Source organism: Coenobita brevimanus, chromosome 56 (assembly GCF_032717465.1).
Source record: "Coenobita brevimanus isolate Jiangsu-jjx chromosome 56, ASM3271746v2, whole genome shotgun sequence".
Lineage (NCBI taxonomy): Eukaryota > Metazoa > Arthropoda > Malacostraca > Decapoda > Coenobitidae > Coenobita > Coenobita brevimanus.
The window spans coordinates 2,418,223-2,490,311 of NC_137009.1; the positions used below are offsets into that span (position 1 = coordinate 2,418,223).

Here is a 72,089-nt window from a genome sequence, read left to right on the forward strand (position 1 = left end):
GCAGTGCAGTTTGTATATTGTCGGTGCTTGTTGGCAAAGAGTTAAGTACTGTTGTCAGGCATTAAGTGTAACTGCAGCTACTAAAGTTTCTATTACTCCAGTGCTTGTGAGAACAGTGAAGTGAAGTTGGAAAGCATTAAGTGTAATTAATTGGAAAATAAAGACAGTGAATTTAAGAAGCCAGTGTTTATTCACCACGCCTGAGCTGATCTTGTGTACTGTACACCTAAAGGCTGACCATAGGAAGAACAACTCACTGGGCAACGTCCTTCCTATACAGTACTGGCCTACTGTTGTTGGAGCCTGTGGCAGTGTGGGGTGGGAACGTAACACTAGTGTCAGGGGTGTGGATTTTAACAAAGTGCTGAAGTGAGTTTAACCTTTGACATGGAGGCAGAAGGTGTCCGGAGAAGAGGCCATGCTAGGCAGGAAGAGGCATCACTGGGTGCAATTATGAAAATACTCCAAGCACAGTTGCAAGCATAGAATGCAGGACAGAAAGAACTCCAAGCACAATTACAGGCCCAAAGTGAAGAACTGAAAGAGTTCAGAAACGAACCAAAAGGACAGCTACAGGCACAAAATAAAGAACTTTAAGAAGAGTTACAAACACAAAGTGTACAACTGCAGGCACAGAATGAAGGACAGAAAGAACTCATAGAACAATTATAGGCACAGAATGGAGAACAGAAAGAACATATGAACAGCTTCAGGAGGCATTACAGGAGCAACAGAGGGATTTACAATTGAGGATGCAAGGACAGCTGGATGCTTTCATGGGGGAAATGATGGAAGAGCAGCAGCAGTTGAAGGAGGATGTATACGCTGAGCTACAGCAGCAGAAGTGTGAAGTACGCAATAATGTGATGGAGTTCAGACAGCACCTAGATGACCAAGTGAAGCATGTAGACAACCACCTGAAGATTAGTGAGGGAATAGTGACAGAGTGCAGATAGCATGTAGATAACCAGCTAAAGATTAGTGAGAGAAATGTGATAGAGTGCAAACAGCATGTAGATAGCCAGTTGAAGCATGTAGTCAACCATGTGAAGATAATCAGTGAGAAAACTGAGGCTGTAAAGAAATATTGCACTGCTGAGCCTCAGGTTAGCATACAGGGAGCATATGAAAGGAATGGATAATGTATGGTGAATCTTGATGGATCCCAGGCATCTAAAGGTAGCATTACAGGGTTGAATAATCAGAATGTAGCAGATTCAAGTCCTGGCTTTAATTATGATGCCCCAGTTTCTAGGCCCCAAACCAGTAAAGTGCATGGCTATAATGGGGGTCAAATTAAAAAAAAAAAAAAAATCAGGAATTTGATGGCAGAGTATCTTGGGAATCTTACCGTGCACAGTTTGAGTTACTTGTGGATCAGAATGGTTGGAATGATAGGCAAAGGACAGTGCAGCTTGCTACTAGCCTTAAGGGTGCCACAATGGAAGTTCTGGGCCAGATGTCAGTGACTGAGAGGAACAGTTATCAATCCCTAGTAGAAGTGCTGGAGTGCAGATATGGAACCATGTACCAGACTAAGGTTAACAGAGCAATATCCTGGAGCTGTGTATGGGCTCGAGGAGAATCCCTACAGCAACTAGCTCATGACCTGAAGAGTATGGCATATAAGGCGTACCCTGGAGCAGCACCTAACCTGTTGGCTATTCTTCTGAGGAACCAGTTCATCGATGCTCTTGATAGTGCGGAGTTGAAAATGCAAGTGAAGCATGCACAACCAAGAAGCATGTAAGAAGTACTAGCCAGGGCTCTAGAATTTGAGTCTTACATCAGGTCCAGTACATCCACCTTTCAGACAGGTCATAGTACAGGATTCAAGGCATGAAAAGGATAAATTTGAGGGATGTTGCTGGTACTGTGAAAAGCCAGGACACAGAAAAGAGAGCTGCTACAAGTGGAAGAGGGAACAGGAGAAGACTGGAGGAGGCTGCAAGTTCTGCAGGAAGTCGGGGCACAAGAAGGAGGATTGTCACAAATGGAAGAAGGAGCAAGAACAGAGCATTGCAAGGAAATCTTCAATTGTAACAATAGTGTGTTGGACATGTGGTGAGGTGGGACACTTCAGTTCTGAGTGTCTGAAGAAGAGGATAAGAAGAAGATAGCAGAAGACCAGAAAGAAGCGGGAAGCTAGTGGAGGCTGGTGTGAATGGGCAACCACCAGCCAATTTTTCCCAAGGAGCCCACCACCGAGAAAATGCAAGAGGACGGCAATCGACATTGAATAGATGGAAGGATAGATGGAAAGAAGTGTCCCCTGGTGATTCATTCGACCTCAGAGCAGACTCTTGTGATGCCTGATGTTTTACATTATCGGTATCCGTGTGAGTCATCAGAACAACTGTATGGCATAACTGGGCACTGCACAGAACTGAGAGGACCCCTGGTTGTCCGGATTGAAGTGGTGGGGCAAGAGGCTACTTTTCCAGTCTACGTGGCTGACATGGAGGATCCTTGTCTTCATGGTCTGGACTATCTGATGTCCATGAGATGTGAGCTGGACTCTTGCTCCATGAAGCTGAAGGTTTGAGGATGGTTGGTCCCCGTCATGGCAGTGAAACGTACCAGTTCTGGTGGTAAGGTGAGGCTGCTCCACACTAAAGTGATACCCCCACAATCAAGATGAAGGTCAGAGTAATGGTGGGAATGCTGGTGGAAACAGGTGCAGATGAAGTGCTGGTTGTGGTGGCCAATTTCTCCTGTGAACCATAGAAGATCAATGAGGGAGAAAATTGTGGGACTGTGCCAGGTGGTGGACCCTGAGTGGCACCAGAGGACGGCCTGTAAAACGAGTATAGTCAAAGGAGATGGGTGTCTGCCAGAGCACTTACAAGACCTTTTCTCAAGGAGCTGTCAATGCCTGGATGGCAGACAAGTGCTCAAGTTGAGGCAGCTGCTGTCGAAGTTTGTTGATGTCTTCACCTGAGACCTACCCCAGCATCTGGTGGAGCATCGTATATACACCGGGGATCACCACCCAATTAAACAGCCAGTGCAGAGGATGGCGCCAGCCCAGTGGCAAGAAATAGAGGAGGTGATGGAGAATCTCCAAAATCAAGGAGTAATAGAATAATCCAGCAGTCCTTGGGCATCAGCAGTGATTCTGGTAAGGAAAAAGGATGGCTCAGTAAGGTACTGTATAGATTATTGAGCCTTGAATGAAGTGACAATGAGGGATGCATACTCTTTGCCAAGAGTTGATGACACCCTGGATGCTCTGTCAGGTGCTAAGTGGTTCTCCATCCTAGACATGAAGGCGGGATACCACCAGGTCAAGGTTGCAGAGAGGGGACAAAGCGAAGACAGCCTTTTCATATGGGCGGGGTTTATGGAAGTTTAAAGTGATGCCACTTGGCCCATGCAATGCCCTAGCTACTTTTGAGCACCTCATGAACCGCTAACTTGAAGGCATGCACTGGCAGATGGCTCTCATCTATCTGGATGATGTAATTGTGTTTGGACGAACTTTTGACCAGGAACTGGAGAGGCTGTCGGAGGTGTTGAACAGGATTCGTGCAGCGCACCTCAATCGGAACCGCAAGGAATAGTACCTGTTTCAGATGGAAGTAAAGTACCTGGGACACATTGTAGGTGAGAGCGGCATCCGTACTGACCCAGAGAAGATGGCAGCTGTAGAAAACTGGCCAGTTCCAACTTGTGCGAAAGAGCTACAGAGTTTCCTGGGCTTGTGGACCTACTATCATCGTTTTGTCAAGAACTTTTGTAGCGATAGCTGCACCTCTTCACAAACTGTTAGGGAAAAGGCAGAAGTTTTCATGGACAGTAGAGACTCAGAAAGCCTTCGATGAACTCAAGCATGCGTTGGCAAGCTCTCCAGTATTGCCGTACCCAGACCAGAATCAGCCATTTATCTTGGACTGTGATGCTAGTGACCATGGTATTGATGGTCCTGTCACAGAAGAAGGGTGACAGCAAGAAGCTCACCCACTGGAGTGGAAGTACTGTGTGACCCATAAGGAGCTCTTGGCAGTGATGAAGAGCCTTGATTTCTTCCATCCCTACTTGTACGGGTCCTACTTCATCATCAGGACGGACCATGCAGCACTCGAGTGGCTGAAAATGCTAAAGAATCTGGAAGGACAACTGACACATTGACTCGGGAAGCCAGACCAGCACAATTATGAGGTGCAGCACCATCCTGGTCAGGTACATGGCAATGTTGACAGCCTGAGTCGTCAGCCTTGTGATCCAGAGTGCCAGCAGTGTAGTAAAAAGGAAGATCATAGTAAGAAATGCAGCCGTACTGCTGTTACAGGGCCAGTGTCAGATGAAGACCTGAAGAGGATGCAGATGGAGGATGCAGATTTACAACCAGTGCTAGAGTGGCTGCAGTGGAGTACAGTGCGACCATCATGGGAAGAAGTTTCCAGGTTAAGCCCTGTGACCAAGAGTTACTGGAGTCAGTGGGACCTTCTTCGTTTGAACAGCGGACTACTGGAGCATCAGTGGGAAACAGCCGATGGCCTCAGGAAGTATTGGCAATTGGTGGTTCTGAAGAAGATGAGATCCGAGATCTTGGATAAGTCCCATAACCAGAGCACTAGTGGGCTCCTGGGAGTGAAGAAAACTCTAAGCCGGCTGTGACAGAGGTTCTACTGGACTGGCATGAGTCAAGATGCTGAAGAGTGGTGTTGGGCCTGTGATGTGTGTTGTGCCAAGAAGGGACCCAAGAAACGTGGTTCCGCCCTTCTCCAGCTGTACCAAGTGGGTGCACTGATGGAAAGAGTCACAGTGTACATTGCTGGACCTTTGCCACTCAATGAAAGAGGAAACAAGTATGTCAGTCACCATGGACTACTTCACAAAGTGACCAGAAGATTATGCCATCCCTGTTCAAGAGGCTGCGACTGTTGCTCAGGTGTTGTTTGATCAGTTTTTCTGTTCTTTTGGGATGCCACAAGAGGTACAATCATGCTAGGGTAGGAACTTTGAGTCTTCTGTGTTCCGTGAGTGCTGCAAGTTATTAGTGATCAAGAGGACCAGGACGACCCCACTAAGGCCACAGTCAGATGCGATGGTGGAGAAATTTCACTGGACCCTAGGACACGAACTGGCCAAGTACTGCATACATGGACAAACAGAATGGGACCAGAAATTTCCTGCATTGCTGGTGGCTTATCGGTCTGTATCCCATGAGTCTACCGGCTATACCCTGCAAAACTGATGTTGGGCCATGAGTTAAGCTTACCCGTTGACGTGTTAATGGGAAGACCACCTGGTGAAGAGCTGCCTACACACACCACCGGCTATGTGAAGCACCTTCAGGAAAGGATGGCTGAGGTGCAACATCAAGTGTAGGAGCCCTTAAAGTTTCAGAAGAAGTGATGAAGTGCAAGTATGATGCCAAGGCAAGTGAGGTGAGCTTCAAGGACGGTGACCAAGTTTGGTTACACAATCCTCAGCGAAAGAAGGGACAGTCACTGAAGCTGCAGAGCCCATATATATATATATATATATATATATATATATATATATATATATATATATATATATATATATATATATATATATATATATATATATATATTGGTGACCTTCAGCATTTCCATTATATTTGGTTCACATAAAATCAAAGTTATGTCCAGTAAAACATTAATATAAACGCCTTGGTCCCATAAATTACGGCCACAAAAAAACTGCTTCCACGCCACCCTGTTCTACGCCATTTGGTTGCACTCCCTCCGGGTGGAACCCCATTTTCTCATCTCTGCACTCTATTTCTCCATCTCAGCCTTGATTTCCCCCATCCTCCTCTCCCCTTCCACATGACTCACTGTTCTACTCAATCTCTCACTGTTCATCCTTTCCACATGTGCAAATAGTCTCAGTGTAAAGTCATAAGAAAGAGTATCGTTACCCCAGGAATGTTCGATGCAAAACGAGCTTTAGCTGGGCTATGTGGGTGGGTCCTTGCTGTTCGCCCCTCCCTTATCTAGTGTTGCCATATTACAATCCCATTACAAGAGTTAGAATAATGAGCAAGAATGAACCATATGGCAGGGAAATATACAGGACGTGTTTGCTTTACCCTGAGCACCCCGCCGGGGATTAATTATGAAACACGGCAGGTTTGTTATTTTCCTACTATTCAACACTTATTATCTGTGGCATACAACATATAAATTATTTTGGAGGGTATTAAATCTATAGGCATCGACTGTATTTTTTTTTTAATCATAATCTAAAAGGGGTGCACGAGTTCATTTGTTTGCTTTAGATGTGTGGTTAAATGCTTCAGATGGATGCTTCAGACCTCTAAAGGCTGTTTTGGAAGCAGGGGCTGGGTATACAAAATATTAAAGCAATGAGACTGAACATGTATTGTTATTTTCCTTCTATTCAACATTTATTATATGTAGAAAGCAATACATATATTTACCCTGAAATTTACTAACTTGGCTTGTATTGGCTGAAGTGCTATCATACGTCTGGCATGGGTGCACATACTCATTGCCCGTCTGCACGTGTGTTGCCGACTTCAGACCATTCGGTTTTATTTTTATTTAATGAATTCGGTGTCGGATAATAAAGTGTTTTGTCTCTATGCACAGAGGCCAAACGATCTAATTAGTTTTTATTACCTCTAGCACAAATTCTAATAACTGTGTCTCACATAACCGACATTGACGGGTTTGAGGTACAAACGTTCCTGTCCCGTCATTCCACAACACTTCGTCGTTGTGTCATTGTGCATATCTCTGAAGGGTAACAATAGTTTTTCTTATGACTGTACATCTCTGAACACTATTAAGCATATCCACAGCAAGACCGCAACCCTTCTATGCTTCCTAATTTGTTTGTCCATCTATCCCTCCCATTGCTCTCTCCCCATGACCAAAACTCCTCAGAGTATATCTCTTGACATTTACAGTCACGTCCAAATCATCGACGATCGATTACTTCCTCATTTGTCTGTCAGTTTCTCCATGGAACTTAACATGCTCCTATAAAGAAACACCTTTAATACCATAATGCACACACACCATTCCTCCTCACTATCCACCCTCAAAGCTGCTTCAGTTATGTTATTCACAGATATATGTGGATGGAAATTAGCCATTGCCGTGTGACCTTGTGACTGATTTTTCCCCAAATTGACCCTGCCATATGATCCAAGCCTTTGCCCTATTGCTTAATAAAATTAATAAATGCTTTGGCTAATCCTCAACGTTTCCACCAGACTTTATTAAAATCGGATCAAAACCAATCAATTAATATGGGTATAAAACACACACACGCATATACAAACACTCGTATGTGCACTCATGATCACAGACTCAAGCCGCGCAAAAAATTACACCTGCCGGGCTTCCAGCACGTGCATGTGTAATAATACGTCATTATAATGAAGAGATTAACCTTTCTCTATGATGGCGAATATCTAAAATACTTACATCTTGGTCTCTACACAGTACTTAATTCAGCTTAGGGAAGGTTTCTCCAACTGGACTAGTAAGACAGAGCCTTGAATCACTCCTTTACGACTATTGATGAAGGTGTTGGGAGGGGACGCCTTCACGTGTTGCTACCCTTATGATGGGGAGGTGGGGCTGCATCCCTATCCAAATGTCTACCAATCCCCTCCCAGTCCTCTCGGAACAAGATGGTGCCCTGCTGAAGAAGGTAACTTTGGCCTACGGTCCACCTTGTTCACAGTAAGAGGAACTTGGGGTTGCTGCTGTCGCTGCCGCTGCCGCTGCTGCTGCTCCTGCTGCTGCAATGTGGGAGTTCTTAAACCAAGTCAAACTACCTGGTGGTAACAAGCATTCAATGTAAGTGACGTCCTCGGGATGAAGGGGGTGATATGTGTCAATGTGTTTGCCGTTAACCCCTTCAGTTTGGTAGGTCTTCTCATGGCTGGGTAAAATCCTCTGGAGTTAACAATAATGAACTATTAATACATGTTTGATAGTGACAGTGATGTGAGTGTGCCAGTGATATAATGAAAGTGATGATGACCATGAAAATGATGACGATGAATATTATGATGATGTTAGTACTAGTGACAGTGGTGTACTGATGATAATGATGATATAATTACGTAATGACTATAGTGATGAGAAGATACTGATGATGGTAATACTAATTATGATTCTTTTTACTTTTCCTTCAGGTGACAGGGGCTGCAGAAAGAGACACCTATATCTCCAAGAAAGGTAAGGGACACAGAGGTGTTAAATTTTATGTTTATTCCATTTTATTCTTACTGCTAACAGGCATTTTTTTTTTAAATTTATTTAATTTTATTTATTTTCTTACTCAAGAGAGATTTCTGAAACTGTGCTGACACCCGGCCTAGGTAAACTCTCTCCCTCTTGGCTGTTGACTTGTACCTTCCTTTCTTGCTGGAAATTTTCTCTCATTCAGCCTGTATTAAAGGAGGGTGACCATTCACAGTCATTAACTTTCAGCCATTGTCTAAAGCATCTTGTACTTCTAAAATTCTCTACACTACCCTACCTTTTCATGTCATGCTTTGCTTTTCCCTGCCTTACCTTGCATCTCTTTACTCAATGCTGCGTCTCCATAATCAACCCTGGTTTTCCTTACCCTGCCATTCCCCGCCTCAACATGTCTTTCCCTATGCTACCCTGCCTTTTCCTGCATAACTTTGTCTCTCCGCACCCAGTCCTGCCTCTCCTCACACAGAGGACACTTCATGAAAGTGAAAGTGGCAATCATTACAAAGTTATTGTGGATTGTTGTTGTGACGCCTTGAGAGTGCTTTCACGCATACCACACCACTTATTGCTTTGGGAAATGATGTATGTTTAAAGACTGTTGGAGACAATGACGAGTGACAGTGCAGTTCATTACAGACTAGCAAAAATTAAAATGACATTCACTACCAAGTGATTGTGGTTTGTTATAGTTATTTGACTACAGATCTGTGCATACCGGGACAGAAAATTACCTTATAAGTGCATAACTAGTAGTAAGTGGAATAAGTAGATAGGTAACTATTTGAGGGGAAATCAAGTGTTACATTTTTGCCTTTATGTGGCAACTCATCCTAAATGTCACCTTGTAAGTGACTTGGTAGTAATAAATGCAAGTAGTATGTGAAATATTTGATGAGAAAATGCAAAAGTTTGTGTATAAGGATAACATGAGGAAGAGAGTTATGGCTACGTATTAGAGCCGAGTGCTTCCGTGTCTACCATACCTCTGAATGCTTTTTCCTGTCAGAAAAGATTGTAAATATGTGTAAATGTCCTGGATAACTATGTAAAAAATCATAACATTAACGTAAAAAGTGAATTTGGAGAGAACTGTGAGTGACAGTGCAGTGGGCTACACACCAGCAGATATGAAAATGATGCCTGATATGAAGTTTTTCTGGCTGTAAACGATTTTATATTATTATGTGATAAAAATTAATGATATATTTACTGAAAAAATCCCAACATAATGAGGACAGCGTTGTGTTGTCATCTCAGTTACTTTTAAGCTGGCATGCCTTGTATAATGCTAAATGTAGCACTTGTAGTTTTGCTCTTATATATATGTCCATAACACAATAGTTCAGCAAGAACCCTTATAATTGAAAATTAATGAGTAACTTGTTTTAAAGTGATATAACGCACGGGTCAGCTCCCAAACGTCTTGCTGCACCTGGCGTGGCGGCCACTTACAATGTCGCCTCGCGCCTGCCTGGGCAACTGTTGACTTCTTAGAACACTTTCTCCTCCGTTCGCTCTCTCTCCCTCCGGCTCTGGACCTCCAGTTAATTTCGAAGGCTACTGGAATTAATGTGGTTTGCATGACTAAAATTTTAATATATTTGTTTGTGTATACGTGGGTTAAAACAGCTCGTCAACACCCACAATTTTCCTGTATGTACCGCAACAGCAGCGCCGGTGAAAAAAAAAAAAAAAAGTCGCAGCTGAAGGATTAACTCTCTCTCTCTCTCTCTCTCTCTGTAACTCTGGCGCATTTTTATCTCATTTCTATCCCTACTTCTTCGGTCACTACTCTTCTGAACTGTTTTCTTGCATCCCACCTCCAGTACAGAGGGTGCCGAACACCCATCTGGTAGCACACTCCCTTTTTTATTGTCCAGCTCTCTAATACAAGAGTTAAGCAGTACTCCCAGTGTAATGGTATGAATTTTTATCCCACCGGTTGGTGGTAGTGTAACACAAGAGATTTATAATCTTACCGGTTGTTGGTACTGGTCAACTTACCCATTGATAATACAGGTGGTACTCGACTTAGTCTCCCCTCCTTGGTTAATAGAAAAAAAAAAAAAAATATTCACTTCAAATAAACAAAAGGGGGGAGGGGGTGGTATTTTGACTTAGTATGGTAGATGATGATTGTTTAAGAAAATTTTGGTAGCGTTTGTAGTTTTTGGCTGAGCCTAGATTTAGTCAGTACCACAGGTGGTCGTCGTTCCCTCAGCGAAGGAATCTTGAATTGGAAGGGGAGTGAATTAGGCATAAGAACTTAATTCCCTTCATTAGGTACATCAAGAAAGAAAAATGATAGATACTTTAATCTACTTTAATAACTTTATGCTGGTTTCCACAAAATATTTTTAATTACATGACCTTTTGTCATATGAAAGAAGATTGTACATTAAGACCATGGTTTGGATGATCATTCCTCCAACATTGTCACCAGGCGAAAACAATTTGATACATACAAACGATTTATGAGGTCATTGTACCTTACTTTCTTTTTGTAAGTTATTCTTGGGCTCGACAATAGCCTCAAGACAGGGACCTTTTTACGAGCCTGGGTTGTCTTTTCGGGCTGGCATAGCCTCGAACCAATAAGAATTATTACTCGTGTTCTATTTCGTCCATATAATATACTCTTATCATGTAATTCTCTGTAATCCACAAACACTATCAATTCAGGATTATTAATAGTTCATAATTGTCATTACTACATAATCACCAAAAATGCATAATCACTCGGGCTTGTGTAGCCTCGAGGAATAATTTAAAAAATTACATAATCACCAAGAATACATAATCACTCGGGCTTGTTTAGCCTCGAGGTACAATTCAAAATTACATTATTGCTCACAACCACTAGTTCCCTTCCCTGCTCCTAATTTCGTAACATTAATTTAAGAGAAAGAAAACGGTTATTGGATTTAAATTTTGCCTTTCCGTTACCAGATCACATCACTTTTAAATTTCTATTTCTTATTTACAAAAAAAAGTTCACTTGATAGATCAATGATACTATTTCAATTACATGTGGTTTATAAAATAATTCATGGATAGTGTAAGTGTGTATGCAGACTAGTCTATGGACAATACCATGGGAAGGCCTCGTGCTCACACTGACGTCGCCGGTGTCTGGGGACTGAACCAACATCCATTATACTTGATGTCTGGGCAACAAGTCTATGTTAAGCTTTCAACACTATTACTTCATATGGTCCATGCCAAGTAAGGATTAAACAAAGAAAAAAGGGGGGGGAAGGAGAAATGTGGACAGCTCACCTGAACCAACGTCCATTATACACGACGTCTGGGCAACAAGTGCAGCTTCCTGGGTACGCTTGGGACGCCACTGCTAGGTCAAATGAGGTGGTGTTTTTTAAATATGGTGGGTTTCAATTCTCTTCACAATTTATTTAGCAGTGTACCCATGATGCCAGGACTTTTGATTGAATTGGGGAAAATTTGGGATTGAATCCTTACTTAATTTAGATACTGATTTTACCACTATCCCGCCTTGAATTATGGGGCAGCTTATGCCATCTAGTGATGGCTAAGGTAAGCGGGACTATTAAATCCTTACAAATGACATTATTTAGGCCTTTTTGACTGTTAATCTCACATATTTGGGTTCTAGCAGCTTCATTAGTAAACATTTCACAACTAGGATACGGAAAGAATTGTATACTCATCATTATTCTGTTTAAGGTTTAAACTCGGGGCCCAATAACGACACACAAAGGAGGGGAAAAGCTGCGCACATCAGTTACTCATTACTTGACCAGACGGAGGAATTCCCGTAGCTCAACATCCACAATTACATCACCCAATGCATAGATACAGAGATACATACATATAAAAATAAAGTTAACCCTACATTAATCATTAACATATGAATTACTACTTAGGATAGGAATTTACAGACTAGTATTCAGGTTACACCCAATCTAACTTAAAAATTGCAGTATCTCTAAACACATACATGAATATTAAATTTGTGGCACTACACCAGCCCTTCATTTATGCAACAGATCAACTCAGCAACTGACTTCCTCAGTTTGTATTTCCCTCTGCTTATGACATACAGTCTTTTCATCACAATGAACCTAGGCATCTCGAAAACATCCGACCCTGGCTTTGCTTCTCTCTTATTTCTATCTTGGAGGGTACGATTAGTGCGGACTTCTAACCTTTGATTCCATCTTCCTTGAATTAAAAAAAAAAAAAATCTGTGGCCTCACTACCATTTTTAATACTAAACATTCCCTAAGTAAATAAAACTGGCTACTACTCACACGAATGATCTAAATCAAGCACATAACTATGAGATAGATGTGGGAACATAAGGGGTGTAGTAATATGGGGTTTCACTAAAGTCTACGAAAGTGAAGGCATAGAGCCTTTCCGGAGATGTTCCCACATCGAGAAGTACCAGTGTTATAGTATTAAAGTGATTAATGTGACCATCATCAAGTTATTTTATATATAATAGGAAGGCTGAACAGTAGTCAAAGGAATGAACTACGGCAGTTCATTGGCCATTATATAAATATATTTCAATGACCAGACAAATCATTTTTGTTACTTCATTCAGTCAGTCCCAAACACCTTAACCCGCCCCATCCCGACCACTTTTCCACCACTGACCCCCCAATCCTGACCATTTTTGGATTTTTTTTTTTTTTTTTTTGGCTCAAACCTCTGCTTTTGGTGAGAAACATCGAAAATTCATAGACAAATCGCTCACCTGAGGTTTAAAATACTCGATACAGGTAGGAGTACCTCCTTACCTTACTGGGTTTTCTAACAGGCTGGCACCAAAGAAAACGAGTTCTATGGGAGGATAGCTATTTCACACCACTCATAAATGGTATTTATTTATTTACTTGGTACGAATTTATATGTAGTACGAGAGTATATTGGTTTTCAAGCAGTAATATAGGCATTATAAGCATTGTTTCACTCACTAACTCATCACCATATCTGACCTTTTTTTGCCACATTACCTGATCATCATTTCTGACTGTTTCTTCCTCTAATGATATGTAAAGTTTGTCCTCCACATTGTCATTGTTTGGGGAATCACTCTGGCCCTGAATTTCATACCGTGGCATGACATGGCTTTACTGGCCAGGTCACTGATAACAGGTGAATTGCTGAGACAGTGGTGTGTAGGGGGGGGAGGAGGTCATGCTGGTAAGGCATTGTCCCTGCCTGGCATCTTGTAGAGGAAGGTGTCACGTGTATATGTACCAAAAATCACTCGCGAAAATTGAAAATTGTGCAAATTAGGGACCTTGCAATTGATTCGCGTTTATGTACATCGATGGGATTGGCAGTGACAAAACGTGTGGACGTTAAAGAACTTCAATGGAATGCCGCGGGTTAAAACTGGCAGAAAATAAAAAAATATTTGGCTGTCAGCCACAAGTTGATATAAGGCATTCATTTCTGCACACTTAAGTCATGGAAGTTTTCTCACCTGACTGTTCACAGCTTCACATCATCCATTATGCATCTTATACCAAGTTTTTTCTGTTGCATGAAGGTCCCAATTATGCAATGGTATCATGACATACCCAGTGTTGTCATCCATCACGAAATAAAATTAAAGGTTTACGAAATAATTAGAATGATTCGTCATTACCGTCTCATTCTCCCAGCCAGGCACATCTCATATCCATTACATTATGCCATAACCTGCCAGCTCTGATCTGGCAACTTTATCTAATGGTTTTCACTCTCCCCATGGGTATACTGTGTACAATGGTTCAACAATTAAAGGATTTTCTAGGAAAACTGGCTATGAGACCAGTTTATCATCCCTGAATGGCAAGAACCTGGGAAAGGGAGCATTTTTATTTTCCTCAACAGTTTCGGCTCAGATGGCATTTTTTTTTTCTTCTTTGTACAGGGCACAGCTCTCTAAATTTTACCAAATTCGTTTGAAAGTTACTATGGACTGTTTCTAACTCTTCACCAGAAGAGGCTATCCTAAACTATGTACTTTTGTTATAGCAGTTAGATAATATATATATATATATATATATATATATATATATATATATATATATATATATATATATATATATATATATATATATATATATATACAGAGAGAGAGAGAGAGAGAGAGAGAGAGAGGCATACCCGGGTTTAACAATCAAACTGGTTAGGTAAAACCCCATTGTTAGGCGGGGTATCGTAAATTGGGGTACTTATAACATGTATTTCAATGTGGACCATTTACCAGCCTTGGGTTTCCCCCCAAACCAAGTTCAAAACCCACCCAGATGAGCCCCAAAACAGGTTTGAGGCAATCTAAATGGCCTAACAGCAGTGAATGAAGCTAACCCAAGCCTAACACCTGTAAATAACTCACTGAAAGCAACAAATAAAGCCTGAAAATCATAAGGAATAGGTTAGAAAATATCAAACACCACTCATCCATGTCCAGTCCTGGTCATCATCCTTGTTATCCCCACCGAGGCTAGGGGACATGTGGTGCTCCTCAATACTCAATCCTCCTCCTCAAAGCCCTCAAACCCTATCTCCAGGGGGCAGATGAAAGGGGGGCGGCGATGGAGTGCGATGTGATGACTCAGGCGAGACAATGGAGTGCGATGCGATGACTCAGGCAGAGGCGATGGGGTGTGATGCTTTGGGTCAGGCGGTGGCGATGAGGTGCGATGCTATGGCTCTGGGGGTGGCAATGGAGTGCGATGCAACGATAGAGGAAGTGGTGTAGGAGACAGCTGCAATGTCCGGTGAGGTGGCGAGGGAGACTGCTGCAATGAACGATGAGGTAGTGATGGAGTCAGTTGTGGTGGCTCTCGTCGTGGCGAGGGAGACAGAGACAGTGGCCGAAATGATGTGGGAGATGGAGGGTAGGACGAGGAAGGCAGTGATGGAGTGGCAGAGTGCCTTAGTGGAGACACAGATGACACGGGAGATGGAGATTTGTTGGAGGTTAGGTCCAGCACAAGAGGCTGAGCATGTCCTTGGTGGGAGGTGTCCCTCGGTGTTTCTTCGCTGGTTGAAGGTTGGAGAGATGCTCTGCTGGTTGAAGGCTGAGGAGGTGCCCTGCTCGTCGAGGGCTAGGGAGATCCTGTGTGACTTGCTGGTGGGGGCATGCTTAAAGAAGGCTGTGATCGTTGTCTGCCTGACCGCCCTCTCCTTCTCCTCCAGCATCGTCCTGTAGACTTTCATACCCTCCTTGAGCCAATTAGCTGTGTCCCTGCTTCGTCCTGGGAGGGGTTCGTGTGTTTTCATTAGGTCTATAAGCTCATCCATCTTCTTCAGGATCTTGATGCTGAGAGCTCCAACCTCAGGCACAACCTCCTCTTCCTCTGCCTCCTGGTGCACCTACTGGATCTCCATATTGAGGAGCTCCTCATTGCTGAACTCCTTCCTATGGCTCTTGAGAACCTCCTCCATGTTATCCTCGTTGACCTCCCTGAAGCCTGCCTCATGCAATAACTTGACAGTATCCTGTCACACACAATCAACAGGCGGAGGTTGCATGCCCTCGGGGAAGCCAGTAAAGGGGTGAACACACTCTAGCCACAGCGTCTACCACACACCGTTCATTGTCACCTGGTTCACCTCGTCCCATGCCTCAGTTATATTCTCCAGGGCGTGGCATATGTTGTACTCCCTCCAGAACTGCTGTACTGTTGTCCTGTCATCACTGTCTCATGCCCTTACCAAATGCTTCATCGTGCAGTGGAGGTAGTAGGCCTTAAAGGCAGCAATCACCCCTTGGTCCATCAGTTGCAACAAAGACGTGGTGTTGGGGGTAGGAACACCACCTCAATATTGCTGGCCCATTCCTTCATCGCGGGTGGGTGGCTAGGCGCGTTATCCACCAGCAGGAGAAATCTGTTCGCCAGATTTTCATGAGACGCATACCTCTTCAGCACACAAGAGAGGTACAAGTGGATATACGATGAACAGATATCTGAAGTCAACCAAGCCATTGTGTTCGACTTCCAGATAACACCAAGGTTCTCCTTAACATACCTCACCAGAGCCCTGGGATTCTCCGAGTGGTAGACTAGGAGTGGCTTCAACTTGAGGTCACCCTCAGCGTTGCCACCTAGCAGCAGTGTCAGCCGATCCTTTGAGGGCTTGAATCCTGGCATAGACCTTTCCTCCATTGCAAGATATGTCTTGGAGGACATTCCCTTCCAAAAGAGCCCAGTCTCGTCAGAATTCAATACCTACTTTGCACTATAGCCACCCTCCACGATGATGTGTTTCAGCTCGTCAGGAAACGCTGCCACCGCCAACACATCAGCACTCACTGCCTCACCGTACAGCTTCACGTGGTTGAAATTTGACCACCTCTTAAACCAGTCAAACCACCCATGGCTAGCCTTAAAGGTCTTGCTTTCATCAAGTTCACACCTGACCTTTAGCTCATCCCAGAGCAAGAAAGCCTTAGTCCAAATAATAGCCTGGCTCATGGGTGCCTTGTGCTGGTTCTGGTCTTCTGCTGCATCCGGTCCAGCTCCTTCATCGCAGGATCTCACTGGTGGATGATACAGGAGGCGGATAAGGTTGCAACCTCCCCAGCAGTAGCCTTAATGGCCTCCTTCTTCTTTATGATCATGGAGACAGTTGACTGGACTAGATGGAGAGCTGAGGCAATAGAATACGCACCTTCGCCTTTGTCGTGCTGCTTAAGGATATCCGGTTTCACCTCCAGTGACACAGTCTTACATACATGCTTTGCAGGAAAATCACCAGCACCACCACTAACATGCTGCTTACCACCATGACTAAGGCCTCCACTAGCACCACCACTAGCCCCACCGTGTGCAGCACCTTTATTGGATATTATCTCACTTATTTGGGCCCAAAATCACATAATATTGCACTCCACACGTGACTAGTTTCACTGCTCTACTCACGGCATTGCTCGAACACCGATACGATGCACTACAATAGCAACTTGCATAACGTTGGTGGTGCAACATGATACATGACAGGCGAGCATAAAGGAGATCCTCACTCTGGGATGGCCGGTGCGAGAAGAGCTATATGGGTGAGGGCGGGATGAGCGATGGCTATGGGGCCTGCGCGAGCATTGCTGCGCATCCTGGGAGGTGGGCGGGCTCAGCTGGCTGTGGGAACGTGCATGATTCAAAATTTTGGCCTGTCGTCTGCGGGCCTGACATCAGAGAGCCCGTCCTTAAACCGGGGCTTGCCCATCGGTATCAGCACCTGGTGCAAAATGTACCCTCATCGCTAAGCCGAAGTATTGCATCAAGGGGTATCGTATATTGCAGCACTGCTGTATATATATATATATATATATATATATATATATATATATATATATATATATATATATGTATATATATATATATATATATATATATATATATATGTATGTGTATATATATATATATATATATATATATATATATATACAGTATATATATATATATATATATATATATATATACACACATATGCATATGCACTCCATGGCCTCCGACGTCGAACAATGTTTAGCCGATAAATGGCCGCAGGCATCGTTTGAGCGTGGCCTATAAAAAATGGCGAAAATTTGGGGGACGTGAACAAACGTTCTGAATGTCTTGAAACTGACCTACCTTACACTCCCACTCACCCCACACGTCAGTACACTGCGCACTTCTGTGATGAGTGGACATTCGAGTTCCGCCTCTCTCCCTGTCCCGGACCCCACCCAGCACCACCATATCATGCCCCATAGGCCACTCGCCAGCCCCGAGATCAGGACGGAGCTGTTGTCTTGCGGGGGGAAGAGCGACGAGGACCGAATTGGGTCTGACCTGGAGGTGGAGAGTATGATGGGGAGTAGTGGTGAGGGTGATGAATGATATCACTCTCCTACTTCTGAGGAAGATAACAGCAACATCTCCTCGGAGAGCAAGGAGAAGCCACCATCACCACCTCGCTGTACAGCTCCATCACCACTGAAGAGGAGACGGATGGTGGTGAAGCAGCTCTTCACTGAGGAAGAGGAGGGAGAGGAAGGGAAGGCTGGAATGCAGGTTCACTCTCCCCTCACCGGCTTGCTAACACATCCCGGCACCGCATGCACCGCCTCACCATCCCGCACCACCTCTAACGCCACCTCACCATTTCCTACCACTTCACGGGCAATTTCACCACTCCCCACCACCGCCCGTATTAGTGTAATGTTACGAAGTAAGATATAGAAATGTAACATAGTGGTAGTGTGTAAAGTAGATTATGTTTTGTAAGTGACTTTTGTACAAAGACTGTTTCCCAGACAATGACTTATCTCTCCTGACTTTTGACCTGCTAGGGGAGGGCAGAGATGGGTAAAAGTTCGCCTGCATCATGCACTTGAGGTGAGTAATTATTCTGCTCGGTATTTATTTCTCAGATGGCAGCCCCTATGTATTTCCTTATATGCTTATTACAATCATTTTGCTCTAGACAGAGTGGTAATCATTGCAGTTTCTGTTAGTCATGTAAGAAAACAGGAATAGGTTATGGAAAATGTTGTCTTATAAGACAACCGTGTGATATGCCGATTTTAGTTTCTTTTTGACCGTGTGAAGGTTGCCCCAACAAACAGCTCGACCCTTCCTTCCTACTCTGCTATCCTTGCCAGCATCAATGTGTGTTCCTTTATTCTTATCCACGTATTTTTTTCATGTTTATGAATCTGAATTACTCGCAGTTATTGCAGAATCACACTGAAAGCAATATAATTGTGCGTAGGACGTAACTATGATATTGCTACAGTTACCATGCGATACTCTGAATTTATCGTATTCTGACTGTGTGAAGTGTAGGCAGACATACAGCTTTACCCTTTTTCCTTACCCAGGCAGAAAATATCATACTTTCCCACACTCGCGACACGCAGCAGAAACCTGTATTGCGAAAATAACAAAGTGATAGAGAAACGTAAACGTGTTGATACGGGAGAAAACTGTTTTTCCCATGTATATACGTATTTATTTCTGTTTTCTCTCTCTTTTCGTAATAATTTGACTTCTTCATAGTTTTGAACCTGCATTATGATTCTATATTAGCCATGCAGGTGGAATGGGAGCGGCTAAAAGCACTTCCACTCCCTTACCTCTAATTGGAGCTGACCAGGTGCTAATCTACTCAACCCTTCACTTTCATTCCCCGTGTGAGAGTCTACCCTCGGGGGACCGGCAATTTTCTCATTTAGGACTGAATATTCAACCCTTTCACTCCCTTTTCCAACCATACTCACACTGCTAACATGCAACAATACTCAAAACTTCCATAAAGATATTTTATATAAAAAATGTGAAAAAATATTCATAATATTTGTTTTTCGAGCCAATCCTAACATATTATGTACTGAAATCATTCAATATCATCATATCTAATATACGCACAACAATTCAGCACCATTCACATTGTTTTGGGAGGTAAAAAAAAAAAAGCTTAACAACATGTGCGATGTTGTGCTGCGGCAATACACCACTGCAGTGGATATCCGTTGGTGATATTTCTGCAACCTCCACGCTCCATTGCAAGCCACAGAATGGGTCTAGGAAGCTGGTATTTCACTGTTAGGTGCATCTGAACTTTCTCTTCAACATGGCAAGAAAAGAAAATCAATTTTCGAAACGTCAGAAAATGGCGGGGCACACAAAATTCCGGACCTACGGCCATGGAAGAGTTAAAGGCTGCCTTTGGCAGCCTTCCTGCTAGATGTCAAAGGGCCAGAAATGTGTCATATCTCGGGAACCAGCGGCCAAGCTGGACTGGAAACTGTTTTATTCTTCAAGTTAGAGCATTTTAATGGCACCTTGCTCTGACAAAAATTGCATTACATTGCTCAGTTTTGGGTATGACTTCAATGAGGCAGGGGCTCAATCGGTAGAGAGGTGGCCTGCAGTCCTACCGAACCCAGGTTTAAATCCCCGCTGGGGCAGGGAACAGTTTCAGGATTTGAATTTCATTAAATCAGGCTTTACCCATCTACCAGAAGACCCGCCGCCATGTCGTAAAAATACCCCCGCTAATACAAATACACCAGTCCTGTATAAGACAGCCCTAGCATGGATTCAATATGGACGGTGGGTGTTAGCGCCGAATTAGTGACATGTAGAGAGGTGTATGTATGTAGCAGGACTACCGGGCCTTGATAGCAGGCTGTGAAGCCTATGCCCAGAGTCGGACACATTAAAAAGAAATAAAATCCCCACAAAGAAAGTGATCTGCCTAAAGGCTGCTGAAGCTGCACAATGTTGAAAGGCCAGAAATGAGTCATAACTCAAGAACTGGTGGCCTGATTGGACTGGGAATTGTTTTATTTTTCATGTTAGAGCATTTTCGTGGTACCTGGCTCTGACAAAAATTGTGCTACAATGCGCCGTTTTTGCCATGTTCCTGTTACAAATGGACAAACCAACAAACCAGTAAAACATACAGAAATTGAATCATTATAATATATACAGTAAGTTCACCCAGAAGACGTTCTCGCCGAACGAGCTCGCAGTTATTGGCGGTTAGTGCTGGGATATAAGACAACGTAAGATTAAAGAACCAATACAAAAACTATAAATTTATGCAAGAGAGGCCATTGAAAGGCCAAATCCTCGAACCTCAGCGCAGCGCACACAGTTTGTTTTGACCACATGATCATGTGATTCATTGTACTGCTTTTCCACAGTACTGTATTTGTTAGTTTCAGTATTCACATTACTATTCTGGTAAATTTATGTAAAAATTAAAGTACTGTTAAATAACATTGAGGCAAGAAATAAAGTCTTATAACCAGTTTACCTGATAGGCGTCGGAATATTGCCTTTTTTATTAAAGATTTGGTGCACTTACTTTCCACAGTACTGTATTTGTAAGTTAAATATTTACTGTTCTGGTATGTAAGTTAAAGCACTTAACCCGCCCCATCCCGACCACTTTTCCACCACTGACTCCCCCCAGTCCCGACCATTTTTTGATTTTTTTTTTTTTTGGCTCACACCTCCGCTTTGGGTGAGAAACATAAAAAATTAATAGAGAAATCGTTCACCTGAGGTTTAAAATACTCGATACAGCCTTACCTTACTGTGTTTTCTATCAGGCTGCTCCCAAAAAAAACGAGTTCTATGGGAGGGTAACCATTCCACACCACTCACAAACGGTATTTATTTATTTATTTGGTACGAATTTATATGTAGTACGAGAGTATATTGGTTTTCACACAGTAATATAGGCAATATAAGCATTGTTTCACTCACCAAACCTGACCTTCTTTGGCGACATTACCTGATCATCATTTCTGACTTTCTTTCTCTAATGCTACGTAAACATTGTCCTCTATATTGTCATCGATTGGGGAATCACTTTGGCCCTGAATTTCGTACCGTGGCACGACATGTCTTTACTGGCCAGGACTCTGGTAACAGGTGAATTACCGAGACAATGGCATGCGAGGGGTTGGAGGTCATGTGGGGTAAGGCATTGTCCCTGCCTGGCATCTTGTAGAGGAAGGTGTCCCGTGTATATGTACCAAAAATCACTTGCAAAAATTGAAAATTGTGCAAATTAGGGACCTTGCAATTGATTCGTGTTTATGTAGATCAACGGGATTGGCAGTGACAAAACATGTGGACATTAATTCACGTAAACAGGACGCGGCGGGTTAAATAAAGTTAAAGCATTAAATAAAGCCTTGTAACCAGTTAACCTGATTTATATGATTACCCATGATCAGCGGGTTCCGAGACAATTCTCCGTCAAGTCAATTTGCTGTTAGACAATTCCCCGTCAAAACAAAGATGATTCCCCATCAGGACAATTCATACCCTGAACGATTCCCCGTCATTCTATAAATATACTTATTTCACCTCTGAATTATATTCTAGCATCACCCACAGCTGCCTTCATTAATGACGGCGAATTGTCTTGTTATTTTTGTGATGGCAAATTGACTCGACAATGAATTGTCCCGAAAGCAATCGGCATCGGAATGTTGCCTTGTTGTATGTTGAAGTTTTGCTGTGCAGTACCGTATTTGTAAGTTATAACTTTAACCCATGCCGTCCTGGTGACGTGAATTAATGCTGCAACATTGCAAGGTCCCTAATTTGCATAATTTTCATTTTTCGCGAGTGATCTCGCGAGTGATTTTTGGCACGTATACACGGGACACCTTCCTCTATTCCTCTACAAGATGCCAAGCAGGGACAATGCCTTACACCGCATAACCTCTCCCCCCCCCCTGCATGCCATTGTCTCAGCAATTCACCTGTTACCAGTGACCTGGCCAATAAAGACATTCAGAGACAGGGTGATTCCCCAATCGATGACAATGTGGAGGACAAAGTTTACATAGCATTAGAGGAAGAAACAGTCAGAAATGATGATCAGGTAATGTGGGAAAAAAAAGGTCATGAATGGTGATGAGTTAGTGAGTGAAACAATGCTTATAATGCCTATATTACTGTTTAAAAACCAATATACTCTTGTACTACATTTAAATTCGTACCAAGTACATAAACAAATACTGTTTATGAGTGGATAAAATAGTTACCCTCCCATAGAACTCGTTTTCTTTGGTGCCAGCCTGTTAGAAAACCCAGTCAGGTAAGGAAGTACTCGTACCTAAATCCAGTATTTTAAACCTCAGGTGAGCGATTTCTCTATGAATTTTCGATGTTTCTCACCAAAAGAGGATGTTTGAGCCAAAAAAAAAAAAGGTCCAAAAACGTCAGGATGGGGCGGGTTAAATAAACTTCTAACCACTTAAAGTGCTTCACACTGATTACCAATGGAAGATAACAGAAAAACGCCACATTTAGGGGGTCTAGGGAGCAAAATAAGGAGTAGTTAAAACTTACGAGGTTTCGCGCCGAACGTGTCACGGTTGGAACGAAACCCTCACGTTACGGGCGAGCTTGGTGTATATATATAATATATATATATATATATATATATATATATATATATATATATATATATATATATATATATATATATATATATATATATATATATATATATATATATATATATATATATATATATATATATATATATATATATATATATATATATATATATATACTGTAGAGAGAGAGAGAGAGAGAGAGAGAGAGAGAGAGAATTAGATAAATAGATAGATATAGATATGGATATTATACAAGTAGGTAATAGATAGATAGATAATGTGTAAAGTGGTGTTATCTCCTTCTTTCTATTGTGTTTATGTCATTTTAACTTAGGACTTGCTACCTGAGAACTAAGAACAGAGCTTCCGATATCAGGAAACTTTCTGAAGTTGAGTTTACCTGTACATAGCAAAGTTATAATACAAGAAGAAGCATTCAGAGACTGCAATACCAGTGCTGCATAATCGGTTCAAATGCCCTACGTGATTTCAGAATAAGATGATATCATGTTGGAAACTAATCATACAGGCACTGAATTCTGAAACACCTTCCATGTTTTTGATCAACTCTTCATTTTTGTTATTTGTCACCATGCTTCGAAACTGACGAGAAGCGTGATCAGAAATGACAGGTGCACCTGATCCATTTAAGAGGAGACCTAGGTCCAAGTATCTGATCATTCTTAATATACCTTGCCCTTTGACTAATTGTTCTTAGTATCAAATTATTTCATCCTGAACCCTTTCACAATCTTTAGTTAAAACCGCAGCAAGAGTGTTTAACCCTCTCACGCATCGTAAGTTTTCTGTAGGTGTGTGTAACATGATCAGAGAAAATGCCACGAGAGCAGGCTGGACTTGTGCACAAAGGAAAACATTCCCATGGATTTTATTTGCCTCAGAAATTGGCTATAATGGTATAAATTGTATAGCATCATCTTCCCTGATGTTTATTTTATACGATAAGCTAATAAAAACACACAAAATCGATGAGTAAAATAATGTGAAAGTACCGAAATGAAGTGAGAATACTGTTGTTAAACAATGAAAATAACTAGCCTACACTGTAAGACAAAACTTTGCCTGCATGATGCAAAAGCTAAGCATATATCTAGATGCAGAATTTCATGAGCTTTCACTTGGTATTGGTGGGATTCTGGTACGACCAATACTTTTAGAGTAAATCGCCAAAAATCGCATGAACATCCCCTCCTCCCTGAACTAAAAACTGAGAGAATGCTGACTATTTGAGAGTGTTGACCTGGAAACAGACACCCTCCCCTATGATGCAACAAATATTGATGCATTTCATGCTAAAACGTAAGTTTTCGTGAATATTTTTGTCCAGAATTGCCTGATCGACATCCCTTCAGACTGCCACTGCAAGTGAGTCATAGTATGCCATCGGTTCCTCTTCAGACTAAAACCATTTTGACTCACATTGAGTCATGGTGTGCAAAAGGGTTAAGCTGACCTTGTCCTGTGACCTCAAACCTTGCCCTATTGCTTTGACGATAGAGTATTTTTGTCAATGGCTACTAATGAGCCATTTCACTAAGTTCCATTCAAATTATGTCAAAACCATCTGAGTTATAGGGGCAAACATATCACCTTGGTCTGTGACCTTTACCTTCAACCGATTGCTCTGAAAATTGAATCACTTCACCTGTTCCTGTCTCTTGACCTCCCGAGGAATGTTGGCCAAAACGTAAGCTAAACAATTTGATTTCATTCAGATTTCATTTTCCCCTCCATATTAATCATCTATTCCTTTGAGGGGCATCTATTATTATGACATATTTGGTGCAGTTCCACCCAATAATGTCTCCATAATGTTCTTAACAGACATACATCAAGGAAGGCACTCAGACACAGTCAAATAAATAGACAGACAAACCAGATGGGATAGATAACCTCCCCTCACTTTGGCACAAGGTTGTAATAAATAACGTCTGTGGAAGCTCAGAATATAGCAGTCAGTCCTCATCTCTGCAGGAAAAGATCTGACTGGGTGCCTGTCATGTGTAGGCTGGCATTTTCACCTCTTGGCTGCTGTATAATTTATAAATTACCCAACATGTTTGCATGCGCCAGCCTTGGTCACTTAATGGTGGCTCTGCACACTGTCAGATCTCTAACAGCCTCCCTCTTCAGTCCATTATCCCTGAAGTCACACTCTATCACCTCATCCCAAGTCTTTTTTGGTCTGCTTCTCCCAACCCTACACCAGACGTTTGCACTTCTAACCTCCCACTCCTTATCGTCATTCTCCATCCTCTCATCATGCCCAAACCGTCTGTCTACCCCTCCTTATCACATCACTGTTACATACCAGCCCCATCCTTTCTCTCAACTCTGCAGGCATAATCTTAACCCTCCCAAGTCTCGCATTCAAGGACGTATTAAAAATCATTGCCATTTCTGTACGTTTGAGCCTACGGAAATTCTCTTCCTTTACTGCCCAGTTCTCACTACATACACCATTACACTCCTAACATATGCTGCATACAAAGATCCCTTAGCACGGAGGGAGAATACCCTCTCAGTATCAGGAGAGGCAACAGCTCCCTTAACTCCCTTCAACCACACCTTAACCTAGCCACACAGTAAGCTCCAGCCCCACGCACATCACATAACATGCCCCCAAATAAGAAATCTCCTCCACACACTCAACTGATTCTCCAGCCTAACAGTCTCTAAATGCACTCCCCTACACACCACACACAAAAGATCATCTTTATTTTGCACTCTTCTTCTAATACCACCACATTCCTTATGCATCCACTTATCACAAACACTGCACATAGTAATTTCCTACACCCCTGTTGTAAACTGCATATGACCACACTCCTTCTGCCCTGACAGTACTGCCACCAGCTCCGAAAATCATTACTTTTGCATTATCTGCATTTACTCTCAATCCTGCCCCATTCCATCTCTCCATTACCTAAGTCTTTCCTTCGCCTCCCTTTCATTCTCAGCAATCAGCACCAAGTCATCAGTATACAACATTTCGAGTTTGAGTCCACTTCTGAAATCACATGAGAGCATTTCAAGCACAAACAATAGAGGGCTCAAGACTGACTCTTGATGCATGCCAACATTCACGGAAAACTCATCACACTCTTATCTGGGTTAAAAAAAAAAAAAAAAAAAAAAAAAAAAAAAAAAGCCTTAACCCCTCTAACCATCCACCCCTTGTTCCCATGCTTTCTCACTCTCCAGTTCCCCATGTCCCTAGGGACCCTGCCAAAGACCTTCTCCAAATCAACAAAAACAAATACAGCTCCCTTTTTTTTCCTATATATTTTTCCTGAAGCTGCCAAATAATGAATATAACATCAGTGGTCCCATTGCCTGGCATAAACCCAAACTGCACCTCATCAGTATTCACTGTTTCCCTTATCATATCTTCCAAACTCTCTCCATCACCTTCATTACTTGGTCCAAAGATTTTATACCTTAATAATTTCCTCTTTCCAGGGCATCACTCTTCCCCTCATGCGCGTTTACAATCACACCCTTCAGCTAATCGTTTGGGACAACACACTCATATACAATCAAATTAATCAGATCAGCAACTAAACCCACTCATATATCTCCTGAAGCCTTCAACTATTCAGCAGTCAGCCCAGAAATACCCGCTGCTTCCCCAAGTACATCTTACCTATTGCTCTGCTCACAGTAGCAGCATCAATCAAAGGCCAAGGGCCAAACTCTGGATCCACTGTCTCCAGACCTTCCCTCTTCCAGTCAGTCTCCTCTTTCACCAGCCGGTTATGCTCTCTCCAGGCATCTTTAATATCCTTAATGTCAACCACTACCTTCCTTCATAATTGTTCACATACCTCTCATCTATGATATACCTGTTTTTCCTCTACATCTGACTTGCCAGCTTAATATCATATTCTTCCTTTCAGTGCTAATTACTGTAGGTTATCCAGTAAACGTCTCTGACAGTCTGATTTTGCCATGTATCCATCCTCTGTATCCCTGTGCTTGGCAGCCAAGTATTCCTCTCAGTTACACCCTTTTTCCATTTCTGGAATCTTCCTGTTCTTAACTGCTGCCTCTACTCCTTCATTCCATCACCACAATACCTTATGTCCTGGAAAACCCCTTGTCCATCTACACAGTGAATCAGTAACTCTAAAGACTGATCCGGAGAGCTCTGTACTGTTCATTGACACTTCTGTCAACAACTCTCTGTTCAGCCACTTTTCTACAAAAGTCACTATAGAAGGCAACCCTTACTGCTTGTGTTTGTAGTTCCATATTTTCTGCCTGGGTGAACAGGTCCTTTTCTTTACCACTCGCTCCTTAACCCCTTACCCACGGGTTGTCACTACTGTGTCGCTCGTTACTTAAGTACCATACTGTGAGGTGTCGCTTCTGTGATCCAGAGATTTTTAAAATCGCCCGGGCTTTCAAGTGCGGTCTTGTATCATCTAACAGTACTGCCAGTGTGTAGCTATAGGCAGCGCTGCTAATACCACTAGTACTCGCATCCAGTGTTATCAATTAGCCATTTTTTTGTTTGCCTCTCCTTCCCACCTCCCCTCCTTTACCCCCTCCCCTGCCTAGCTACAGCCTGGCTGTGCTCCCGGCCAGTTTTTTCCATTCGCTTTTTCCATTGAAATGTGCCCTATGCCCTATTCTCTTACTAAAAAAATATATAAAAAAAAGGGAAAAGGCTAAATGATACTGCCACTGGCCATGAAGTAGCTAATTTATCACCTGGCAACACCCCACGTGCACATGGTTGCTAATTTTCCCTGTTCATTACCCATTGAAATGTCCCTTATGACCTATTCTCATACTAAAAAACATCTATACAAAAAGGGGAAAGGCTAAGTGATACCTCCATTGACCTGGAAGTAGCTAATTTATCAGGTATTGTCTAGATATACTGCAATCCCCGCGGGAAGGGCACAGCGCAGTCCAGCCATCCCCACTGGTAAGGGGTTAAGCACCTTGTCACAAATCAGTAACTTGTGTTGCTGCGCATAGTCTTCACTTCCTATAACTTTAACATCCTTTACCAACCTCCAATCAGCCCTTCTGATCAGAAAATAGTCAGTTGGACTACTATTTCCCCCAGACTCGTGTAATCAACTTACGCTCTCATCTCCTAAAATGTATGTTGCACACAGTCATGTTCATTGCCTCCCCTCCTTCTGCATTCCTTGCACCATATGCTCATTCCAGGTACCCCTTGATATCCTTGGATTCCTTCACTCTCATGTCCATTCAAATCCCCACCCAAAACTACAATCTTCATCACCTCCTGTATCACCAACCACACATATCAGGGTCATCTTATAATCCATCTCTTCTATATCATACAAGTCAACCTGTGAAGCATACACTGACACAACTGAAATCTCGAGTTTAAGAAGCAATATTTTCTCTGCTATGTTCCTTACATTCACCCTTATTACATCCATGTCACATTCCACCAATTTCTCTTCAACCAGCACACCCAAACCACCATATCTGTTTACAATTCCCTGCCAAAATAGTTTATACCAGCAGTCCCTCCCAGTAGTCATTGTGGCTGAACGTCACCTGAAACTGACCTCCTGTACACATCTGACATCCACCTGCCTCCTACATCCCCTGCTTAACCTTTAAAATGCCTCACATTGCATGTTGCCACTCTGACCCCCTGAGGTGATTTAAATTCTTCAGGCTTGCTATTCTTATTGCTTTTTTCTTCTCACTTTTTTCATAAGTCTGTAAATAAAAGAGCAGACTGACTACAGTCGCCACCCACCAGCAGCCCCGAATTCGGGCATGGGATCTGGGACCCATAGCCCAGCAGATGTAGCCAGTGACTGTCTCAGTGACCATAGGGCACCCTGCCAGGACAGCTACAGGGACACCCTCCAGCCATGCCTTGGCACTGTAACTGCCCTGCCATTATAAACCCACTATTAGGACAGCCTCGTGAGGCACTACTCTCAGGTTCAGACCCCTCCCTATTGGACTGAAGCAGCAGGCTGGAAACTACAACACCCAGTATCATCTGACACAGATCTGAACCCCAACCCTTCCAGGTCCCAAAACTGTGCTGGCAGAGCTTGCTCCATGCCTGCCTACAGGTCTGCCACTAGGAAGTAGGGGCAAAGTTTTCTGGCTGCATACTCTTGCTGGTGTCAACCCCTGTGATGTAGAAAGGTATGTTGCGCGTTATGTAAAGCACATGTAAAGTAGCAGTGCATGCGATAGAAAAAAGTCTTTGGGAGAGTATGCTAGGGTACTCTCCATGTTAATGTCACAATGAAAAAGATCAACAAAGGGAGATAGTCACCATATCCTGATGGCTAGTGAAATAGGAGCTCCAGCTCTCATGATCACCGGCATTCCCATTCTTCTTGGAAATACTGCTCTGAATGGCTGGTGATACAGCCTACACCCTGATGTTTATACGACCTATTTGTCCAGATTATTCTAAAACTGTAATTTTTTGCAGAAAGCAGGTACCTGGATTGTAAAAAGGATGGCTGAAAGCATTTGAGGGAATGTTTAAGTGGTTTCCTTGTTAGATGTACTCAAGAGTATGCCAGTTAGTCCTCATCTCCACCATGACAGGGAATGATTGGGTACCTGCTGTGTGTGGCCCGGCGCTCTTCTTCTACCACCATGACTTCTCCCAGCGTCTGGTGGAGTGGCTGGAGGTGCTGAGGGCTGAGGGGTTTGGCCGAGTGTTCCTCTACATCACCGATGTTCACCCTAACATTGACCGTGTCTTGAGGCACTACGAGGCAGAGGGATTTGTTCAGGTCACGGACTTCACATATCCACCACATCATATGAATGAGCCCAGTCTGCGAAGGTGAGATTATACGAGTATTTCATTTCTTTCACTGTGATTATTTTATATATATATATATATATATATATATATATATATATATATATATATATATATATATATATATATATATATATATATATATATATATATATATATATATATATATATATATATATATATATATTCTTCGCACCTGGATGCGATTTTTATGCACCTCATAAATTTTTGGCTTGCAGAGATGAGGTTACAATAACATATGAGATGCTGGAGTGCTAATAACCGACATAATGTTATTGTTCAATCTTGAGCATGGAGGATACTACAGCATCGTTATGCAGTAACTGTTGCCTTTCTATAAGTGACTTAGAAAATTAGAATATATGTACGGTTCTATTCATTCATTGTCATGATTGTTCTTTGGTAAATTTTCTGTGCTCATGGTGGTACTTCTTACTTTTTTTCCTAACTACTTTGGCTGCCTTGTCTCATTGCCTTTTTACTTTTAGAGTGACATGGCACTGAATAAAGTCAGTGTTCCGCAAGCAAATGTTGAAATCCCACCTATATGGATTGTGGAGTAATTTTTTTTTTTTTTTTCTAAGAGAAAATCTTCGTGTGTCCATGACTCTGAGAAGTTTTTGCCAGTACTTCCAAAACAAATATAACCAAAAGATATTAATTTTCAAATTACACATTTCATATTTAGGTAAACTTTATGAAGCATTGATAATTGAGGAGATATTCCCTACCACAATAGATTTCCGTGACAAGGTATAAGTTGCTGCTGCTGTTGTTGTTGTTGTTGTTTGAAGAGATCCTCTCCTTGCTGATGGTTCTAGGCCTTGTAAATTAGTCCAGTCAGTGGTGGAGTTTCTCATTTGAGTATGAAGCAGGTGGTAAAGAAGTTTATCACCACGACAGGGTGTGGTTCACATTCTGCCCTCTGGCGGGTATATTGTTCTTTATCAAGGGTAATCTTCAATGTCATGTAGCCTTTGTGAAGTTCAGCCGCAGTTTCTGTGCTTTGTTGGTCTACGCGGTCTGGTATCCTTTTGTGACATTTTCGAGGTCAGCCGCAGTGGAGAGGGAGAGCTCGTACAGTAGATGCTCTTGCCCTGTTGGGCTGGTATCAAGATGGAGATTTTTTTTTTTTTCACTCTGGCACACTTTGGTTGACTAGATGTTGATTGTAGATGTTCTTGCCCTGTTGGGGTGGTAACAGGATGTAGATTTTTTTTTTTTCCACACTGGCACACTTTGGTTGACTACTGTTGATTGTGGTGAGGAGGTGGAACCAGGTGTTTGGAGAGGCAGAGTGTCCTTTCCTTGCCTCATCTTTCTCGTTTTCTTTGATTCTGTTGGAGCAGCAGATAGTTGTTGTTCTGACAGAAAGCTCATCTCGCTGTCATCAGGTCGTTTGTTGACTGGCAGAAGGGGAAAAGGCTGAGCCGGGGGAAATTGGTTGGCAACAATGACTGCCTCGTTTGGGATGGAGATAGATGGCAGTTTGTTGTGGTGGAGGTGTAGAGAAATCAGCGCGGCGAGGGCTTCTCACTCTTCTTGGGAGATGGCAACTACAGCTTGGATGTAGGCGATTATTCAAGTTTGGGTTCCCTCGCCAGTAGCAGCTTGACAGTGTTGTTGTTGGCGTGCAGGGGCGTGGCTAGATACTTCTGCTTGGTAGGAAAACAGCCTGTAACTCAGACAGATTCTGGTCCCCTCTCCTTTTTCATGGTGAACTCGATCCTCTCCCCATCTGCCAGGGACCACCTAACCTTCCGAGTGTTGGTCTTCTTGGGTGAGCTGTGGACGAGCATATCCTGTTATTGTCGTCTCTCATGATGAAGCCATAGCTAGCACTATGGTTGAACCACTTGACCGTCCCCTGAAAGGTGTTGGTGGGAGAAGAGGTCTTGGGAGACCAAGAGGTTGTCTGGGTTCCCTGTGGTTTTGCTGGCAGGAGGGCGAGCTGACACAGTAGAGAGGCAGGGACAGATGTTGACAGTTTTGCTGATCACCCGGAACTGGTTATGAATTAAAAATAACATTTTCTGAATTGCTGAAACTTTATAACACTTTCTAAGAGGAGAATAATTATTAAATAAGCCGTAATTTATAATTTGTTCACACAGGATAGCATGCAGTACACTTCACTAACTCATGCTGTACATACACTAATCTCCCCCCCCCCTTCTCTCTCTCTCTCTCTCTCTCTTCCAGGCTGTGGCGAATCGTGGAGAACCATAAGATGTTCGCTCAAGAAAACATATACTTCACTGACTGTCTGCTCCGCCACATGCACCAATACCGCTATATCGCCCATTATGACCCAGACGAATTGCCGGTCCTTCCGAGTTTCACATCCTTCTCGGATTTTCTGCAGATGTTTAGCAGGTGGGTATTTTACGCCATCGTGTTGTACATTTTATGTCATCCCCCCATCTGGGAACAGTCTGTGTGTGTGTGTGTGTGTGTGTGTGTGTGTGTGTGTGTGTGTGTGTGTGTGTGTGTGTGTGTATCTGTGTGTGTGTGTGTGTGTGTTTTACTTAATTTGGTCAAAAATTGCCACGATTCTATGTTTAAGGCTTATCTCTAACAACAGATTACACCAGAATATTAGCTGGTCACGCGATGTGCAGTAGAAACGATGCAGAGCTGTGGTTTTGTCTCATTTAGCCTCTGAGCAATACATGAACTGTTCAATAAAGGGACGAAAATCTGGTCTAAATTAAGGTGAAATGAGTATAATATTCCACTCATACTGATGTCGTATACATTTTATTCAGGCTGAGTTACAGAACTGTAGGGGTGTTATGATGACCTGGAAGCGAGTTCTATCTATTTATAGCCAGACGTCTTAATCCCATTACGGGTGGCCATAAACAAATCGCCTCCATGTCTCCCTGTCCCCTGCCATGCTGCTGCCTTCACCCCTAATTTACACACCCCTCTCTCATATACCTCCCTACTAAATCCCTCCATCTCATCCTCCGTCTCCCCCTGCCTCTTCCCCTCTCCACCTCTCTCCCATACACTATCCAAGTTAGTTTCTCGTTCTTCATCCTCTCCACATGGCTAAACCACCTCAGTGTGTTTCTCCTAATGCTTTCTGTCACACCCATATCCGTACTACAATGCTTCTTCCCTTCCTTATTTGTCAGGCTGTCACTCCATGTAACTCCATATGCTCCTGCCAAATAACTCATTTCCAATGCTTTCAATCTTGACTTGTGTCCCTCCAACAAGGTCCAAACTTTGCTTTCTTAGTTATGTTAGAGTTGGGATCATAACACTATCATGCAGCAACTTTTTTACTTCCATGCTCACTTCCCTTTTTCTTGTCACTGCTTTCAACGAATCAGCAACCTCTCTTCCCTGCTGTACCCTTTCAAGCTCTACACCCTGCAGATTTCCATCGTTACTCATCAAAATACCCAAGTATGTTAATGCACTCGCAATTTCCAATTCATCACTATCCAGCCTCACACTCAGTGACTCCATTTCCCTAGAAGACTACAACTTTACTCTTCCCTAAATTCACCTTTGAATTCCGTTTCATACACACTCTCCCAAATTCATTCACAAAGCCTTGGAATTCCCTTTCGTCTTCACAAAACAATACATAACATCTGAAAATAATAGAACAGGAATTTCCAGACGCTGCCCTCTCTCATAAGGGTCGTTCCAACATCCACTGCCCTACACTGTATCTCTTTTATAACTCCATCAGTATACAAACTGAACAACCAGGGAGACATGACACATCCCTGTTTCAATCCAACATTCAGATATAAAAATTTCCTCACTTCACCATCCACACACACTGTAGCCCTAGTTTCCTCTAACATATTCTTCAAGACATCCAACAGCTTCCCATTTACTGCACACAATTTTAATATTTTCCACATTCTTTTTCTATCCACTCTGTCATGTGCTTTATCCAAATCCATGAAGGCAGTACACAACTTCTTTCCATTCTCTAGAAAATTTTCCATTAAACACCTTAGGATGAATATCTGATCTACACAATCTCCTCCACTCCTGAACCCTCTCTGTTGATCAACTAATTCCTCTGTTATTTCCTTAATGCTGTCAGTAAGTATCCTATCACTTACTTATCCTGTTACAATAAGAAGAGTAATGCCCCTATGATTACCACGCATTTTCCCCTTTTTTTGTGTACAGGGGAATCATTATAACTGACTTCCAATCCCCCGGGACTCTACCCTACCCTCATTCCAGTCTTCACATCTTCAATTTCCATTCTACTACCATCTCTCCCCCATGCTTCAGCATTTCACCACACACTTCATCAATTCCTGGGACTTTCCCCATTTTGACTTTCTTTAATGTTTCCTGTGCTTCCATCCTGCTGATCTCTTTCCCCATTTATCTCTCTCTCCTTCTCCTAGCCATTTTTTAGCAGGTTGAAGTTAAATATGAATCACCGTAAAAATTGAAGGAAAAAATTGCCACATGACATTAATCAACACTCCAATGTTTGAAAGTCAAATTTTATCTTTGTTAAATCAACATCAGTCAGCGTGGGAGGAATGGAGAAGATTTTGTCTGAGAAGAGCACCTCATATTACGCTGAAAGCCAAACAAATGAGGTAGTACAAGATGGTTGGGATGTACCGTGAAATGGTTTACCGTGTAGAGAATGAGATATTGCCTGGGAGGGTGTATGTTAGTGAGGTCGAAGGGACGGAAGAGATCGAAGATAAGAACGAAGTGTGGGGAGGGGACGTATATGAGTGTGAGAGGTGTGGGCTGGAGAAAGGGCAGCCTGTTGACCGAGGGCACGAGGAAATAGAGGAGATTCGTTCGTGACCACACCTTCCGGGGCTAAAACGACTGGTAACAAAGAAATAGAAAAATTTAAGCTTATTAAAAGACTACATACAGCATTTACTTTATCTTCTTCCTGGCAGACGAGAAATACATGACATCTAACTAGAATTTCTTATTAACAGCGTGAAAGGAGCAGTATATTTTATTTACTAAAATATTATAACAGCGTTTGCACTTTCTCTCTGGAGCAAACAAAACAAAAAACTTAGACTTACATTGGTTCTATATCAGTTACAAAAAGGTAAATAAATGTACAGAAAGACTGAAAAGTTTTTCCTTCAAGAGTCGTAATACCATAAACAGGTCTATAACTAAAGTGAACCTATTTCTATTTACAAGTAGAAACTGAATTAAAGTTTACTAGATGACTGCAAGTAGCATTTCATTTTCTTGCTTCAGGGTAAACAAAACAAAATCAGGCATACAGCAAAGGTGGGCCTTTCACTTGGGTGACCTGGAAATGGGGTGGAAATTGTACAGTTCTTAATATAATTTCCTAATATACTTGTAAAAATTTAACTCATTGAGCCAGGGATTTCCTTACTATTTTATTTACCCAAGGGTGAGTTCTTCAAACTAGATGTGCTTGATATAGTCATTACAAGAAGCACTCACTGAGTGCAACATCCACTCCGTACATTAATTTTAAAATGCCTGTCAAAGCAATCAGTGGGTATTTGTGATTATGGTGTATGATGACGAAATAATGATGAAAAACAGTTCTGTAGACGTAATGAACTGAAGGACCTTCCTTGTATCTGATCTGATCTACTGTTTATACATGGTTAGACACCATGATTCGAAACTGATGAAAACGTGCCTAGACAACACAGGTGCCCCCTGACTGTGAGGAGGGGTCTTAGCGCCGAACTTTTGACCCTTCCCTGTGTCCTTGACCTTTGCTAATAGCTCTCAAATTCAATTATCTGACCTGTAACCCCATCGACCAAACTTCATTCAAATCGGATGACGTATTTGCTAACCTTACCCTGTAACAGAGATCTCCGATCTGTTGATCTGAAATAGGCTTATATAATCCTCGTCTTACTTAAATCAGTCCACCAAATTTCACCCAAATTGACTCAAAGCTATCTAAGTAACAGGTTGAAACTTTGATTTTGCCCTGGATCCCGTACCTCTGATCGATTCTTCTTTAAAATAAATATCTTCACTCTTTGCAATTCCTTAACCCTTCCACTAAGAATGTTAAAAATTATTCAGAATCTCTGGAGTTTCTTCGTTCCTTTACATTTTCCCCCAGCCGAATAATCACCAGTTCCACTAATGGTCTTCAGCCATTATGCCAAATTTGGTGCAATTTCATTCAACAGATTTACTTTAACCTCTGTAAAGGACGGAATGAAAAGACAGACAGACAAGTAAGATCAAACACATAACCCATTCACGCTATATGCGTTGGTGAAATATACCCCTTCAATACAGGAAGTTTTTCTTAAATAGGATAAAATGGTCAAATATATAACAAAGGACACAGCCCAGATTCAAGTGTTTCTTTCTCTCTCTCTTTCTTCAGGAAGAATGGGAGAAAAATAGGTTTCCATCTAACATGGTCCTATTTCTACAATGATCTGGAACCTGGAGGTGAGGGAAGCCAGGTACCAGATTTCCTGTGGGCACTAAGACACTCCCGCCATCTCACAAAGGAACTGGCGCCGTGGTTGTCGTCAGTGAAGCCACTGTATGACATGGATAAAGTGAGAGCCACCTTCTCACATGGACCACTATGGTGCACGTTTGGTGAGTTTACCGGCTATTAGCCCATTGAGGCTGGGATTTTCTTTCCTGATGCTTTAATGCACATTATGTTGGCTTTACAAAATTGAGATGTTCGCTACAGTTTTAATAAACCATTTAAGAATGAGAGGTTCTATTCACGTTGTATAAAATCAAGTTGTAGAAGCATTAATAAATTAAAAAAGGATGTCAAACAGATTTAATCAGTTAAGGTCACTCATAGGTATGCTAAATAGTTGCTAAGCTTAATGTTTTATGTCAGTGGTTCCTAACATTTTTGTACTTGCGAACCCTTTCTTAAATCCACGAAACACACACGAACCCCCTTTCTTCAGCCATTCCAGCTTTACAAATTTTTCTTTGAAGGAATGGTTGATTGACTCTATTAAAATCTGGCAGCGCAAAATGCCAGGGTCATATGCCGCAGGACAACAAGGTAAAAGACACAACAAAATAAATAGTGCATATTCAAAATTAAGTTAACTGTTAGTAGGAATGAAATACTGAAAATAATAAAAGAATAATTTATAAAATATCAATAATTCATAAAGGTGGAAGAAGGCCTGCCTCCTGAAGAAAACTAAAAACATCAGTATAATCGCTAGAAGCTTCACCGAGCATCGAGCACAAACAATAGGTACCATCTGCCCCCTTATGCCTATGGAGGAATCTCTTATGTAGGTATCCTAGACTTGGACACTCGACCAGCAAGTGACAGATAGTATGGAGAACAAGGCAGTCATCACAGTACGGTTGAGTCTCACCACTCATCAGGAACTCATGTGTAAGCCGAGAGTGGCCAATGCGAAGCCTAGCAAGAGCCACCTCCAGTCACCGAGGCATCGAGGGGAGAACCCTTGGCACAACCACTCTCTGAATGATTTCTTTTAGTTTATTATGAGCAACACCATCCCAGTGTCTCTGCCAAGAATACGAATTGTGCACCGCAAGTAAGGTGTTACATCAAAAGCAGGAAGCGTGTAGTCAGTTGGGGGCTGTTGAGAAGATGCAGCTTTAGCTAATGTATCTGCCCTCTCATTGCCCACCACACCAACATGTGAGGGAACCCAACAGAAGTCCACATGGCGGCCACAACGGCCAAGAAGAAAAAGCCACTCTAAAATAGATAAAACCAATGGATGGGATGCATTAAAAGACTCCAGTGCAGATAGAGCACTATGGAAATCACTAAAAATCACAAAAAAAGAATTGGGGAGTGTAAAAATGATTTTAAGAGCATAAAAAATAGCAGCCAGTTCCAACGTATACACAAGTAATGCCAGGGAGGCTACCACCCTTACTAAAGGAAGGGAAGACAATCTCAAATCCTACTCCAGTATCAGTCTTAGACCCGTCAATATAGATGGGGACAGAACCCTCATGAGTGGAGGCATATTCTAAAAAGAGAGAGAGGGACACCTGAGATGGAAGCGAGCCTTTTTTTTCAACAACGGACCTACAAAATGTTACACTAGGGAGTAGCCAAGACCCCACCCTTGGGGTCCGATGTGGACAAACTGCCAGTCTCGGAAAAGAGAGAGCTAACACAACAGACCGGACCCTGTAACCAAAGGGCTTTGGGAAACTTGGATGGGTGTCATTAGCTGAAGATCGGGAATCCTGGGAGATGATGACACAAGAAATCGAGTCTGGAATGTGGTGAAGACGATACCAACACCTCATCATTAGCAACTGGCATTGCAAATCCAAGGGGAGTACACCAGCATCCACCAACAGACTTGAAATCAGGGATGATCTGAATGCCCCGGTTGCCAGACGTACACCAGCATGATGCACAGAATTTAACAACCAGAGACGGGAATCTGTTGCAGAGGAATAGACCGCACACCCATATTCTAGTTTAGTAAGAATAAGAGACCCAAGCAACAGGAGGAGGGTCTGACGGTCAGCACCCCAAGAGGTATGAGCCGAAACCATCAAAAGACAGAGCTTTTAGACATGCTGCCTTAACAGAACGAATATGAGGAACCCAGGTTAGTCGTCTATCAAACAGAAGACCCAGAAACCGTGTCTCTTCCACACAGGATATTCTCTGACCATAGAGATACAAGTCAGGGTCTGGGTGAACCCCTTGAAGACGACAAAAATGCATATCCACTGTCTGCCCAGTCAGAAATTCTGTTGAGAGCCAGCTGCCACTTCCTCTCTATCAGACATCCTAGAGGCAGTGAAGGAAATTGAGAGGTCATTGACATATAGTGATCCTCGTACACCATCAGGATGTACACTGACTACACTGTTAATGGCTACAGCAAACAGAGTAACACTAAGGATATTCCCCTGTGGTACTCCATCATCTAGTTCACAGGCATTAGAAAGCACTCCTCCCACTCTAACCCTTAAAAAATGGTTCCATAAAAACTGTTGAATAAAAATAGGCAAGCGCCCACGAAGACCAAACTCTTAAAGAGAAAGTAAAAAGCCATGACGCCAGGTAGTGTCATATGCCTTCACCAGATCAAAGAAGACCGTGACCTGGTGTTGGTTAATGGAGAAAGCCTCACAGACAGAAGATTCCAAGGACAGCAGTGCATCAGAGGTAGACTGCATTTTTGGAAACCCAAATGGGGCAGGGAGTAAGAAGTCACCTCTCTCTAAAAACCACACAAGCCTATCATTGACCATCTTTTCCAGAACTTTACATATACAAGATGTCAGAGCAATTGGCCGATAATTTGTTGCCTGTAGGTGGTCCTTACCTGGTTTGGGGATGGGGATAACCACAGCAACACCCTAACAGGCTGGAAACTCCCCAGAACACCAGATCTTATTAAATAGTGAAAGCAAAAAGAAAAGAGGATGACGTAGAAAGGCATAAGGAATATCATCATAACCAGGAGAGGAATCATGGCTCTGCAACAGAGCCACCTGGAGTTCAGATATTGAAAACGGAGCATTGTAAGGCTCTCCCCCAGCAGAGGCAAAACTGAGACCACGAGACTCTAGGTGCCGATGGTGGCAAGCCGAAGGGGTATCTGCATCCTTGTGTGAAACTGGCAAAATGATCAACAAGCAACTCTGCAACAGAAAAAAGGACCAGCCACACTTCCACCTGCTGCAGATAAAATGGGAGGAGAGGGAACGGTAAATTTCCCCGAAATTTTCCTTACCCAGTTCTCCACCTGGGTGATGGAAGTCCTCGAATTGATGGAGGAAACATAACCCTTCCAGGATGAATGCCTGGCCTCTTTCAAAACCCGCCTCATATGAGCTCGTTCCCTCTGATATGCCACAAAATACTGAGGATCCCCACAATGATGATGAAGTTGAGAGAAGGCGACTCGTTTGGCTCTCACTGCAGAACTGCACTCAGGGTTCCACCAAGAAACTGGACGTTTAAGAAACTGACCCCTCATTCTTGGAATAGATAAAAGGGCTGCTGAGTGCAACAAGTCAGTGAAATATGACTGCCTCAGTAAGACAGCCAAACTCATTCACAGAAAGGGAAGTGAAACTTAATTCCCTGACACGTGGCCAGTCAGCCTTATCCAGAAGCCAGCGAGGAAGACGTGGCTGAGGTCCACCTGCAATAGCAATTAAAAGTAACGGAAATTGGTCGCTCCCATACAGGTCGGTAACACATCCCAGATAAAATCTAAAACAGCATCACCTGAGCATAAAGACAAATCAATGGCAGTAAGCGTTCTAGTCTGGCTATGGAAATAAGTCATTTTGTCGGCATTGAAAATGCCTGACCCCTCCTCTTCCAATAAGGAGGCCAGCATTACACCCCGAGGGTTGGCCTTACTGTTTCCCCATAGTGGATGGTGACCATTCATATCTCCTAGTAACAGAAAGGGGGAAGGAAGGTCATGAATAAGGCGTTCCAGATCTGCCCTTTCAACAGAAACACTAGGAGGAAGATAAAGACTGCAAACTGTATATTACCGATGTAAAAACATCCGGACAGCGACAACCTGCAAGGGAGTGGAGATGTCCAGTTGACTGTATGGAATATCCTTATGAAGGAAGATAGCAGCACCTCCTAGATGACCTTGGCCCGACATAGGATCAGAATAAAAGGCATGGTAGCCAGAGGACCAGAAGGAACAGCATCACTTACCATGGTCTCCTGGATGCACATGCACAGAGGAGTAAATTGAGAAACCAGATGACACAGTTCCTCATAGTTGGCATGTAAACCCCGACAATTCCACTGGATGATAGAACCCATAGTGGAGGAATGATGATTAAGTGCAAGACTGTACATGTGGCAAGTGAGCAGGTTTAGATTGATGCTTATGAAGACCCTTCACAGGAGCCTTCCCAGCACCAGAAACCTGCACCCTCTGTCGAACATCCGTGGGTAAACGAGAGGCTGAGGAAGTAAGTTTTACAACACTCCTTCTTGGAGTGGGCATACCAATTTGTTTGGAAGGTGGCTTGGGGGCTGCCTTTGGAGATGTAGGATGGCCAGTGCCCCCACCAGAAGCCCCAGAAGTGGAAGTAGAGTCCACAGGACTCGAATAATTTAAGAAGGACCTCCTATGCTTTAGATCTGAAGAACCAACAAGTTGTCCAACAACATCCTCAGGTGGGGACCAGACCAGCGGTGAACCATCAGCTTCAGCTGTCACTTGGCTAGATTCCTCAGCCTGCAGGGCAGAGGGAACAGGAGAGGGGTCGACACAAGGGTCGACAACAGAGACCTTAGGTGGTTGGTCTTCATGCTCAGAGGACTCTGACGAACAACAGTGATGTATGCCAGGTACAGATGGAGCTTCGGTCATACTGGGTAAGACAGGAGAAGAAGTCCTGTCAACGTGGATGTCTGCTACCACCACAGGAGTGTGCAAGCCGTCAGCCACCGCAGTGGGGGGGGGGGGGAAGAACAGTCAGAGTAGCAGTCGGGCAAACATCATTCTCATAATCAGTACTAATCATTGGGACAGCATCCTGCAAATCACAAGCTGAAGGAGTGGGTACTGGAATGGTTCGACGCTGCCCCTAAGATACAGGGTGACACACTGACGTTCCAGAAAGGACAGAAGCATAAGTAGCCCCAGGCTGAAAGAAGAGAGTCTGGGCTCCCCTTTTTGCTTCAGGAAATGAAACCCTCTCACGAGTACGAATGGATAAAATCTCCTTTTCCAGGTAGTATCTTGGACAGTTTTTAGAAGAGACAGCATGAGGACCTCCACAGTGATAGCATTTAAAGGGTCCTATACAATCACTGATATGGCTTGGTCCTCCACAGGAGACACAGACACCAGGAAGACCAGCCTGTGCACGGCAACAAAAATTGCTGACATATCCACACCCCTGACAGTGGAAACACCGCCTTGGGGTGGGCAGATATGGCTTCACAGGAAGTGATAGCCAAGCCAGCTTCACAGAGGTAGGTAGGGTCAACCTGTCAAAAGTCAAGAAGATGGTCAGAGTTGGGGTCAGGACACCATCAATTTTTTTCTGTAGTCGCTCACCACATATCATACCATAGGAACTCAGTTCCTCCAACAGCCGTGCCTCTGGGTATTGAAGGAGGTCATGGGAAAAATCACTCCTTTGCACCTGTTAAAAGTAACATGAGGAATACAATCAACTGCGCACCAGAAATAGAAGTCAGCACCTGTAAACAGGAGCTCTCCTCTGGGGAGGACACCTCAATAAGGATGTTTCCATCCCCTTGGGAACAGATCTTAGGTTCCCTCCCACAACCTGGGACAATAGCACGGTGCAGAACAAAGATGTCAAAATCCAGCATTGTCCCTTTCGTAGAAGGCTTCATAACCAGATATTTCACACATTCTCCGGCACCATATCATCTGAGCCGAACCCCAGAGCCGAATCAACCCGACGGGATCTCCTCCTAGTCCCAGTTGTATGCTGGGGTAGAGAAGGAGAATCCCAAGGGGCCTGAAAAAGGCTCCAGAGGGGTAATGAGGGAGGTGCATTCTGAAGAATGTCGAGGAGAGATGAAGTGTCGTCACCAGATGTATTTTTAATGGCAGCCATGAATCAATACAAAACCTTCGTTCTCCCACCCCTCCACCCACCACGGGGCCCAACAAGGGGAGGTCTTATGCCAGGGCCAACAGCACTGACAGAGGTAGCAGGAGAGTATACGCGGGTGACCACCGGGGGACCTGGGCAAGGGTGACTCCAGGATGATAGGAGCCACCAGGTCCCCCAGTGCCCACTTGACCCTAGCCAAAGCATGACCAGCCGATTGACCTGGTCGGGCCCAACCAGGCCACCCGTCTAGCCGGAATAAGGGACCAAAGAGGTGTATTGCTAGCTGCAAGGCACATCGTGCAGCATCATTCAACCCCCAGGACTCCCGTCTCCCAGCATTACGGGATGCACACGTGGGGAGGCAACAGTCCCGCCCTAGATGGCAATGGGCAGGGGCTAACATCACCAGCAGGCCTCCTCCACCAGTGATGCAGGGGATGCTTGGTCCACATGGCCGACAAATGCCAAACCCTACTAAGGCAGGCATGCCTACAAAGTAGGTGGCACAGCCAATCATGCTTCAAGCCCTGCCACCACGTCAAGGTGACCCCCCACAGCGGGTCTTTGAAGGAATGAGAAATAAAGAGAAAACAAGTAATAAGTCATTAGTTTTTGCAATTTTACTACAATATTCCTTGCACTTTATAAAGTTCATGGTAATTTTAGTTTGTTGGTCAAATCAAGGTAATCATTTTTTCTCACTACCATCCTTTGTCATACAGTCCAGACCCGTCATCGCTAACATATCATCATCTCTCCAACCTACCTAATGGGATGGTTGGGGGTTGTATCTGAGCAGTGAGTCTTGGACTACGTGGTGGGGGGTTCGGAAGACTCAGTCTCATGCCATCCTCAACATCCAGTCTGTTCCTGGTCTTCGTTTTGATGAGGGTTGAAAATCCATCCTAGCAGAGGTCGGTAGAGGCAAATGGTAGAAGAACATGGAAGACCAACATGATGACTTTGGGATATGACTGATGCATAGCACACCAGAACTGAGTCACCAATTTCTCCTGAAATAGGTCATGTGCTGGATAGTCGTTCCATAAATACAAGAATTCATCTTGGACTTTGTCGAGGAAGCTGGGTACATTAAATGTAAAGAGATTTATACCAGTGCCTTCTCCTCTCCTGTGAGCTCAGAGTATCACTGGAATTCCTTTTCCAGTGACTTAACCCCATGGCTGTGACATTCCCCTTAACACTTTAATGGCTGACCTATGATAAAATGATCAAGATTTCTTCTGTTTTGGAATGTAAGCTCATACTGATAGTCTTTTTAGATTACAAGCAGAATTTATGGGTAACAAACTTATTTTTATGTGTTTTTGATATGTTCCCAATTTGCGAACATTGGCATTTTTATGCTCCAAATATAAAAGGAATATAGCTACAATCTTCGTCCTACTTCATTAATCTTCATGAACATGGTTGGAAGTGAATAATGCTGTCGTGATAACACTGAACCCAAATTTATTTCACTTAATTCTCCATACTGAACACTGTGCACTCTTGAAATACCAAACTTACAGCTCGCCACATTCCTGTTGCCCTGTGTTTCACCACACATTTTACGTCTGGTGGAAGGTCTCATTGCACAATTTATGTAGTCCCTTTTCACAGTTCATGCACTTCACTTCAGCCATGTGTTCATAACACATAGAGTGCATCTACCTTGGGAACATGTCACCAGAAAGTGTTTGACTCCATCATCTCTCACTGTTTTGGCTGGGGATACCGATGGCTCTCCAAGTCTCTTTCTCATTTCTTCAACTCTTACCATGCCTCGCACAATTTCTCTCCTAAACGGAAGGTGTGTTGTACACCCACGCACCAAAGTTTCTGTACCCCCCTCGATGGAAGGAACTGGAAGTCAGGGTTAGAGAGAGGGCAGGTGAACGGACAACTGTGAGCGGGAGTTCGGTACTGAGCTACGAAGCTAATGGTGAGAATATAAGGAAATAGGATTTGAAATACTGTATTTCCATGCTATTCACCTGCAAAACATTATGCATTCGTAACATAAATAGCATATATTATAACACAGACTACTTATCATGGAGTCCTGTTTAACTGGTCCAGACACGACCCATATGTTTCGGATCCTCATCATACAGAGAAATCACCGAGCCAATTGTATATAAGCTGCGACTGGTCATTATCACTGCAGTGATAATTTTTGTGAACGTTATTCCTGGATTTTCTATATGTATAATATAGAATGATTGAGGATTTAATGCTGATTCCCAAAGTAGCTGTGCGGATGGTTATAAATGTAAAAATTAGTTTCTGTGGACGAATAAACCACATTGTAATGGGCAGTAGAGAGCATTCACCAATAATTAACTATAACCAGAAGAAATAAGAAGTAAACAACTCAAATACCGTGAGGCAACGAAGATACAGCTGCGGTATCCTGCTCTGCCTCATTATCCAAGCCTTAACTGTTGCGCTTCACCTCATACGTCCATTAATTTCCTTCAGTCTCAACCCCTTCTATTACTCTTACTTCCCGGTACCCCCTTGCTGCGTGCAGTTATATTCCTTAGGGGATATCTAGTCGTCCGGTCCTATAACCCCTACTGTATAACATTATGCTTCACATCATCACTGCCACACAAACAACGTTAGCACAAGATTTCTGAATCTGTTAGTCATTATTGGCACTGTCACTACTAACTCTCCTTTTCTCACTGACTGTGCCTGATGCCCTCACAATATACTACTGCTCCTCCGACAACCAATCCACTATAAATCTATAATAATAAATATGATTGTCCTTATGTCTGTATTTGCTAACCACATTTTCCCTGTCCCAACGTCGACAACTCGTCACTTATCCCCCCCAGTGCGCGCCCCAGTTGCACCCCTTCCTCTCTCCCTGCCACCGTCGACCCTACTCCTCCCCCACTCCGACACCACACTACCCCTCACCTCATGCCTGGGTCGCCAGGCCTGTTGTCTACCCTTTACCTGTGAATATACGTGGTATGCATTAATAATTATAATTATAATAATAACAGCAATATACAGTAGATGTGTAGTGTTACTAACATTACATATAAAAACTGCAAACCCAAACGTGCTTATATTACGGAGCACTGATATATTAACCGCAGAACCGAACCAGAGGGGGGGGGGTAGAATATGAGTTAGAACATCTGATCAAATATATGAAAGTCTAAGTCAATGGCTTTAGACGATTGTGAGTGAATAAGACAGTGAGCGACACAGTGAATCAGACGTGAAATGGACAAAAAGAAAGTATTCGATTAAGTGACAAATGGTGCGAGTGAGACTGGTTGCAATAATGAATGTAAACAGAGAATCAGTAACAGTGAGTGAATGTGAATGCAAGTCAAAGTGAACAAAGTGGTCAAGTGAGAGAGAAAGACAGAAGCTTCTCTCTGGTGAGGTACTGAGTAAGCCTAAGTTAATGTGTGTGTGTGTGTGTGTGTGTGTGAGAGAGAGAGAGAGAGAGAGAGAGAGAGAGAGAGAGAGAGAGAGAGAGAGAGAGAGAGAGAGAGAGAGAGAGTTATAATAAATTTGCGAGGGATTATTTGGTTATGAATGTGTGAAAAGGCGAGTGTTAAAAAGGTGTGAGGTTTTTGTTATCAAGAATATCCATCCAACTATCTGTATCTGTATCTATCTGTTTATTTAACTGTATCTGTACTTGAATCTGTATCTATGTAGCCACACACACACACACACACACACACACACATTATATATATATATATATATATATATATATATATATATATATATATATATGATAAAATTTTAAGAGAAGAACAAGCGGGATTAAGAAAGGGTCGAGGTTGTAATGATCAGATTTTTATTGTAAGGCATCTAATGCAACAAGCTAATGAGGTGAAAATGCCACTTAGTATGTGTTTTGTGGATTTTGAAAAGGCGTTTGATACTGTTTCACGTGGGGCTATTTTGAAAATTATGAAATTTTATGGTATACCAGAAAAGTTTGTAAATATTATTAGAAACCTGCATGAAGGTACTTTTTGTAAGGTAATGGTGGGTGGTTCTTTGAGTGAGCCATTTCAAGTTAGGTCAGGAGTGATTCAAGGAGGAGTTCTTTCGCCATTGTTGTTTGTTTTGGTTATGGATTATGTTATGAAAATGGATGCAAGGAGAACAGGTGCAGGAATTAACTGGAAAGAAAATAAGAAGCTGATGGATTTGGACTATACTGATGATATTGTACTGATTTGCGGAAGTATTTACGAGATGCAGAGGGTGCTTGATTGTCTGTTGGAGGAAGGAGAAAAAGTGGGATTGGTAATAAATTGTGGAAAGACTGAAATTATTAAGATGAACGTGGAGAACCAAATCGATTGTGTAACTGGTAATAATGTGGTGAAGAATGTAGAAAACTTTAAATATCTGGGAACGATTGTATCATCTAATGGATCATTAAACAATGAAATTGAGGAGAGGATTAGACAGGCTTGGCGAGCTGTTGGAATGTTGAAATCTGTTTGGAATAATAATATGCTTTCGGAACATACTAAAGTGAAAATTTACAAGTCCATGGTTAGACCAATTTTAATTTACGGGCATGAGTCATGGTACAGTACAATAGCAACAGATTAGAAAGTATTAGGATTTGAGAATAAAATACTGAGAAGGATTCTTGGGGTAAAGTGGCAAGACAGAGTTACAAATGCAAGAGTAAGGGATATTACGAGAGTGGAACCAGTTAATGAATATGTGAGACTGTCTCGCTGGAAGTGGCTGAGGCACATATACAGAAATTAGGTAGTTTAATACAGGATGTGCCAGAGTGGACTGCTAGAGGAAGAAGAGGTAGAGGTAGGCCGAGGGAAACCTGGTTGAGGACGATGAAAAAAGAAGCAGGAGAGGAGTGTTGTTGGGACCTGAAGGAGATGGCAAGAGACAAATATTGGTGGATAGAGTTCACTGAGGCCCTATGCATCCCGTGGGGTGCCACAGGAAATGATTGACTGATTGATTTTTGTACTGTATATATATATATATATATATATATATATATATATATATATATATATATATATATATATATATATATATATATATATAAAACTGACAGTCACTTTTGCACTCTTACTCACTCACCCTCAAATCCATTTCACTCTCACTCCTGGTTTTCCTTCACTCAGTAGCATTCAGTGTCACTCATTAGCGATGTCATTTATTCTCACTTTCACATTCATTTCCATATTCTTATACAGATTCATGCGCTCAAATCTTTACACTCACTCTGTTGCTTCCATTTTAGTACACTCCTGACTGATTTTGACTCAGTCTCGTAATGTGTCATACACACTGTCATTTACTCTCACATATTCCCATTTTCACCTTCTCATTAGCTTTCATTTTGTTCACACTCACAAATACTCATCCACGCCAGGTTTGCAGGCTGATTCTCGCACTTAACCAATCACTCTGTCTCGAACTTTTTCAATCATTATTCGTCAGTCTCATTTAGATTCTCACTGACTCTAAAACTTGTCATTCGCACACACTCAGTCACTCTGTTTTCTCTATTATACCCTCAAATGACCGATATCTTTCTCACCTTGATTCACTCGTACTCATGGATTGGGGTGGAAGGGCGGGGTATATTCGAACCTGGACAAAATATGCTACCCTTCTCACTTGGCTTCCATGACGCTTAACTGTGGTTGCTTATTTCTCATATAACTAGAGGGCCACTTACTGGAGCGCATCTCTCCGACAAGGGCAACGTAATTTTTAAACCACTTTTCGTAATGGGTTAGGGTTTCTCATCACTGATTAGGGTTTCGCAAAAAGTGTCTTCCGGGTCCAGAATCTGTAATACGATCCGGGTCAGTCCCCCCCCCCCCCCCAAAAAAAAAAAAGGGATTGTTCCCTGTGACATAGGCTATCTACCCAGCAAATTTGGCCCAAATCTCTCTTCTAGTTTTTGAGTAATCCTGCAAACAGACAAACACACAAATAGGGATGAAAACACTCTTCTTTGTCGGAGAGAATATTCAAGTACGTTGTATTTGCAGTATGACATACTCTATGTTATCTCAGTAACGAGAATCAAATGCATCCTTAACTCATAATGATGATAACCAACATCATCATTCGAGAGACCTTGCTCACTCCTTTGCACTCGACAGCAGCTGTCTATAACAGAACCAGTACTGGATCCCCCCCCCCTCTCTATCTCATGTTTCACCTTACCAAATAGTCAGTCCTTCCAATTTTACTGTTCATTTCACTTTCAAATATATATTTTACCTAACATTTTATTTCCTGTTCATACCATCTTAATGCATTCCTGTTTATCCATTCAGTAATCCTACTTCTCACTCTTACAGCAGTTTCTTCCATTCCAAAATACTGAAGTTGCTCTGTTATTTTACACAATCTGTCCTGGTTCTGTCTGAAGATGTTTTGAACCATGCCATGTCTGTAGCTTGTAACATAAGACACTTTCATTCATCATGGACACCCTTCAATAAGGAAACCATACTCAGAGGCATCAGGACACTCCCGTAAAAGCACAAGTTTTACCTGGAAAAATACAATAATGCTGAAATACTTTAATGGAAATGGGAGCAGGAGAAAAATAGGAGGATGGATGAAATGGAGTGAGTTTATATGAATGGAGTGAGAGGCTAGTTGGGTGGTGGAGCGAGGGAAGGACCTGTACCGTGAAAACTGTCCCGAACTTTATTGTTAATTCAATAATAAACAAACAACAGCTAGTGCATGAAAAACAGGCTTGATACCCTACAGTACAATAATAATCCAAATTATATTTCTTCATCATATATATCATATCAATGAAACTGATTCATTTGATCTCTTCCACCTTACCTACTATACGCAGACCCTTGGTCATCCCCTAATCACACCAACAGTCAATGCTGGCAACGCTAAGTGATAAAGTGGGAAACCTGGTCAACTGTATGTCCTCAACTACCTTAGTGTGACTGACAAATCTGACACTCGCTGTAGCCTCGGGGATAAATGCCTCCCAGTCTGACAGAAGAGAGGAAATAAAGGCAAAACTATTTCTGCAGATGGCGTTATATAAAGTTTATCCCTCCAGTGAAGTAAAAACAAATTAGTGATATAGAGCTACAGATCGGGATTTGGTGAACTTAAAAAGCGAAGCAGAAGAATAAACTCTGTGAAAAGTACAGTAATGATGTAGGGGTAGGTGTCTGATGGCAGTGAATATCATTTTTGAACAATCTGCGTAAATGAAAGCGTTTGGAAGGAAGAGGAGGCAAAGGAATGGGCGTGGAAGACAAAGAAATGGGCGAGATGAGTTGGAATTCTGAGAAAGGTTGGAGAGTGGCTATGGCTGAATACTTTGTAAAAATGACTACTATAGGATGAATGATTTCAGTTAAGTGAATGCTTATTTTATTATTTTTTCAACTAGATAACATTACCTTGCTCTCACATGTCTAGTGTCTTGCTATGCACGCGAAAAGACATCCTCGTTTTGCTGAGATTAACACGCATCTACCCCACAGGTCCGTGCAGCTTCAAACAGATGGCAGAAGTACCAAGAGTGAAGGGATACCTGGCTCACTTCAAGAACACGTGTGGCGCCAAGTGTAAGAACCAAAGCAAGATCGAGGAGGAGACGTGGTTACTAAGTTTCAAGGATCAGGTCTCCTTGGCGGTCGAGACTGTTTAAGAAACTGACCCCTCATTCTTGGAATAGATAAAAGGGCTGCTGAGTGCAACAAGTCGGTGAAATATGACACTGCCTCGGTAAGACAGCTAAACTCATTCACAGAAAGGGAAGTGAAACTTAATTCCCTGAAACGTGGCCAGTCAGCCTTATCCAGAAGCCAGCGAGGAAGACGTGGCTGAGGTCCACCTGCAATAGCAATTAAAAGTAACGGAAAATGGTCGCTGCCATACAGGTCTGGCAACACATCCCAGGTAAAATCTAAAACAGCATCAGCTGAGCATAAAGACAAATCAATGGCAGTAAGCGTTCTAGTCTGCCTATGGAAATAAGTCATTTTGTCGGCACTGAAAATGCCTGACTCCTCCTCTTCCAATAAGGAGGCCAGCATTACACCCCGAGGGTTGGTCTCACTGTTTCCCCATAGTGGATGGTGACCATTCATATCTCCTAGTAACAGAAAGGGAGAAGGAAGGTCATGAATGAGGCGTTCCAGATCCGCCCTTTCAACAGAAACACTAGGAGGAAGATAAAGACTGCAAACTGTATACTACCGACGTAAAAACATCTGGACAGCGACAGCTGCAAGGGAGTGGAGATGTCCAATTGACTGTATGGAATATCCTTGTGAAGGAAGATAGCAGCACCTCCATGATGACCTTGGCCCGACATAGGATCAGAATAAAAGGCATGGTAGCCAGAAGTACCAGAAGGAACAGCATCACTTACCATGGTCTCCTGGATGCACATGCACAGAGGAGTAAATTGAGAAACCAGATGACACAGTTCCTCATAGTTGGCATGTAAACCCCGACAATTCCACTGGATGATAGAACCCACAGTGGAGGAATGATGATTAAGTGCGAGACTGTACATCTGGCAAAGTGAGCAGGTTTAGATTGATGCTTATGAAGACCCTTCACAGGAGCCTGCCCAGCACCAGAAACCTGCACCCTCTGTCAAACATCCATGGGTAAACGAGAGGCTGAGGAAGTAAATTTTACAACACTCCTTCTTGGAGTGGGCATACCAGTTTGTTTGGAAGGTGGCTTGGGGGCTGCCTTTGGAGGTGTAGGATGGCCAGTGCCCCCACCAGAAGCCCCAGAAGTGGAAGTAGAGTCCACAGGACTCGAATCATTTAAGAAGGACATCCTATGCTTTAGATCTAAAAAACCAACAAGTTGTCCAGCAACATCCCAAGGTGGGGACCAGACCAGCGGTGAACCATCAGCTTCAGCTGTCACCTGGCTAGATTCCTCAGCCTGCGGGGCAGAGGGAACAGGAGAGAGGTCGACACAAGGGTCGACAACAGAGACCTTAGGTGGTCGGTCTTCATGCTCAGAGGACTCTGACGAACAACAGTGATGTATGCCAGGTACAGATGGAGCCTCGGTTATACCGGGTAAGACAGGAGAAGAAGTCCTGTCAACATGGATGTCCGCTACCACCACAGGAGTGTGCAAGCCGTCAGCCACCGCAGTGGGGGGGGAGGAGAACAGTCGGAGTAGCAGTCGGGCAAACATCATTCTCATAATCAGTACTAATCATTGGGACAGCATCCTGCAAATCACAAGCTGAAGGAGTGGGTACTGGAATGGTTCGACGCTGCCTCTGAGACACAGGGCGACACACTGATGTTCCAGAAAGGACAGAAGCATAAGTAGCCCTGGACTGAAAGAAGAGAGTCTGGGCTCCCCTTTTTGCTTCAGGAAATGAAACCCTCTCACGAGTACAAATGGATAAAATCTCCTTTTCCAGGTAGTATCTTGGACAGTTTTTAGAAGAGACAGCATGAGGACCTCCACAGTGATAGCATTTAAAGGGTCCTATACAATCACTGGTATGGCTTGGTCCTCCACAGGAGACACAGACACCAGGAAGGCCAGCCTGTGCACGGCAACAAAAATTGCTGACATGTCCACACCCCTGACAGTGGAAACACCGCCTTGGGGTGGGCAGATATGGCTTCACAGGAAGTGATAGCCAAGCCAGCTTCACAGAGGTAGGTAGGGTCAACCTGTCAAAAGTCAAGAAGATGGTCAGAGTTGGGGTCAGGACACCATCAATTTTTTTCTGCAGCCGCTCAACACATATCATACCAAAGGAACTCAGTTCCTCCAACAGCCGTGCCTCTGGGTATTGAAGGAGGTCGTGGGAAAAAATCACTCCTTTGCACCTGTTAAAAGTAACATGAGGAATACAATCAACTGCGCACCAGAAATAGAAGTCAGCGCCTGTAAACAGGAGCTCTCCTCTGGGAAGGACACCTCAATAAGGATGTTTCCAGCCCCTTGGGAACAGATCTTAGGTTCCCTCCCACAACCTGGGACAATAGCACAGTGCAGAACAAAGATGTCAAAATCCAGCATTGTCCCTTTCGTAGAAGGCTTCATAACCAGATATTTCACACATTCTCTGGCACCATATCATCTGAGCCGAACCCCAGAGCCGAATCAACTCGACGGGATCTCCTCCTAGTCCCAGTTGTATGCTGGGGTAGAGAAGGAGAGTCCCAAGGGGCCTGAAAAAGGCTCCAGAGGGGTAATGAGGGAGGTGCTATCTGAAGAATGTCGAAGGACAGATGAAGTGTCGTCACCAGATGTATTATTAATGGCAGCCATGAATCAATACAAAACCTTCGTTCTCCCACCCCTCCACCCACCACAGGGCACAACAAGGGGAGGTCTTATGCCAGGGCCAACACCACTGATGACCCCAGAGGTAGTAGGAGAGTATACGCGGGTGACCACCGGGGGACCTGGGCAAGGGTGACTCCAGGATGATAGGAGCCACCCGGTCCCCCAGTGCCCACTTGACCCTAGTCAATGCATGACCAGCCGATTGACCTGGTTGGGCCCAACCAGGCCACCCGTCTAGCTGGAATAAGGGACCAAAGAGGTGGATTGCTAGCTGCAGGGCACATCATGCAGCATCATTCAACCCACAGGACTCCTGTCTCCCAGCATTAAGGGATGCCACGCATGGCAACACGTGGGGAGGCAACAGTACCGCCCTAGATGGCAATGGGCAGGGGCTAACATCACCAGCAGGCCTCCTCCACCAGTGATGCAGGGGATGCTTGATCCACGTGGCCGACAAATGCCAAACCCTACTAAGGTAGGCATGCCTCCAAAGTAGGTGGCACAGCCAATCATGCTTCAAGCCCTGCCACCACGTCAAGGTGACCCCCCACAGCGGGTCTTTGAAGGAATGAGAAATAAAGAGAAAACAAGTAATAAGTCATTAGTTTTTGCAATTTTACTACAATATTCCTTGCACTTTATAAAATTCATGGTAATTTTAGTTTGTTGGTCAAATCAAGGTAATCATTTTTTCTCACTACCGTCCTTTGTCATACAGTCCAGACCCGTCATCGCTAACATATCATCATCTCTCCAACCTACATAATGGGATGGTTGGGGGTTGTATCTGAGCAGTGAGTCTTGGACTACGTGGTGGGGGGTTTGGAAGACTCAGTCTCATGCCATCCTCAACATCCAGTCTGTTCCTGGTCTTCGTTTTGATGAGGGTTGAAAATCCAGCCTAGCAAAGGTCGGTAAAGGCAAATAGTAGAAGAACATGGAAGACCAACATGATGACTTTGGGATATGACTGATGCATAGCACACCAGAACTGAGTCACCAATTTCTCCTGAAATAGGTCATGTGCTGGATAGTCGTTCCATAAATACAAGAATTCATCTTGGACTTTGTCGAGGAAGCTGGGTACATTAAATGTAACAGAGAAAGAGATTTATACCAGTGCCTTCTCCTCTCCTGTGAGCTCAGGAGAGTATCACTGGAATTCCTTTTCCAGTGACTTAACCCCATGGCTGCGACATTCCCCTTAACACTTTAATGGCTGACCTATGATAAAATGATCAAGATTTCTTCTGTTTTGTAATGTAAGCTCATACTGATAGTCTTTTTAGATTACAAGCAGAATTTATGGGTAACAAACTTATTTTTATGTGTTTTTGATATGTTCCCAATTTGCGAACATTGGCATTTTTATGCTCCAAATATAAAAGGAATATAGCTACAATCTTCGTCCTACTTCATTAATCTTCATAAACATGGTTGGAAGTGAATAATGCTGTCGTGATAACACTGAACCCAAATTTATTTCACTTAATTCTCCATACTGAACACTGTGCACTCTTGAAATACCAAACTTACAGCTCGCCACATTCCTGTTGCCATGTGTTTCACCACACATTTTACGTCTGGTGGAAGGTCTCATTGCACAATTTATGTAGTCCCTTTTCACATTTCATGCACTTCACTTCAGCCATGTGTTCATAACACATAGAGTGCATCTACCTTGAAAACATGTCACCAGAAAGTGTTTGACTCCATCATCTCTCACTGTTTTGGCTGGGGATACCGATGGCTCTCCAAGTCTCTTTCTCATTTCTTCAACTCTTACCATACCTCGCACAATTTCTCTCTTGAACGGAAGGTGTGTTGTACACCCACGCACCAAAGTTTCTGTACCCCCCTCGATGGAAGGAACTGGAAGTCAGGGTTAGAGAGAGGGCAGGTGATCGGACAACTGTGAGCGGGAGTTCGGTACTGAGCTACGAAGCTAGTGGTGAGAATATAAGGAAATAGGATTTGAAATACTGTATTTCCATGCTATTCACCTGCAAAACATTATGCATTCGTAACATAAATAGCATATATTATAACACAGACTACTTATCATGGAGTCCTGTTTAACTGGTCCAGACACGACCCATATGTTTCGGATCCTCATCATACAAAGAAATCACCGAGCTAATTGTATATAAGCTGCGACTGGTCATTATCACTGCAGTGATAATTTTTGTGAACATTATTCCTGGATTTTCTATAGGTATAATATAGAATGATTGAGGATTTAATGCTGATTCCCAAAGTAGCTGTGCGGATGGTTATAAATGTAAAAATTAATTTCTGTGGACGAATAAACCACATTGTAATGGGCAGTGGAGAGCATTCACCAATAATTAACTATAACCAGAAGAAATAAGAAGTAAACAACTCAAATACCGTGAGGCAACGAAGATACAGCTGCGGTATCCTGCTCTGCCTCATTATCCAAGCCTTAACTGTTGCGCTTCACCTCATACGTCCATTAATTTCCTTCAGTCTCAACCCCTTCTATTACTCTTACTTCCCGGTACCCCCTTGCTGCGTGCAGTTATATTCCTTAGGGGATATCTAGTCGTCCGGTCCTATAACCCCTACTGTATAACATTATGCTTCACATCATCACTGCCACACAAACAACGTTAGCACAAGATTTCTGAATCTGTTAGTCATTATTGGCACTGTCACTACTAACTCTCCTTTTCTCACTGACTGTGCCTGATGCCCTCACAATATACTACTGCTCCTCCGACAACCAATCCACTATAAATCTATAATAATAAATATGATTGTCCTTATGTCTGTATTTGCTAACCACATTTTCCCTGTCCCAACGTCGACAACTCGTCACTTATCCCCCCCAAGTGCTGCCCCAGTTGCACCCCTCCCTCTCTCCCTGCCACCGTCGACCCTACTCCTCCCCCACTCCGACACCACACTACCCCTCACCTCATGCCTGGGTCGCCAGGCCTGTTGTCTACCCTTTACCTGTGAATATACGTGGTATGCATTAATAATTATAATTATAATAATAACAGCAATATACAGTAGATGTGTAGTGTTACTAACATTACATATAAAAACTGCAAACCCAAACGTGCTTATATTACGGAGCACTGATATATTAACCGCAGAACCGAACCAGAGGGGGGGGGGGTAGAATATGAGTTAGAACATCTGATCAAATATATGAAAGTCTAAATCAATGGCTTTAGACGATTGTGAGTGAATAAGACAGTGAGCGACACAGTGAATCAGACGTGAAATGGACAAAAAGAAAGTATTCGATTAAGTGACAAATGGTGCGAGTGAGACTGGTTGCAATAATGAATGTAAACAGAGAATCAGTAACAGTGAGTGAATGTGAATGCAAGTCAAAGTGAACAAAGTGGTCAAGTGAGAGAGAAAGACAGAAGCTTCTCTCTGGTGAGGTACTGAGTAAGCCTAAGTTAATGTGTGTGTGTGTGTGTGTGTGTGTGAGAGAGAGAGAGAGAGAGAGAGAGAGAGAGAGAGAGAGAGAGAGAGAGAGAGAGAGAGAGAGAGAGAGAGAGTTATAATAAATTTGCGAGGGATTATTTGGTTATGAATGTGTGAAAAGGCGAGTGTTAAAAAGGTGTGAGGTTTTTGTTATCAAGAATATCCATCCAACTATCTGTATCTGTATCTATCTGTTTATTTAACTGTATCTGTACTTGAATCTGTCTATTTGTCGCCACCCACACACACACACACACACACATATATATATATATATATATATATATATATATATATATATATATATATATATATATATATATATATATATATATATATATATGATAAAATTTTAAGAGAAGAACAAGCGGGATTAAGAAAGGGTCGAGGTTGTAATGATCAGATTTTTATTGTAAGGCATCTAATGCAACAAGCTAATGAGGTGAAAATGCCACTTAGTATGTGTTTTGTGGATTTTGAAAAGGCGTTTGATACTGTTTCACGTGGGGCTATTTTGAAAATTATGAAATTTTATGGTATACCAGAAAAGTTTGTAAATATTATTAGAAACCTGCATGAAGGTACTTTTTGTAAGGTAATGGTGGGTGGTTCTTTGAGTGAGCCATTTCAAGTTAGGTCAGGAGTGATTCAAGGAGGAGTTCTTTCGCCATTGTTGTTTGTTTTGGTTATGGATTATGTTATGAAAATGGATGCAAGGAGAACAGGTGCAGGAATTAACTGGAAAGAAAATAAGAAGCTGATGGATTTGGACTATACTGATGATATTGTACTGATTTGCGGAAGTATTTACGAGATGCAGAGGGTGCTTGATTGTCTGTTGGAGGAAGGAGAAAAAGTGGGATTGGTAATAAATTGTGGAAAGACTGAAATTATTAAGATGAACGTGGAGAACCAAATCGATTGTGTAACTGGTAATAATGTGGTGAAGAATGTAGAAAACTTTAAATATCTGGGAACGATTGTATCATCTAATGGATCATTAAACAATGAAATTGAGGAGAGGATTAGACAGGCTTGGCGAGCTGTTGGAATGTTGAAATCTGTTTGGAATAATAATATGCTTTCGGAACATACTAAAGTGAAAATTTACAAGTCCATGGTTAGACCAATTTTAATTTACGGGCATGAGTCATGGTACAGTACAATAGCAACAGATTAGAAAGTATTAGGATTTGAGAATAAAATACTGAGAAGGATTCTTGGGGTAAAGTGGCAAGACAGAGTTACAAATGCAAGAGTAAGGGATATTACGAGAGTGGAACCAGTTAATGAATATGTGAGACTGTCTCGCTGGAAGTGGCTGAGGCACATATACAGAAATTAGGTAGTTTAATACAGGATGTGCCAGAGTGGACTGCTAGAGGAAGAAGAGGTAGAGGTAGGCCGAGGGAAACCTGGTTGAGGACGATGAAAAAAGAAGCAGGAGAGGAGTGTTGTTGGGACCTGAAGGAGATGGCAAGAGACAAATATTGGTGGATAGAGTTCACTGAGGCCCTATGCATCCCGTGGGGTGCCACAGGAAATGATTGACTGATTGATTTTTGTACTGTATATATATATATATATATATATATATATATATATATATATATAAAACTGACAGTCACTTTTGCACTCTTACTCACTCACCCTCAAATCCATTTCACTCTCACTCCTGGTTTTCCTTCACTCAGTAGCATTCAGTGTCACTCATTAGCGATGTCATTTATTCTCACTTTCACATTCATTTCCATATTCTTATACAGATTCATGCGCTCAAATCTTTACACTCACTCTGTTGCTTCCATTTTAGTACACTCCTGACTGATTTTGACTCAGTCTCGTAATGTGTCATACACACTGTCATTTACTCTCACATATTCCCATTTTCACCTTCTCATTAGCTTTCATTTTGTTCACACTCACAAATACTCATCCACGCCAGGTTTGCAGGCTGATTCTCGCACTTAACCAATCACTCTGTCTCGAACTTTTTCAATCATTATTCGTCAGTCTCATTTAGATTCTCACTGACTCTAAAACTTGTCATTCGCACACACTCAGTCACTCTGTTTTCTCTATTATACCCTCAAATGACCGATATCTTTCTCACCTTGATTCACTCGTACTCATGGATTGGGGTGGAAGGGCGGGGTATATTCGAACCTGGACAAAATATGCTACCCTTCTCACTTGGCTTCCATGACGCTTAACTGTGGTTGCTTATTTCTCATATAACTAGAGGGCCACTTACTGGAGCGCATCTCTCCGACAAGGGCAACGTAATTTTTAAACCACTTTTCGTAATGGGTTAGGGTTTCTCATCACTGATTAGGGTTTCGCAAAAAGTGTCTTCCGGGTCCAGAATCTGTAATACGATCCGGGTCAGTCCCCCCCCCCCAAAAAAAAAAAAAGGGATTGTTCCCTGTGACATAGGCTATCTACCCAGCAAATTTGGCCCAAATCTCTCTTCTAGTTTTTGAGTAATCCTGCAAACAGACAAACACACAAATAGGGATGAAAACACTCTTCTTTGTCGGAGAGAATATTCAAGTACGTTGTATTTGCAGTATGACATACTCTATGTTATCTCAGTAACGAGAATCAAATGCATCCTTAACTCATAATGATGATAACCAACATCATCATTCGAGAGACCTTGCTCACTCCTTTGCACTCGACAGCAGCTGTCTATAACAGAACCAGTACTGGATCCCCCCCTCCTCTCTATCTCATGTTTCACCTTACCAAATAGTCAGTCCTTCCAATTTTACTGTTCATTTCACTTTCAAATATATATTTTACCTAACATTTTATTTCCTGTTCATACCATCTTAATGCATTCCTGTTTATCCATTCAGTAATCCTACTTCTCACTCTTACAGCAGTTTCTTCCATTCCAAAATACTGAAGTTGCTCTGTTATTTTACACAATCTGTCCTGGTTCTGTCTGAAGATGTTTTGAACCATGCCATGTCTGTAGCTTGTAACATAAGACACTTTCATTCATCATGGACACCCTTCAATAAGGAAACCATACTCAGAGGCATCAGGACACTCCCGTAAAAGCACAAGTTTTACCTGGAAAAATACAATAATGCTGAAATACTTTAATGGAAATGGGAGCAGGAGAAAAATAGGAGGATGGATGAAATGGAGTGAGTTTATATGAATGGAGTGAGAGGCTAGTTGGGTGGTGGAGCGAGGGAAGGACCTGTACCGTGAAAACTGTCCCGAACTTTATTGTTAATTCAATAATAAACAAACAACAGCTAGTGCATGAAAAACAGGCTTGATACCCTACAGTACAATAATAATCCAAATTATATTTCTTCATCATATATATCATATCAATGAAACTGATTCATTTGATCTCTTCCACCTTACCTACTATACGCAGACCCTTGGTCATCCCCTAATCACACCAACAGTCAATGCTGGCAACGCTAAGTGATAAAGTGGGAAACCTGGTCAACTGTATGTCCTCAACTACCTTAGTGTGACTGACAAATCTGACACTCGCTGTAGCCTCGGGGATAAATGCCTCCCAGTCTGACAGAAGAGAGGAAATAAAGGCAAAACTATTTCTGCAGATGGCGTTATATAAAGTTTATCCCTCCAGTGAAGTAAAAACAAATTAGTGATATAGAGCTACAGATCGGGATTTGGTGAACTTAAAAAGCGAAGCAGAAGAATAAACTCTGTGAAAAGTACAGTAATGATGTAGGGGTAGGTGTCTGATGGCAGTGAATATCATTTTTGAACAATCTGCGTAAATGAAAGCGTTTGGAAGGAAGAGGAGGCAAAGGAATGGGCGTGGAAGACAAAGAAATGGGCGAGATGAGTTGGAATTCTGAGAAAGGTTGGAGAGTGGCTATGGCTGAATACTTTGTAAAAATGACTACTATAGGATGAATGATTTCAGTTAAGTGAATGCTTATTTTATTATTTTTTCAACAAGATAACATTACCTTGCTCTCACATGTCTAGTGTCTTGCTATGCACGCGAAAAGACATCCTCGTTTTGCTGAGATTAACACGCATCTACCCCACAGGTCCGTGCAGCTTCAAACAGATGGCAGAAGTACCAAGAGTGAAGGGATACCTGGCTCACTTCAAGAACACGTGTGGCGCCAAGTGTAAGAACCAAAGCAAGATCGAGGAGGAGACGTGGTTACTAAGTTTCAAGGATCAGGTCTCCTTGGCGGTCGAGACTGTATAAGAAACTGACCCCTCATTCTTGGAATAGATAAAAGGGCTGCTGAGTGCAACAAGTCGGTGAAATATGACACTGCCTCGGTAAGACAGCTAAACTCATTCACAGAAAGGGAAGTGAAACTTAATTCCCTGAAACGTGGCCAGTCAGCCTTATCCAGAAGCCAGCGAGGAAGACGTGGCTGAGGTCCACCTGCAATAGCAATTAAAAGTAACGGAAAATGGTCGCTGCCATACAGGTCTGGCAACACATCCCAGGTAAAATCTAAAACAGCATCAGCTGAGCATAAAGACAAATCAATGGCAGTAAGCGTTCTAGTCTGCCTATGGAAATAAGTCATTTTGTCGGCACTGAAAATGCCTGACTCCTCCTCTTCCAATAAGGAGGCCAGCATTACACCCCGAGGGTTGGTCTCACTGTTTCCCCATAGTGGATGGTGACCATTCATATCTCCTAGTAACAGAAAGGGAGAAGGAAGGTCATGAATGAGGCGTTCCAGATCCGCCCTTTCAACAGAAACACTAGGAGGAAGATAAAGACTGCAAACTGTATACTACCGACGTAAAAACATCTGGACAGCGACAGCTGCAAGGGAGTGGAGATGTCCAATTGACTGTATGGAATATCCTTGTGAAGGAAGATAGCAGCACCTCCATGATGACCTTGGCCCGACATAGGATCAGAATAAAAGGCATGGTAGCCAGAAGTACCAGAAGGAACAGCATCACTTACCATGGTCTCCTGGATGCACATGCACAGAGGAGTAAATTGAGAAACCAGATGACACAGTTCCTCATAGTTGGCATGTAAACCCCGACAATTCCACTGGATGATAGAACCCACAGTGGAGGAATGATGATTAAGTGCGAGACTGTACATCTGGCAAAGTGAGCAGGTTTAGATTGATGCTTATGAAGACCCTTCACAGGAGCCTGCCCAGCACCAGAAACCTGCACCCTCTGTCAAACATCCATGGGTAAACGAGAGGCTGAGGAAGTAAATTTTACAACACTCCTTCTTGGAGTGGGCATACCAGTTTGTTTGGAAGGTGGCTTGGGGGCTGCCTTTGGAGGTGTAGGATGGCCAGTGCCCCCACCAGAAGCCCCAGAAGTGGAAGTAGAGTCCACAGGACTCGAATCATTTAAGAAGGACATCCTATGCTTTAGATCTAAAAAACCAACAAGTTGTCCAGCAACATCCCAAGGTGGGGACCAGACCAGCGGTGAACCATCAGCTTCAGCTGTCACCTGGCTAGATTCCTCAGCCTGCGGGGCAGAGGGAACAGGAGAGAGGTCGACACAAGGGTCGACAACAGAGACCTTAGGTGGTCGGTCTTCATGCTCAGAGGACTCTGACGAACAACAGTGATGTATGCCAGGTACAGATGGAGCCTCGGTTATACCGGGTAAGACAGGAGAAGAAGTCCTGTCAACATGGATGTCCGCTACCACCACAGGAGTGTGCAAGCCGTCAGCCACCGCAGTGGGGGGGGAGGAGAACAGTCGGAGTAGCAGTCGGGCAAACATCATTCTCATAATCAGTACTAATCATTGGGACAGCATCCTGCAAATCACAAGCTGAAGGAGTGGGTACTGGAATGGTTCGACGCTGCCTCTGAGACACAGGGCGACACACTGATGTTCCAGAAAGGACAGAAGCATAAGTAGCCCTGGACTGAAAGAAGAGAGTCTGGGCTCCCCTTTTTGCTTCAGGAAATGAAACCCTCTCACGAGTACAAATGGATAAAATCTCCTTTTCCAGGTAGTATCTTGGACAGTTTTTAGAAGAGACAGCATGAGGACCTCCACAGTGATAGCATTTAAAGGGTCCTATACAATCACTGGTATGGCTTGGTCCTCCACAGGAGACACAGACACCAGGAAGGCCAGCCTGTGCACGGCAACAAAAATTGCTGACATGTCCACACCCCTGACAGTGGAAACACCGCCTTGGGGTGGGCAGATATGGCTTCACAGGAAGTGATAGCCAAGCCAGCTTCACAGAGGTAGGTAGGGTCAACCTGTCAAAAGTCAAGAAGATGGTCAGAGTTGGGGTCAGGACACCATCAATTTTTTTTCTGTAGTCGCTCAACACATATCATACCAAAGGAACTCAGTTCCTCCAACAGCCGTGCCTCTGGGTATTGAAGGAGGTCGTGGGAAAAAATCACTCCTTTGCACCTGTTAAAAGTAACATGAGGAATACAATCAACTGCGCACCAGAAATAGAAGTCAGCGCCTGTAAACAGGAGCTCTCCTCTGGGAAGGACACCTCAATAAGGATGTTTCCAGCCCCTTGGGAACAGATCTTAGGTTCCCTCCCACAACCTGGGACAATAGCACAGTGCAGAACAAAGATGTCAAAATCCAGCATTGTCCCTTTCGTAGAAGGCTTCATAACCAGATATTTCACACATTCTCTGGCACCATATCATCTGAGCCGAACCCCAGAGCCGAATCAACTCGACGGGATCTCCTCCTAGTCCCAGTTGTATGCTGGGGTAGAGAAGGAGAGTCCCAAGGGGCCTGAAAAAGGCTCCAGATGGGTAATGAGGGAGGTGCTATCTGAAGAATGTCGAAGGACAGATGAAGTGTCGTCACCAGATGTATTATTAATGGCAGCCATGAATCAATACAAAACCTTCGTTCTCCCACCCCTCCACCCACCACAGGGCACAACAAGGGGAGGTCTTATGCCAGGGCCAACACCACTGATGACCCCAGAGGTAGTAGGAGAGTATACGCGGGTGACCACCGGGGGACCTGGGCAAGGGTGACTCCAGGATGATAGGAGCCACCCGGTCCCCCAGTGCCCACTTGACCCTAGTCAATGCATGACCAGCCGATTGACCTGGTTGGGCCCAACCAGGCCACCCGTCTAGCTGGAATAAGGGACCAAAGAGGTGGATTGCTAGCTGCAGGGCACATCATGCAGCATCATTCAACCCACAGGACTCCTGTCTCCCAGCATTAAGGGATGCCACGCATGGCAACACGTGGGGAGGCAACAGTACCGCCCTAGATGGCAATGGGCAGGGGCTAACATCACCAGCAGGCCTCCTCCACCAGTGATGCAGGGGATGCTTGATCCACGTGGCCGACAAATGCCAAACCCTACTAAGGTAGGCATGCCTCCAAAGTAGGTGGCACAGCCAATCATGCTTCAAGCCCTGCCACCACGTCAAGGTGACCCCCCACAGCGGGTCTTTGAAGGAATGAGAAATAAAGAGAAAACAAGTAATAAGTCATTAGTTTTTGCAATTTTACTACAATATTCCTTGCACTTTATAAAATTCATGGTAATTTTAGTTTGTTGGTCAAATCAAGGTAATCATTTTTTCTCACTACCGTCCTTTGTCATACAGTCCAGACCCGTCATCGCTAACATATCATCATCTCTCCAACCTACATAATGGGATGGTTGGGGGTTGTATCTGAGCAGTGAGTCTTGGACTACGTGGTGGGGGGTTTGGAAGACTCAGTCTCATGCCATCCTCAACATCCAGTCTGTTCCTGGTCTTCGTTTTGATGAGGGTTGAAAATCCAGCCTAGCAAAGGTCGGTAAAGGCAAATAGTAGAAGAACATGGAAGACCAACATGACTTTGGGATATGACTGATGCATAGCACACCAGAACTGAGTCACCAATTTCTCCTGAAATAGGTCATGTGCTGGATAGTCGTTCCATAAATACAAGAATTCATCTTGGACTTTGTCGAGGAAGCTGGGTACATTAAATGTAACAGAGAAAGAGATTTATACCAGTGCCTTCTCCTCTCCTGTGAGCTCAGGAGAGTATCACTGGAATTCCTTTTCCAGTGACTTAACCCCATGGCTGCGACATTCCCCTTAACACTTTAATGGCTGACCTATGATAAAATGATCAAGATTTCTTCTGTTTTGTAATGTAAGCTCATACTGATAGTCTTTTTAGATTACAAGCAGAATTTATGGGTAACAAACTTATTTTTATGTGTTTTTGATATGTTCCCAATTTGCGAACATTGGCATTTTTATGCTCCAAATATAAAAGGAATATAGCTACAATCTTCGTCCTACTTCATTAATCTTCATAAACATGGTTGGAAGTGAATAATGCTGTCGTGATAACACTGAACCCAAATTTATTTCACATAATTCTCCATACTGAACACTGTGCACTCTTGAAATACCAAACTTACAGCTCGCCACATTCCTGTTGCCATGTGTTTCACCACACATTTTACGTCTGGTGGAAGGTCTCATTGCACAATTTATGTAGTCCCTTTTCACATTTCATGCACTTCACTTCAGCCATGTGTTCATAACACATAGAGTGCATCTACCTTGAAAACATGTCACCAGAAAGTGTTTGACTCCATCATCTCTCACTGTTTTGGCTGGGGATACCGATGGCTCTCCAAGTCTCTTTCTCATTTCTTCAACTCTTACCATACCTCGCACAATTTCTCTCTTGAACGGAAGGTGTGTTGTACACCCACGCACCAAAGTTTCTGTACCCCCCTCGATGGAAGGAACTGGAAGTCAGGGTTAGAGAGAGGGCAGGTGATCGGACAACTGTGAGCGGGAGTTCGGTACTGAGCTACGAAGCTAGTGGTGAGAATATAAGGAAATAGGATTTGAAATACTGTATTTCCATGCTATTCACCTGCAAAACATTATGCATTCGTAACATAAATAGCATATATTATAACACAGACTACTTATCATGGAGTCCTGTTTAACTGGTCCAGACACGACCCATATGTTTCGGATCCTCATCATACAAAGAAATCACCGAGCTAATTGTATATAAGCTGCGACTGGTCATTATCACTGCAGTGATAATTTTTGTGAACATTATTCCTGGATTTTCTATAGGTATAATATAGAATGATTGAGGATTTAATGCTGATTCCCAAAGTAGCTGTGCGGATGGTTATAAATGTAAAAATTAATTTCTGTGGACGAATAAACCACATTGTAATGGGCAGTGGAGAGCATTCACCAATAATTAACTATAACCAGAAGAAATAAGAAGTAAACAACTCAAATACCGTGAGGCAACGAAGATACAGCTGCGGTATCCTGCTCTGCCTCATTATCCAAGCCTTAACTGTTGCGCTTCACCTCATACGTCCATTAATTTCCTTCAGTCTCAACCCCTTCTATTACTCTTACTTCCCGGTACCCCCTTGCTGCGTGCAGTTATATTCCTTAGGGGATATCTAGTCGTCCGGTCCTATAACCCCTACTGTATAACATTATGCTTCACATCATCACTGCCACACAAACAACGTTAGCACAAGATTTCTGAATCTGTTAGTCATTATTGGCACTGTCACTACTAACTCTCCTTTTCTCACTGACTGTGCCTGATGCCCTCACAATATACTACTGCTCCTCCGACAACCAATCCACTATAAATCTATAATAATAAATATGATTGTCCTTATGTCTGTATTTGCTAACCACATTTTCCCTGTCCCAACGTCGACAACTCGTCACTTATCCCCCCCAGTGCGCGCCCCAGTTGCACCCCTTCCTCTCTCCCTGCCACCGTCGACCCTACTCCTCCCCCACTCCGACACCACACTACCCCTCACCTCATGCCTGGGTCGCCAGGCCTGTTGTCTACCCTTTACCTGTGAATATACGTGGTATGCATTAATAATTATAATTATAATAATAACAGCAATATACAGTAGATGTGTAGTGTTACTAACATTACATATAAAAACTGCAAACCCAAACGTGCTTATATTACGGAGCACTGATATATTAACCGCAGAACCGAACCAGAGGGGGGGGGGTAGAATATGAGTTAGAACATCTGATCAAATATATGAGAGTCTAAGTCAATGGCTTTAGACGATTGTGAGTGAATAAGACAGTGAACGACACAGTGAATCAGACGTGAAATGGACAAAAAGAAAGTATTCGATTAAGTGACAAATGGTGCGAGTGAGACTGGTTGCAATAATGAATGTAAAAAGAGAATCAGTAACAGTGAGTGAATGTGAATGCAAGTCAAAGTGAACAAAGTGGTCAAGTGAGAGAGAAAGACAGAAGCTTCTCTCTGGTGAGGTACTGAGTAAGCCTAAGTTAATGTGTGTGTGTGTGTGTGTGTGTGAGAGAGAGAGAGAGAGAGAGAGAGAGAGAGAGAGAGAGAGAGAGAGAGAGAGTTATAATAAATTTGCGAGGGATTATTTGGTTATGAATGTGTGAAAAGGCGAGTGTTAAAAAGGTGTGAGGTTTTTGTTATCAAGAATATCCATCCAACTATCTGTATCTGTATCTATCTGTTTATTTAACTGTATCTGTACTTGAATCTGTATCTATGTAGCCACACACACACACACACACACACACACACACACACACTATATATATATATATATATATATATATATATATATATATATATATATATATATATATGATAAAATTTTAAGAGAAGAACAAGCGGGATTAAGAAAGGGTCGAGGTTGTAATGATCAGATTTTTATTGTAAGGCATCTAATGCAACAAGCTAATGAGGTGAAAATGCCACTTAGTATGTGTTTTGTGGATTTTGAAAAGGCGTTTGATACTGTTTCACGTGGAGCTATTTTGAAAATTATGAAATTTTATGGTATACCAGAAAAGTTTGTAAATATTATTAGAAACCTGCATGAAGGTACTTTTTGTAAGGTAATGGTGGGTGGTTCTTTGAGTGATCCATTTCAAGTTAGGTCAGGAGTGATTCAAGGAGGAGTTCTTTCGCCATTGTTGTTTGTTTTGGTTATGGATTATGTTATGAAAATGGATGCAAGGAGAACAGGTGCAGGAATTAACTGGAAAGAAAATAAGAAGCTGATGGATTTGGACTATGCTGATGATAATGTACTGATTTGCGGAAGTATTTACGAGATGCAGAGGGTGCTCGATTGTCTGGTGGAGGAAGGAGAAAAAGTGGGATTGGTAAAAAATTGTGGAAAGACTGAAATTATTAATATGAACGTGGAGAACCAAATCGATTGTGTAATTGGGAATAATGTGGTGAAGCATGTAGAAAACTTTAAATATCTGGGAACGATTGTATCATCTAATGGATCATTAAACAATGAAATTGAGGAGAGGATTAGACAGGCTTGGCGAGCTGTTGGAATGTTGAAATCTGTTTGGAATAATAATATGCTTTCGGAACATACTAAAGTGAAAATTTACAAGTCCATGGTTAGACCAATTTTAATTTACGGGCATGAGTCATGGTACAGTACAATAGCAACAGATCAGAAAGTATTAGGATTTGAGAATAAAATACTGAGAAGGATTCTTGGGGTAAAGTGGCAAGACAGAGTTACAAATGCAAGAGTAAGGGATATTACGAGAGTGGAACCAGTTAATGAATATGTGAGACTGTCTCGCTGGAAGTGGCTGAGGCACATATACAGAAATTAGGTAGTTTAATACAGGATGTGCCAGAGTGGACTGCTAGAGGAAGAAGAGGTAGAGGTAGGCCGAGGGAAACCTGGTTGAGGACGATGAAAAAAGAAGCAGGAGAGGAGTGTTGTTGGGACCTGAAGGAGATGGCAAGAGACAAATATTGGTGGATAGAGTTCACTGAGGCCCTATGCATCCCGTGGGGTGCCACAGGAAATGATTGACTGATTGATTTTTGTACTGTATATATATATATATATATATATATATATATATATATATATATATATATATATATATATATATATAAAACTGACGGTCACTTTTGCACTCTTACTCACTCACCCTCAAATCCATTTCACTCTCACTCCTGGTTTTCCTTCACTCAGTAGCATTCAGTGTCACTCATTAGCGATGTCATTTATTCTCACTTTCACATTCATTTCCATATTCTTATACAGATTCATGCGCTCAAATCTTTACACTCACTCTGTTGCTTCCATTTTAGTACACTCCTGACTGATTTTGACTCAGTCTCGTAATGTGTCATACACACTGTCATTTACTCTCACATATTCCCATTTTCACCTTCTCATTAGCTTTCATTTTGTTCACACTCACAAATACTCATCCACGCCAGGTTTGCAGGCTGATTCTCGCACTTAACCAATCACTCTGTCTCGAACTTTTTCAATCATTATTCGTCAGTCTCATTTAGATTCTCACTGACTCTAAAACTTGTCATTCGCACACACTCAGTCACTCTGTTTTCTCTATTATACCCTCAAATGACCGATATCTTTCTCACCTTGATTCACTCGTACTCATGGATTGAGGTGGAAGGGCGGGGTATATTCGAACCTGGACAAAATATGCTACCCTTCTCACTTGGCTTCCATGACGCTGAACTGTGGTTGCTTATTTCTCATATAACTAGAGGGCCACTTACTGGAGCGCATCTCTCCGACAAGGGCAACGTAATTTTTAAACCACTTTTCGTAATGGGTTAGGGTTTCTCATCACTGATTAGGGTTTCGCAAAAAGTGTCTTCCGGGTCCAGAATCTGTAATACGATCCGGGTCAGGCCCCCCCCCCCCCCAAAAAAAAAAAAGGGATTGTTCCCTGTGACATAGGCTATCTACCCAGCAAATTTGGCCCAAATCTCTCTTCTAGTTTTTGAGTAATCCTGCAAACAGACAAACACACAAATAGGGATGAAAACACTCTTCTTTGTCGGAGAGAATATTCAAGTACGTTGTATTTGCAGTATGACATACTCTATGTTATCTCAGTAACGAGAATCAAATGCATCCTTAACTCATAATGATGATAGCCAACATCATCATTCGAGAGACCTTGCTCACTCCTTTGCACTCGACAGCAGTTGTCTATAACAGAACCAGTACTGGATCCCCCCCCCTCTCTATCTCATGTTTCACCTTACCAAATAGTCAGTCCTTCCAATTTTACTGTTCATTTCACTTTCAAATATATATTTTACCTAACATTTTATTTCCTGTTCATACCATCTTAATGCATTCCTGTTTATCCATTCAGTAATCCTACTTCTCACTCTTACAGCAGTTTCTTCCATTCCAAAATACTGAAGTTGCTCTGTTATTTTACACAATCTGTCCTGGTTCTGTCTGAAGATGTTTTGAACCATGCCATGTCTGTAGCTTGTAACATAAGACACTTTCATTCATCATGGCCACCCTTCAATAAGGAAACCATACTCAGAGGCATCAGGACACTCCCGTAAAAGCACAAGTTTTACCTGGAAAAACAATAATGCTGAAATACTTTAATGGAAATGGGAGCAGGAGAAAAATAGGAGGGTGGACGAAATGGAGTGAGTTCATATGAATGGAGTGAGAGGCTAGTTGGGTGGTGGAGCGAGGGAAGGACCTGTACCGTGAAAACTGTCCCGAACTTTATTGTTAATTCAATAATAAACAAACAACAGCTAGTACATGAAAAACAGGCTTGATACCCTACAGTACAATAATAATCCAATTTATATTTCTTCATCATATATATCATATCAATGTAACTGATTCATTTGATCTCTTCCACCTTACCTACTATACGCAGACCCTTGGTCATCCCCTAATCACACCAACAGTCAACTCCTTTCATATCTTCGCGCTCCACTCCGCTCAGATGTGAATGATTCGTGGGCCACTGCCGTGTAACTCCGAGAGTTCAGACCTCGCAAAGGAGAATGCTGGCAACGCTAAGTGATAAAGTGGGAAACCTGGTCAACTGTATATCCTCAACTACCTTAGTGTGACTGACAAATCTGACACTCGCTGTAGCCTCGGGGATAAATGCCTCCCAGTCTGACAGAAGAGAGGAAATAAAGGCAAAACTATTTTTGCAGATGGTGTTATATAAAGTTTATCCCTCCAGTGAAGTAAAAACAAATTAGTGATATAGAGCTACAGATCGGGATTTGGTGAACTTAAAAAGCGAAGCAGAAGAATAAACTCTGTGAAAAGTACAGTAATGATGTAGGGGTAGGTGTTTGATGGCAGTGAATATCATTTTTGAACAATCTGCGTAAATGAAAGCGTTTGGAAGGAAGAGGAGGCAAAGGAATGGGCGTGGAAGACAAAGAAATGGGTGAGATGAGTTGGAATTCTGAGAAAGGTTGGAGAGTGGCTATGGCTGAATACTTTGTAAAAATGACTACTATAGGATGAATGATTTCAGTTAAGTGAATGCTTATTTTATTATTTTTTCAACAAGATAACAGTACCTTGCTCTCACATGTCTAGTGTCTTGCTATGCACGCGAAAAGACATCCTCGTTTTGCTGAGATTAACACGCATCTACCCCACAGGTCCGTGCAGCTTCAAACAGATGGCAGAAGTACCAAGAGTGAAGGGATACCTGGCTCACTTCAAGAACACGTGTGGCGCCGAGTGTAAGAACCAAAGCAAGATCGAGGAGGAGACGTGGTTACTAAGTTTCAAGGATCAGGTCTCCTTGGCGGTCGAGACTGTTTTGCGAAAGCTGAAACTTTTTCATAAAATGGAACCTATATTACTGTAAATTTAGCCTCGCCAATCCTAGGCCATCATATGAGCTGTGATTGCACGATCAGGACGCAATGTGAATTAAATTTCAAGACTCAAGTTTCACGGCTATCGAGGAAGTTTTGTGGAAGCTGAGCCTATACACTGCTTCTGTAGCAGGTTGTTTTACCTAAACAGATTTTAGCTCATTCCTCGACCCATGAGTGGATGGTAATATAGCTCTGATTCAAGATGCAAGAGTCCACTGGTTTCAAGAAAGTGTTATGAAGGCTGGAGCTCTTTAATGACATCAGATTAACTTGGCGAATTTAACACCCTTTCTGAGTTATGACTAGATAAAAACCTGAGACTTCTTAAAAGCACCACACCTATATTACCTCAACTGGACTTTACAAGACGTATATTACTGTAGTATTAGAGAGTGACGATTTACACCGCATATCCTCCATCACCAAAGGTTTTCTCACAATATGAAGAATATTACTAGAGAGTATGCATGAACTGGCATATAGGCATAGAAAACTCAAAACTGGAAATGTATGTACAACTGTAAATATTGAAGAAGAGTTGAAAAAATGAAGACCTCTAATAGGTATAGACTCCTTCATTCAAAACCGCTGCTTTTTTAAAATTCATAATTGTGCCTGGATCTTCTCCGTTTTAAGGATTATGGTGGATTCTCGCGATGCTATGTCTAGAAGTAGCTGACCATGATGTTGAGATTTCATTTTCCTTAATGTCTTGTCACCATCTCATTTACATCTTGATGAAATCTCTCATCTTGTTTCTCACTCAAACCTCTCAAACTTTCGGGAAAATAGTCCAACTGAGCATTTAGGAGATGTACAACAGTGGACATACAGACCTGCTACGCCAAGTGGCTGGTTGGCGATGCCTCATAATTTGCCATAGTAAAGCGTAGAATTCTATGAATGAACTTCGTCACTTGTAACACTGATCCTGTTTGGCTGCTGTATATTGTGGTGAATTTATTATGAAAAAAAAAAAGAAAAAAAATTGTTGATAAATATGCATGCACATTTATGTGGGCCTGATGGAGTCCCTCCTGTTGTCCTCAAGAACTGTGCTTCCATGCCTACACCC

At 42.7% G+C, this 72,089-nt stretch overlaps 1 pseudogene; it reads left to right on the forward strand.

The window, feature by feature from the left end:
• Positions 1-29,708: 29,708 nt before the first annotated feature.
• On the forward strand, positions 29,709-50,219 carry LOC145401601 (uncharacterized; annotated as a pseudogene).
• Positions 50,220-72,089: the final 21,870 nt, after the last annotated feature.